Genomic DNA, 72,089 nt, shown 5'->3' with positions numbered 1-72,089 from the left:
TTTATTTGCCCGAGTTACAACGTGTCACCAAAAAAGAAGACGACGTGTACGACATCGAAAGCATTCTCGAACGCAGAACCCGTAAAGTGGGCAAACGACGTGTCAAAGAAGTCAAAGTACGTTGGAAAGGATATCCACCCAGTTTCGATTCTTGGATCGACGCTTCGCAAGTCATCGACTATAAAAAGAAGTGACCATCATGCCTTTTCACATAGACGCAGCTACGTCGACCACTCCTCCTTCACCCAGTTCTTCTGTGCAAGATTTACAAAAACAACCCTTGTGAGTGTGGTGTGGAGAACGTGTGCCTAAAACGCAAATCGTCTTTTTCTGCCAAATCTTCGTGGTGTATTGTGTCATCGGGGCAGCCATCGCCAATTTGAGTTTGCAACAAGGAGACAAACAATTGTGGACTATTTTATTGAGAAGTTGCATCGGTTACCTGCTTCCTAATCCCTCCCTGAAATTCACCTCCAACGGGAACCACGGGAACCTTGTGTCTAGTGCCCGTGCCAGTCACCACTCCAACCACAACCAGAACCCCATTTTGGGCGGAGACACGCCTCTGACGTCCAGTAACCCCTCGGACAGCCACAGAACTCTGGAATTATGAGTCACCAAAACCAATTTTACTTAACCTTACCCAGTGACAGTTCCATGGAGGTGTTTCCCAAGAACACGTTGTGCTGTTACACGGCCAAATTATCTCAAGCCATCCCCTTAGATCACGAAGCCCATTGGGAAGTGGCTTTAGTAGAAATGATTCACCCGACCCAAGTCCTCAATGTCCTTCCCAGTCAAAATTTTTTTGATGTGGAAGTTCATGACGAACAATTGCAACAGTGGATGGATAGCAATGTCAAATATGACAAGAAAACCCGTACACAAAAGTACACCACCTATCACTTGTTCATTTCCCCAGGCTATTATTTTAGTGGTCAACATTTGGTCAGCACCATAGCCTCCAGGTTTAATGCCGTGTTTCTGAAAGCTTTGGAACATGTTAACAAAAGTGTCACCATGGAGTACCACAAAACAGCTCGTCGCTTCTTGATGAAATTTGAACGGAGTAATATCCTGTCCATTTTATTTTGTCCTGAATTGTATGACATGTTGGGCGGAGACATGAACCTGAGAATGAGCATGATGAAGAAAAGCGAATTACCCATCGTTTACGACAACGAGTCTTTTAGCAAGTTATTTCGTGCCCCGGTAGAACTGAACCAAGGACTGAATTTGATGTTTGTGTACTCCGATGTGGTGGAGTATAACGTGGTGGGACACACCTCCGTACCGTTACTGCGTGTCATTCCTTTCAAAGTGGATTCTGCCACGAACACTGACGAGGAAGGTGGAAACACTTACCACGTCCACCGCGAATTTGTACATCCTCACTATTTGCCTGTCAGTAAGTCGTATTTGGACACGGTCAACATTACTATAAAAGGAGATTTGGGACAAAATATTCCATTCACCAAAGGAAAAGTCACGGTGAAACTCCATTTTCGAAAACGGTTTTCTCACGATTCGTAAGTCATGTATCCAGTGTACCGAGGGGTTGCTCGACAGCGAGGACACGGTTTAGGAGATATGTTAAAATCGGCCTTTCGTTCGGTGGCCCCGGTGTTGAAACCGATGGTGACACGCGGATTGCACCCCTTGAAAGATGCGGCACTGACGCAAGGCAAAGAATTTCTCCAAAATGTCATCATCGACAAACAAAACCCTAAAGAAGCCTTCATGAGGGCAGGCAAAAATGTCTTGCTGCAAACGGGCAAAGACATTTTGGGTCACGAGAAACACCTATAAATGCCCTGCACGCTACCGAGTCAGGCATTCAGCAAGGACAAGGCAGAAAGAGAAGACGAAGAAAACACCCTTTCACCAGACTTCAAGCGAGAAAGGCCAAGAAAAGAAGAACCGTTCGAGACTTAGACGTTTTCGATTATTGAGAAAAGAGACAAAAAAATGATGCACCGAGAATCTTGCGCTTGTTCCAAGACGGAACTGGATCTGTTTGCCATGCCCCCCACGATGATGACGATGCAAGAATCCCAGTGGGTGGAATTTCACCCCGTCTCCTCATTGACCGATTCCGCTCCCATCGAGTTTGAAATCAAAGGACAGCCCGAAGATTACATCGATCTGAATAGCAGTTACTTGTACCTGAAAGTCAAAATTCTAGATAAGACTGGAGGTGCTATAGACGATGAAGCAGTAGCTCCCGTCAACAATTTCATGCATTCCTTGTTCAGTGGAGTGGACTTGTACTTGAATAACAAACTGGTCAGTAGCAGCATGGATACTTACCCTTATCGTGCCTACCTGGAAAATCTCTTGACGTACGGAATAGATGCCAAGAACACTCATCTCAATGCCTGTGTGGTATGGGAAGCTGACGAACCTACCAAGTTTGAAATATTGGAAACTGATGAAAAGAAAGACAACAATGATGGATTTGTAGAACGAAGAAAGAGAATCACGGGAGCCGACACAAGTTTAGAACTGATGGATCGTTTGCATTTGGACATGTGGTTGCAAGAAAAGTATTTGCTGAACGGGGTGGATGTCCGCCTGAGACTGAATCGTAGCAGTGCCGCTTTCCATTTGATGGCTGATAGTGACGGTTACAAAACCAAAATCCTAGAAGCCAGACTCTACGTACGCCATGTGGAAGTGTTACCTAAAGTGGGAAACGACATCAGTCAGACGTTGAGCAGAACGACTGCCAAGTATCCCATACGACGCGTGGAAGTGAAAACCTTCACCATTCCCAAGGGACAGCGATCCATGATCGAAGATCATCTGTTCCAAGGACAGTTACCCAAACGTTTGATCGTTGGTATCGTCGAGAATACAGCCTTCAACGGAGCTGCCGAAAAAAATCCTTTCTACTTTCAACACTTTGGCGTGTCCAAAATCGAAGTCAGTCGCGATGGCAAGACCTTGTGTACCCGACCTTTCGAACCTGACTTTACCAAGAAGAATTACTTGAGATCGTACTTGTCCCTGTACGAAGCCACCGGACAGTTAGGAACCAATACCAGACACAGTCTGATACCGAAGCCAGAGGAAATAGAGAATGTGAGAATGTTAAAAATCACTGAAGACCTGATAGAAGAGCTCTTCAGAGAAGAAATGAACAGGGAAAAAGAAGAATGGACAGAGAAGTACAGACTTCAGAGACAGCAGCAACAACAACAACAAGAGCAGCAGCAGCAACCTGAAGCTGACAGAGGCTTTGTCGATTGTCGTATCGACACCAAAGAGTTCTTCTTCTCTTTCCGAAGAAGCAGACCTATCGCCAGAAAGTCTATCCTCAGAGGACATCGCATTCTTAGAAACTAAAAAGAATGCCATAGCAAACAAAAAAAAACAGCCCTTTTCAGGGCTACCCAATACTCTAGAAAAGAAATAACAATCGATTTGCCAATGTGTGTAGGTAGAGTAGTGTGAAAATAAACACTAACTCTTTTTTAAAAAAATGTGAGGGTATGTGTTTGTGTGTTTGTGTTTGTAAGTGGTTAAGTAAGTTGGTATGGATAGTAGATTAAAATGATGTCTTTTTGGTGTTTGAGGTGTATATTTGGAGTTAGATTGGATTGCTTTGCGTATGTGGATAGTCTATTGAAGTAATTTATAAAAAATTTTAAAATAGTGATGGGTAGCATAAAAAAGTGAGTGAGTGTTTCTTTTAGGTCGGCGCGTTGTTTTATGGTCATGATCTAGGTAAGATCAATTTTATGTTTTTAGGGGATGTTTTCGTTCACGTCCGCGCTTTCACTATAAATTGAAACTCGTTCGGCAGTCCAGCTACCCTTGTTGATTGATCAAGACCAAAAATGTACACCAGACTGGAGAAACTGTTGGAACTTCATGTGCATCTGGAATATGCCAGGCGCATTTTAAATGAACTGGCCGCGGAAGCCATTGTGGAGGAGGGAAGGATAAGAGAGGAGGAGGAAAGAAGAAACAAAGAAGAGGAGGAGAGAAGATATAAAGAAGAGGAAAGAAGATACAAAGAGGAGGAGAGAAGATACAAAGAAGAGGAGGAGGAGGAAAAGGAGAGAAGAAGAAGAAATTTCAGAATCCCAGAGAGCGAAAATTGGGATTCTGAAGCGACATATCCTGCCTCTGCTCTCTCCCCCCAAAAGGTAAAATGTAATTGGGGGATAAGATGTGTATGCGGCGCCAGGCCTGGAAGGTGCCACCATTAACCAGGTGTCCATGAAGTTCCAAACAAAAAAACAGCCCTTTTCAGGGCTACCCAATACTCTAGAAAAGAAATAACCATCAATTTGCCAATGTGTAGGTAGAGTAGTGTGAATATAAACACTAACTCTTTTTTAAGATAGTGTGAGGGTATGTGTTTGTGTGTTGGTGCTTGTAAGAGCTAAGGTATGTTTGTGTGAATAGTAGATTATGGGTTTCTTTATTGTTTCTTAGCGTAGGTGAAGAGTATAGTTAGGGTTCTGTAAGCGCTGACGTACGATTGTGTGGATAGTAGATTATGGATTTTGTTTATTGTTTCTTAGCGTATGTGAAGAGTATAGTTAGGGTTCTGTAAGCGCTCACGTACGATTGTGTGGATATTAGATTATGGATTTTGTTTATTGTTTATTTAAATTCCTTTAACGCTAAACTGTCCCACGATTTTTCTCCATGCTAATTTCCCTTGACGCTAATCTGACCCACGATTTTTCTCCATGTTAAATTTCCCTTGACGCTAATCTGACCCAGGGGTCTCTGTAATGCTAATCCCCATTGACGGTAAAGTGCCCCCATTTACTACTTAAGTCACCTGTTCATTAAACTGTGCAATTCTATGCATGCAAATCTTTCGAGAACACACCTGCGTACAGTATAGACACTTAACGGTATTTAGTAATAGTCATATATAGAGCGAAATTCTAAATGGCAACACGACATGTGGTTGTGAAATTCTACGTTGATTTACAAGTCGCCAAACATAGGATTTGATCCGGAAATAGTATGTTCATATCGCCCAAAGAACCCTTCAGCCGACAGTAACTCAACAGCCGCGCGAAATTCCGGTTAAGTGTATAAATTGTACACCGATGCGTGCAGACAAGATTGATTGCAGATTTGTGCCGGTTTTAATGAAAAGGGTCTGCCTTATGAAAATAATAAATATACGTAAGCTATTTGAATGGTCGCGGTGCTTATATCTGCGAAACATACTCATTTGTATTGCTGAATACCTTTAATTTCATATTTACAAGAAATTCCTTTTAAGACTTGTATAATAATAGACTTATTCACCTCTGGTAGAAATAAATTTTAAAAAAATCCAAATAAACAAGATTTGATATAGTACTTGAGAAACTCCGATATTGTCACCCAACCTATTAGCATTTCCCTTATTCAGTCAGAACAAAAGCAAACCTTTTTATTTTATACTGCATTATGAGTTTGAAAGTAGCAGATTTCTTAGGTAGTGGCAGATGTTTAACGTGGCTCTTACCTGAAGCTGGTACACGGAGGCTGTGCGAACAGATACCTTAAACATTTCTTACCCACCTTGCATGGGTTCTTATTGTCATTAATGTATATATGTCATTTGTTGTTTTGGCCAGTGGCCTACATTATTTGAATCAAGCATGTAGTGAATGCGCTGGACGGGCATTATGAATGTTACCAAGTGTTTGGCGTACATCACGTACGATGGTGTCCATCTAATTATTCGCGTCGTTGCTCGTTTGTCTAGAGGTTTTAATTCATGGTAAAATATAACGCACAGTATAAGCATAGACTCGCTTTGGAAGAGAATCAATATTTACATTGTGAAATAAGCCGTTTCCTGCCCCCTGTGATCAGATCTGTCTAGCGAATCACGCAGCCAAGAGGTCGGTCTCTCTCTCTCTCTCTCTCACACACACACACACACACACACACACACACACACACACACACGCACACACACATACATGCACAAGCGTTTTTCATGATCTGTTCGATTAATTACCCATATGATCTCTGTATTTGCTCATTTAAAAAATATTAATAACTCCTACTACTACTACTAATACTACTACGCTAACAAAAGCTGTAATAGCTTCGATGCAACGGTCATGAATATGTTTGTTTAACCACTTCTAATTATACGACTTTCAAGTCACAACCGTTGAGACGTCAAATATTCAGTCATCTGTCTTGTCTTTATTTTAATTTCGCGGTTTGCTCCAAGATAAATTGACGGAAAATAAATGAATCTTTCAGGGAATACTGTTTGTGGGAATAGCATGTTTTCTGGGAAATTTGCTTTTTAATATTCCGATTGCTGTGCTCCAAAAATGTACATATGTGTATTTACAAGACGCAGGAAAAGGAAACACCGTATTAGAGGTAAAGTCAGCTAAACACATAACATTCACCTGGATATTTTTTTTAAATATTTTTTTACTGACATTTTCACGTAAAAATGATCATTAGACAAACGGCATCATTGTTAGCCTCTTATTTTACACTTCGCAGACATTTGCAAGCAAGATAACTTCAACCGTAAGCAAAGAAGATCTCTCTCTCTCTCATTGCACAAACACACACCCACACCCACACACTACACACACACACACACACACACACACACACACATATATATATATATATATATATATATATATATATATATATATATATATATATATATATATATATATATATATATAAGTAAAAGGCATACTAGAATAGCTATCGCTTAAAATCAGAGACCAATCTCTCTTTCTTTAGATAATTACTATAAATAAAGTGTATTTATCTATCACCGGAGTGATCATTTTTCAAACTGAGATCAATCCATCCTCGTTATGATAATCACTATAAATAAAGGGTAACTATTCATCTCTTTTCTCAAACCTCGGCTCCTGATAATATTTGATATTTTCCTCTTCCTAGAAAGCAAGATGGGTGATCTAACAGTGTATGTGGTCGTCGTTATTTGTGTCGCAGTGACCTATAACTAGTTTTATTAATCCCCATTTCATTTTCTGTCATTTATGCAATAAACCTAAAAGTATTTAGAAAGTGTAAATAAAGAGCATTTATTAAACACTAAACAACTAATACATAGCTAAACTATTCTCTGTGTGTATGAGCTTAATATCAGGATCATTATTAATGGAAAAAGTAAATATTTCTATTTGGGTCTAAGTTTTGGAATTTCGAGAGTGCAATCCAGGTTATGGCTTTGATTTTGTAAACATCAGGATAGTTCTAGAAGGTTATTTTCCATTAGGTTAATGATTTGTTTAGAAAATGTTATTTGTGACCTGAGGTCAAGTAGAGAACTATATAATCTTGGAATTTTGAGGATTTGGTCATTTGTGTTTTAACATCCAGAGCTTTCAAAGTGTATTATGTTGTGTCCCGATGGGATGAATTCAAGTGATTATTTTCTCTGGAAATACAAAAGTGCTCTGATAAAATTATTGGATAAAGACATTCACTAGAATTTACATTTAATTCAAACCTGCAATTATATTACTGTGATTCAAAAAAGACTGCTGACACATCAACACCCTACAAGCTATAACAGACATCTCATCGCCTTCAGTTTTTTTTATTATTTATATCTCCGGGACTTGTACTATGTTTTATTCAGGACTTTAAACTACAAGGACTTGTGTCTGTAATTCTTTGATTATTTTGGGATTTAATTCGCAATATCGTAAGTTCTTTTTTTCCATTTTCACTTTGTTTTCTAGGGAAATAAATTGTCTGCTAAATTTTACAAAGCTTGTTGTCTTTCAATCTTTTCTGTTACCTATTTTAAGAGCATATGCTCGTAACAGTTGATACTGATTGACGATATGTGGTATTACGTCACCTGTTCATCAAACTGTGCAATTCTGCGCATGCAAATCTTTCCAGAACACAGATGCGTACAGTATAGACACTTAACGGTATTTAGTAATAGCCATATCTAGAGCGAAATTCTAAATGGTAACACGAAATATGGTTGTGAAATTCAACGTTGATTTACACGTCGCCAAACATAGGATTTGATCCGGAAATAGTATGTTCATATCGCCCAAAGAACCCATCAGCCGACAGTAACTCAACAACCGCGAGAAATTCCGGTAAGTGTATAAAATGTACACCGATGCGTGCAGACAAGATTGATTGCAGATTTTTGCCGGTTTTAATGAAAAGGGTCTGCTTTTATGAAAATAATAAATTTACGTAAACTATTTGAATGGTCGGGGTGCTTATATCTGCGAAACATACTCATTTGTATTGCTGAATACCTTTAATTTCATATTTACAAGAAATTGCTTTTAAAACTTGTATAACAATATACTTATTCACCTCTGGTAGAACTAAATTTAAAAAATTCCAAATAAACAAGAGTTGATCTAGTAGTTGAGAAATTCCGATATTGTCACCCAACCTATTAGCATTTCCCTTATTCAGTCAGAACAAAAATAAAACTTTTTATTTTATACTGCATTATGAGTTTGAAAGTAGCAGATTTCTTAGGTAGTGGCAGCTGTTTAACATGGCTCTTACCTGAAGATGGTACACGGAGGCTGTAAGACAGATACCTTAAACATTTCTTACCCACCATGCATGGGTTCTTATTGTCAGTAATGTATATATGTCATTTGTTGTTTTGGCTAGTGGCCTACATTATTTGAATCAAGCATGTAGTGAATGCGCTGGTCTATCATTATGAATGTTACCAAGTGTTTTGCGTACATCATGTACGATGGTGTCCATCTAATTATTCGCGTCGTTGCTCGTTTGTCTCGAGGTTTTTAATTCATGGTAAAATATAACGCACAGTATAAGCATAGACTCGCTTTGGAAGAGAATCAATATTTACATCGTGAAATAAGCCGTTTCCTGCCCCCTGTGATCAGATCTGTCTAGCGATTCACGCAGCCAAGAGGTCAGTCTCTCTCTCTCTCTCTCTCTCTCTCTCTCTCACACACACACACACACACACATACACATACATGCACAAGCGTTTTTCCGGATCTGTTCGATTAATTACCCATATGATCTCTGTATTTGCTCATTTAAAAATATTAATAACTCCTACTACTACTACTAATACTACTACGCTAACAAAAGCTGTAATAGCTTCGATGCAACGGTCATGAATATGTTTGTTTAACCACTTCTAATTATACGACTTTCAAGTCACAACCGTTGAGACGTCAAATATTCAGTCATCTGTCTTGTCTTTATTTTAATTTCGCGGTTTGCTCCAAGATAAATTGACAGAAAATAAATGAATCTTTCAGGGAATACTGTTTGTGGGAATAGCATGTTTTCTGGGAAATTTGCTTTTTAATATTCCGATTGCTGTGCTCCAAAAATGTACATATGTGTATTTACAAGACGCAGGAAAAGGAAACACCGTATTAGAGGTAAAGTCAGCTAAATACATAACATTCACCTGGATATTTTTTTTATATTTTTTTACTGACATTTTCACGTAAAAATGATCATTAGACAAACGGCATCATTGTTAGTCTCTTATTTTACACTTCGCAGGCATTTGCAAGCAAGATAACTTCAACCGTAAGCAAAGATCTCTCTCTCTCTCATTGCACAAACACACACACTATACATATACATACACACATTCACACACACACACACACACACACACACACACACACACACACACACACACACATATATATATATATATATATATATATATATATATATATATATATATATATATATATATAAAAGGCATACTAGAATAGCTATCGCTTAAAATCAGAGACCAATCTCTCTTTGTTTAGATAAATGCTATAAATAAAGTGTATTTATCTATCACCGGAGAGATCATTTTTCAAACTGAGATCAATCTATCCTCGTTATGATAATCACTATAAATAAAGGGTAACTATTCATCTCTTTTCTCAAACCTCGGCTCCTGATAATATTTGATATTTTCCTCTTCCTAGAAAGCAAGATGGGTGATCTAACAGTGTATGTGGTCGTCGTTATTTGTGTCGCAGTGACCTATAATTAGTTTTATTAATCCCCATTTCATTTTCTGTCATTTATGCAATAAACCTAAAAGTATTTAGAAAGTGTAAATAAAGAGCATTTATTAAACACTAAACAACTAATACATAGCTAAACTATTCTCTGTGTGTATGAGCTTAATATCAGGATCATTATTAATGGAAAAAGTAAATATTTCTATTTGGGTCTAAGTTTTGGAATTTCGAGAGTGCAATCCAGGTTATGGCTTTGATTTTGTAAACATCAGGATAGTTCTAGAAGGTTATTTTCCAGTAGGTAAATGATTTGTTTAGAAAATGGTATTTGTGACCTGAGGTCAAGTAGAGAACTATATAATCTTGTAATTTTGAGGATTTGGTCATTTGTGTTTTAACATCCAGAGCTTTCAAAGTGTATTATGTTGTGTCTAGATGGGATAAATTCAAGTGATTATTTTCTCTGGAAATACAAATGTGCTCTGATAAAATTCTTGGATAAAGACATTCACTAGAATTTACATTTAATTCAAACTTGGAATTATATTACTGTGATTCAAAAAAGACTGCTGACACATCAACACCCTACAAGCTATAACAGACATCTCATCGCCTTCAGTTTTTTTTTATTATTTATATCTCCGGGACTTGTACTACGTTTTATTCAGGACTTTAAACTACAAGGACTTGTGTCTGTAATTCTTTGATTATTTTGGGATTTAATTCGCAATATCGTAAGTTCTTTTTTCCATTTTCACTTTGTTTTCTAGGGAAATAAATTGTCTGCTAAATTTTACAAAGCTTGTTGTCTTTCAATCTTTTCTGTTACCTATTTTAAGAGCATATGCTCGTAACAGTTGATACTGATTGACGATATGTGATATTACGTCACCTGTTCATTAAACTGTGCAATTCTGCGCATGCAAATCTTTCCAGAACACAGCTGCGGACAGTATAGACACTTAACGATATTTAGTTGTTGTTGTTGTTGTAGGGTTTAACGCCATTTTTCAGCACAAGATAGGCTATACATGGCGGCCAGTATTAATGGTGGAGGAAGAACCCAGGAAATCCCCGGAAAGAACCACCGACCCTTGAAAAGCTACTGGCAAGCTTTCTCACATACCCACATTGGCCGAATCCGAGACTCGACCCTACGCAGACAGAGGTGTGATGGCAGTGATCCGTAACGGAGAGCGCTTTAGACCACTCGGCCACTCTCTCTCTCTCTCTCTCACACACACACACACACACACACACACATACATACATACATACATACATACATACATACATACAGGCACAAGCGTTTTTCCGGATCTGTTCGATTAATTACCCATATGATCTCTGTTTTTGCTCATTTAAAAATATTAATAACTCCTACTACTACTACTACTACGCTAACAATAGTAGTAATAGCTTTGATGCAACGTTCATGAATATGTATGTTTAACCGCTTCTAATTATATGACTTTCAAGTCAAAGCCGTTGAGACGTCAAATATTCACTCATCTTTCATTTCTTTATGGACATATGTGTGTTTACAAGACGCAGGAAAAGGAAACACCGTATTAGAGGTAAAGTCAGCTAAATGCATAACATTCACCTGGATATTTCTTTTAATATTTTTGTTGACATTTTCACGTAACAATGATCATTCAGTAGTGTTAGTCTCTTATTTTACAATTCGCAGGCATTTGCAAGCAAGAGAACTTCAACCGTAAGCAAAGATCTCTCTCTCTCTCTCTCCCTCTCTCTCTCTCTCATTGCACAAATACACACACATATGCTTACACTATATATATATATATATATATATATATATATATATATATATATATATATATATATATATATATATATATATATATATATAGGTAAAGGGCATACTAGAATAGACTTAATATGTTATGTAGATAGATATGTAGGTAGGTACGTAGATAGATAGATAATTGCTTTCTTTGCATAAAGCTCTTAATGGTATTGGGGCTGACCAAGTTGTGAGTTTTTATAATCATAATCGTCACATTAAAGAATATAAAATGATACACTTAAACCAACATCACACTTAAACCAACATCACCATCACCGCAACAACATCAACGACCACTGCCACCACCAACTCACAGATCATGACTGTACACGAAGAAGAAAAAAAGAGCAAGAGAGTGGGATATGCTACAAATCTTATAATCAGAGTTATTTCAAACAAACTTAAGCACTGATGTTACCTGCATAAGTCTTACGTCTCGACCTATGATTGGTCAGTTTGAGTCAGACATAAATTACAGCCAATCAAAGCAGTCAATTTTGGACTTAATTTTATGTCAAGACTAAAGTTCGATCGGTGAAATGCAGTCCAGCCAAATACGTTACGATGTCTGATCTCAGATATCATCCAAAAAAGCATACTAGAATAGACTCAATATGTTAAATATTTCACTGTCAATTTACAAATTTTTCCTGTCCAATTTTGTATTCATTAACTATAAGAAAATCTGAATTTTTTACATTAAAATCGACAGTACTTCCGCGACCTGGTTCAATACATTATAATTATGATACTCAAAATCATTAGTCATTCTCTTAAATTATAATAAGATTATAATCAGAAAATTCTGATCGTAAAATTTTCTTAACTTCGGTTTAGCTATTTGCATATTAAATTTTTGATATAGATATTCTTAGAACTATGTCAGATTTTACAACTTTGGAAATTATCTCGAGATTTATGTTTGGAAGAAATTAAAATCAACAACAAACAAACATAAACCAAGGAAACAAATGGAGAATGCCTTGTTTTTCAAGTATGAATATACGAATATGTTTCAAAAATGACTGTTAGCTCCCTTTCTTGGTACAGGTATCACGTGATATGCAGCATAATCTCGTGCGTCCTTTCTTGTTGGGTCTCATATTATGCCAGTTTGCCGTGAAAACTCAAGTTTTCGGACAATGTATGAAGAGCGCAGGGCAATGTGTTAGCACCACTGGGGTCCGGAGCTGTTCGGCTAGGAAGGGGGTCTGTATCAACGTCCATGACGTGTGTAAATGCGACCGGAGAACCCTCACCATTGCTTCAATTGACCTGAAGGACAGAAAACGCGACATAACATTGCGCTGAGGTGTACAAATCCTCCCTGATTCCGCTGTTGACCAGACTCTGTCAAATATGGGCGTGTACCAAAACCTGTGCACATTTCATCTTCATGCAGTAAAACTTGGTTTAGATATAAAATGTATCTGAGGTGTTTGCGTGTTTATCACATTTTGAAGTTTGAAAATCGGATCACTGGATATACCTTTCCTTCATTTCTTTATACATATTTAATTCAGACAAATCGCGATATGTAGATGGTCTACCAGGTGCTAACTTTCATCTTGTAGATTTAGAGATAATAAGATGGTTCTGGTTAATCGCTGATCAAAAATTTTAAAATTAAATCTTTAATCTCCGATTAAAATATATCTCATTTCTGCAATGCGTGTACATAAGCAAACAAGTAAACTGATTCTGTTTTATTAGATCTAATAATGCGATTTTGCACAATTAAATTTCACAATTTTTATATTATGCAGTTTAATGTGTTGGGGTAAAATTACTATTAAGCTCTATTGATTAATTTAACTTTTCAATCGTGTAATAAAGAAGACATATATACATTTGTTACATTATAAATAATCTTACTTCTGTGTTCATGTTATTAAACTTAAGAACAACACATGCATAATGTTCATGCTTTGTCTGCTAAAGTTCAAGAAAGAAATTGTTGTTTTGAATCAGTGAATGTCATAAATTTCTTACGAAAAAATCACTCGATTAAATATCCTGGGCTTGCTGACTTTTTTGTTGTTGTTATTTTTGTCATTATTATTTACAGTCATTATTGATGGTGCTACTACTCTGTACTCCCTAAAGCAACATACAATGTATGTATGTATGTATCTATGTATGTATGTATGTATGCATGTGTGTCTGTGTGTGTGCGTGTGTGTGTGTGGATGTGAATGAGTAAATCATTTGTTTTACTGATTAGAAAATAAACTTCGGTATTTTTCAAGGACTTTATTAATTCTCTCTCTCCCTCCATATATCCCATGCTTTTATTTCTTTTCTTGTATATATGTTACAAGGAAATGTTAATTTATTACAAAATAACAAACTGGAATCATCCCGAACTGATTATAATAATTACCATAATTTACCCCGGGCAAGTATCAAAATGATCTCATCAATTGTTTTTATCTGCGAATTAGAATGATCCGGTATACACATGAGACAACAGCTGGAACTAAAAAACAATCAATTTTCTTCCCAACACAAACAGTAGATTCTTTTTCCAGCTGAGCATATATATCTCGTTGACAAGAATATCAGTTCTAAATCATTACTTCACTTAAAATAGTTTTTGTTCTTGCTTAGTAAGACATGGACATGGTCCGTGTGAATAGGTCAAAGAAAAATTGCGAAGGAAGTTTTTCCTATATCGCGGAACAAAATAGGACCATTCGGGGTTTCTACTTAGGTATATAATTATTGTTTCAGATGCTAAAGAAACGTTTATGTATGATAAATAGAATACACTAGATTCAATGAATAATTTCCATACAATGAACAGTCCCTTCATTAGCTGCGAAGAATGGAGAATGGCAACTTCTTTTTTTTCTTTCGATGTTTGCTGTTAGACCTGTAATTTATTTTAGGTAATTAACCACCATAGCTGAACCCTCACATTCAGTCTACTCGTCTAATTTATATAAGCATTCGCCTGTACAGGACACACTTAACCTGTTCAGAGTAACCTTTCACATTATACAATTTATATTCATTAATATGGTAGGGTTACCGTTCAATAAACATACTTATTCTTACTTCCACAGCGGCAGAGACCAAAAAGGGTATTGACTGAAGGTTAATGCATAGAGTATTCAAACATTAATGTCGTCACGAGCTAAATGCAAATAGTTAAAATGTTAGTAACCTTATTTGGTTGAAAGATTGTAGAATTAATAGATATGCATAAAATTCTCAAATTTCAAACTCCATCATAAATATCTCCCAAAAAGACATTAAAAATGTCAACAAATTCACTGAAGCGTGAAATATAGGTCCCAGAGACCTCGTTCTGCAAGAAGTGTGTAGTACATATCAAGATGCACTACCACAATAAGGGTCTTGAGTCTATATAGGAGAGTATGTGTATAACATGTGATAAAGTGCAGTGGTCGTGAGCCAAACGCAAAAGCTTAATTGCAGCCAATAAATGACGAAGTATGGGTAAAGATAAATCTCTACGGTTGTGAGGGCGCGGTGGTATTATAGACGTATATCATCGTCAGTTTCGTGATTCTAGCATGAATAACGCATAAGAATTGAACACGAAATGCAAATCATAGCCCAAATCAATGAACAGTGTCTATGAAATGAACATCAGTTACATAATACAACCCAAGTCCGTGAAGCATACATTATGGACTCTAGTCACCTACGGCTGTAATAATGGATGGATGCTCACTAAAATCCGTCTTCTCATCAATTTTCTTGATCAAAATTGGAAGTCCGTTTATAACACACACAAAAAACACACCTATTCTGAACCAAATTCAAACACGTAACCTAGCAAGTAAATTGCGAAATGTAGGTCACAATGACCTTCTGTTTTCTAACGGTGTGGTACTAATAGAGATTTATACAATCATATTCTATAATGAATAGTTAAAACACACCATCTAATCAAAGTCTGAGTCACAGTGACCTTCCTTGCAGGTAAAGGTGTAGTAATGATAAAGATGCACATTTTATGATTCGGGTACACAGTGTGCAAAAGACACAAGTGGCCATGAGCTAAATGCAAAAACCTGACCTAGGGAGTAACATGAAATGTTAGGTCACATTGACCTTCTTTTATCGTAAGGTTGTGATAGTCACGTCGATGTATACGAGGCATAATTTTGATAATTCTAGTATGAACACCGATTAAGAAATAAAGGTTATACATATAATTGAATCCGAAGGAGGGAAGTGAGCAATAAAGAACACGGTGACCTAGTTTTGAATTGGTGTGGAGGGTGTAAAACTCATCAAGTAGCATATCCTTACCACATTTCATATTTCTACGTATAGCACAGGCAGATTACGGAAATCCAATTTGTGAGCTGCATGCAAACATTTAACCTATTTATGTATGCAAAGTAATGTAATGTAATGCATGCATGTACGCACGCACGTACGTACGTATGTATGTATGTATGTATGTATGTATGTATGTATGCATGCATGCATGTACACGCTGGTTTTAGCGATTAAAGGCACGTCAGCATAATATCCTGTGCCAAAAAAATGTTAAATGTAGGTCACAATGAACAGACATACATTACGAACATCAACCCAAGTCAATGAAGAATTACACAAATTCGACCAGAGTCAGCAAAACGCGAGATATGCGTCACATTTACCTACTTTTGTGATAATGATGTAGTACAGAAGAATTTAAAATTGAATGTTCTTTTCGTGACTACATAGGTATTAGAGGTGAGTACAGAAAAATCTAGTGTCCCGCGGTATACCGAGGTATTTCAGAACGTACCACGATACGTATCACATTATACCGCAGTTATATTAGGGACCAAAAATTACATGTTCTGGGGCAGGGACGTGTGTGTGTGTGTGTGTGTGTGTGTGTGTGTGTGTGTGTGTGTGTGTGTAAGAGATTTTGGATTTTTAACGTAGCTTTAACAATTTTTCAGTCATATCGTTACGATGTCTGCAGTATGGCAGTTTATAGTGATATCTAGCACTGGGGTATCATGTAGCATGATGTCCCACCCAATCACATTATCCGGACACCAGGCCGACCAGTCCTTCGCAATGATGAGCGCCAAGCGAGGAAGCTGTTAGTACCATTTTATTAAGTCTTTGGTATGACTCGGCCGGGGACCGAACCCACGACCTCCTGCATCCGAGACGGACGCTGTAACCACTAGGCCACCGGAGCGGTAGTGGACAGGGAAATGACACTTTTTGGTTTAATTTATGTCTGTCAATAGTTGGAAAAATATTGTGATTTATAGAAAAATGACACCGTATTATATTCATGATATTATTTTGGATAAATAATAATAATAATAATAATAATAAGAGATAAAAGAAAAAAGACTATTTCAGCTCCAAAGAAAATCACTGTCTCACCACCGCCACTCTGACAATTAAATAGCCAACACCGTATTGTAGATGAATTTGCTATGTGCTATGTTAACGGGTTATACGTTGCAATATAAAAGCTGTAACTAAAGTGGGATGATTCAGCTTACAGTGTAGCTGATACTCTGTCCAAAACATGGTGCTGACATTTGAGAGCCTATTGACAAAAATCTCAAGTGTTGATAATGAAGCCAACACTAACACTATTAATATAATAGGAAGAAAGCAGGAAATATAAAACGCACTTACGCAACAAACGAGAAAATATTTATTAGACTCCGAAAATTGCGTAATGTTCAGACAGTAAACAAGAATGCTCCTGAAAAGCGGAGGATAATTTGCAGCATTTCAAAGGAATGTGTATGCTTAACAAATTTATATACTCCAGTAAATATCATAAACATGGCGGGGTTCGGTTGTTGGGGGGGGGGGGGGGCTTTTTTTTGTTGGTGATTTGTTCGTTAAATTTGTAATCCGATCTTTTTTCCCCGAAATGTAAATTTGGTTTCAATATGTTTTACAACATTCGATTTGGCCACAGCGTTGACATACTTGACACGTGTCAAATGTGTGATTAAAGAAGAACGATGTTAATATGATTTAAGTCTCAAGTCTTGAATAATTCCTTTTGTGTTTAAAATATCCCTCACCACATATTCCTGGATTGTATGCATTATTGTTGTCTTGCAAAATTTATATGCAGATCCGGATTAAACCTGGCATAAATATGTTTGCTTGCTTGTTTTTGTGTTGTTTTGCTTGGGATGGTGGGAAGTAACACTTTTTATTTGTGTTTTTTCATACGATAAAATGTCAGGACCACTAATATATTTTGTAAACTACTCTGTTATAGATCGATCATCTCTTGGCTTCTTGATACAACCTCAGGAAAATTCATTAAACATGCAGATTTATATGTATGTTTAAGTATTCCTTTAAATTATGTACCAAAAGTACTCCATCAGTAGTAGACATTTATACTTGAATATTGAAAGTCCAGTTGCTAATACAAACATTGTTCAGTTGTGGGGGCGGGGGAGTAGACCAAACAATAAAACAGAATGCACGTGATTCACTGAACGGTCCACCCACATGTTACATAAGAAATAACAAAATCGCCATACAGAAGGATAAATATTAATCACGTGGATTATCAGTGGCAATCAGACATTTTTGATATGCATGCATATTTAAAGTGCAATCACTGGATCCAAATACATTTTAACTGTGATGTCTTATCAGAATAGCTCTGGCTTGAGATGATGAATAAAATGATCTGTCATACAAGATGCCTAATGAAATTCACGAGAGAAAAAGAGTTTCGAAAAACGACAAGGATGTGTTAGAAGGCCAAACCATTAAAGATTTTAAAACTTACGTAAACAAAAATGTATCAATTGTTTAGAGGTATAACAAAACCGTAAAGACTAGAATGTGCAAGATAATAATAACTATGTGGCAAAGATTAACTCAATGGCAGACACAGATGAACCTGCTGACTGAACGTCTTTTTCCAAGATAGCAACTGACCAACTTGAGAAGATATTTCAAAGTTAAAGTACTGGTGGTATCACATCATAGGTAGTTTGCCTATTACAAACAACATCTATTACACAGTGTGATTAGACAATATCAGCCAATGTTAAAAAGTTAATACAAGTATAACTTTTAGATGAGTAAGTTTGCGGCACAGAAAAGACATCGTTATCAAATTTGAACAATGCATAACAGATTAAGAAGCTCACAACTTTGCGGGTAAGAGAATCCTTATACTAAATAGTGGCATGGTTATGAATAAGTCTAATATGGTTGGATACAAATAATTTACGAAAAGTTATAGATTTGTATAAAGTTTTTGTTTAAAATCTTGCCACCAATAAACAAGTTCAAAGGAACGTTTCTTTTTTTATTTAAAAAATTGAAGGGGGTGACTGATTATCGGTTTGTTTGTTTTTTTGCAGATGAAAAATCTGTGACTGAAACAAAAAATAATTGTACAGGACAAATATGATGGGGAAATTAATATAAGTGAGATCTAATTATGTAATACAACTTAAGCATGTGTATTTTTAATTAAAATTTATGCGCCTATTATTGCTTAAACAAAATTCCTTCGCTACGCCATTTTTTCAGCTGTTGCACTGTGTTACATCTTGCCTCCAAAAGTGCTTGAGCTTTCCAGCAATTGTTGCTGTTTTGATTATAACAAATTGTAATTGACCTTCGATCAGAAGGGCCAACATTTCCCAAGAAGTATGCTTATTTCTGGTTGCCATGGCAAGCACAAAGAAAGTCTAATTACAATTTTTCCCAATAAAACACAATTTTACAGATGTGTAATTTTCTACTTCACTGGTATTTTTATAGGATGTTTGCATCTTTATGATGAGATTAAAGTATATTTACTTATCACTTAACAGCTGACGGTGGCAAGTAATTGTTCTTGTTGTTGCCAAGGAAACCTAACATATTAAATACATGTAACATTACATGTAACTGCAGAAACTAGAACATACAGCTTCAACTCTTCATTAGCTTACAAATTCAAATCTCCATAACTTAAATTTTTTTTCACTCTTTGTGTATATTTTTCTCTGCATGGGATCTTAATTACATATACGCACATACCAAGTATAATAAAAACAGCTATGACAAATTACAGGTACTTGGAAGGTAATATGCAACACCAACAAGATTAACGATCACCCAGTTATTACGCCTATGCGTAACTTACTGTCAAAATCGTCCGAATCCTGTTATTAGTTACACGTATCATATCTCATTCGATACTACTCATGAGCAGTCTACAATGTTGTATTTGCTTTTAAATGACACTATATAAACATAAATGTGACGAAGTCCTATTAAGTGATACTACAGGATCTAATGTGGGTACACGCTTGACTAATCAGACGTCAGATCACCTGTTGCATTCTACATTCGTCATTGTCACTCAAAATTAAACTCGTCCAAAATCTTGATGGCATGGGCCTCTATATCAAATTTAATCCTTTTGACAAATACACTGCCTGCAGTGCAAACAAGTTCAGCCAGTGCGATGCCAAATATGCCAAATAGCCTCTGCAATATGAGTAAATATCATTTGCATTGGAGCTCGTTCAGGATCTTCTTGATAGATTTTATGATGTAAAATATAAGCATGTACCAAGTTTGATCAAAATCTGTTGGGAAGTACAATCTTTTGAAACTTAACAGCGTGTGTGTACGTACAGAGTGTCCGAGTGATCTAAAGCGCTCTACGTCACGGATCACTGCCATCTCACCTCTGTCTGCGTGGGTTCGAGTCTCGCGCTCGGCCAATGTGGATATGTGAGAAAGCTTGCCGGTAGCTTCTCGTGGGTCGGTGGTTCTTTCCGGGGTTTTCCTTGTTTCTTCCTCCACCATTAATACCGGCCGCCATGTATAGCCTATCTTGTGCTGAAAAATGGCGTTAAACCCCATAACAACAACATAGATAGATATGTGTGTCTGTGTGCTTGATTGGTATTTTCAATGTAGCTTTAATATCTTTCCAGTCATATCACTACCGGGTGGCTGTGTATAGTAATGTCAAGCACTTGGACATCATGCCGCAGATATGTGGCATTATGTCCCACCCAACATTATCTTGACGCCAGGAAGACCAGTCATAACATTATCTCTTATTGTTGAGCTCCAAGCGATGCAGCTGCAAGTACCTTTTTTATAAGTCTGTATTATGACTCGGCTGGTGTTCGAACCAGCGATCTCCCGTATCCAAGCGGAAGCTCTCACCACTTAGGCCACCGGAGCGGTCCAAACAGAGTTAGTCAATCAGATGCAAGACCACGTCATTATTATGAAAATATACTGCTCGTCTTGAAAATCAACCGAGTTCGTGACCATAGAAACCTATATAACAAGCTAAATCATAATTGCAATTAGTAGTATGCGAGTGCCATGAGCCTCCTTGGCCTTTCTCCAGGTGAGCTCAAATTTGTCTATATTTTCAATGAATTGCATCCCCACTAGCCTTCCCCCTCCATACTACCAGCGACCCACAATTTTATTATGATTATTCCCTGTAGAGAGAAGTATACAGCAAATGTTATATATATATATATATATATATATATATATATATATATATATATATATATATATATATATATATATATATATATATATATACCACAGATGTCTCCGACTGAACAGAGGCAGAATGGTTTTAAATGCGTTGCTGCAATATGGATGCCCCTACAAAATGCCTGAAAAATGATCACAAGTAAACATAAAACCTAACCAAGGCACAGAACTCCCTCACTTTAAGGTCGTTCATTATAACACTAATTTTGTTACACTGTATGGTCTTGAATCTAAAATAATGACTGGGGTAAAATTATACACATCATTTAATTTATTAGAAGATTCATCAGTATTAATTGTAATATATTGTCATATAGGTCAAGTGCAAGTGGAAATGTACTGCATACAAGTTTGAGACCAGCAAGATTATTCATTCCTATCTTAATATCTGACTTTTAGTTGTGTTCAGCGTTAATTTGAGAGGAACTGTTTATTTAAATTATTCATTGCAATTACAAAGTGCTCATTGGCTGTTTGGATTAAAACACTGTTACAAGATTATTGTGAATTCATTCAAAGACATTCTGGACTGCATTTTAAGGAACACTCTAGACCTTTGGACTTGTGATAGAATTTTAAGAATTATTTGGGATTCGCAATACTGTAAGTTCCTTTAAAATGTTCACTTTGTATTCTAGAGAAATAAATTGTTGGTTTTTCTGAATCTCTTAACAGTAATATGTTATATATCATTTACTTCATTAGAAGGTTGTCTCAGTATATGACAGTAAAATCTTTGGTGACCAGGGAGACCATTAGGATCAGAATCAGGAAAATGCAAGTACATATGAAGGTTCAAGGGTAACATAATTACTACCACTGTCGTGGTTGGACAAAGAAAGCAGTGAAACGAGACCAAATCATTTAGCAATGGTTTTATTTGATTGCAACAGTGTCAAGTTAAAGAGATATTGCACAAAATGAAATAAATAATAATGGTATATATTACTAACAACAAGATCACGATTTCAAATCCAAGAACTTATTTAAAGTATATATCAGCAGATAAAAATTTCTCTATTTAACAGCAACCATCTAACACAGCACACATACAATATATCCCTATGTAACCATGTATAGTACACATCTGATTTCTAAAAGCAACCGTCTCTGTTCTCCATTACATACTGAACCATCCAATAGGTAATTTTCCATTAGGTAATAATTTTATTGAAAATGCTAAATGTGACCTGAGGTCAAGTAGAGGAATATATATAACCTTGTCTCTGGCAAAATTATTCATTCGTGCTTTAACATCTAAACAGATTTCATTCTGAGTTATAGAGAAATAAATTATTTGTTGATGTTTAAAAAACTTGTTACTTTTCAATCTTTTCTGTTTCTTATTTTAAGAGCATAGACTCGTAATATTAGAGAGTGAGTGTGTGTCCCGGCCTGTAATCAAAAAGTATGTTCAACATTACTTTTCTGATAGAACCCGTCTGGGGCACGCGCATGTTAAACCTAGACACAGTTTTAACATAGGATTCCCCGTAGAACCCTATACATTTGGGCCTAACTTAATCACCAAGTTAACGTTACATTTTCCGTAAAGCATCAGAGTGTCTCTGGCATGTATACCTATCGAGAATTTAGAAGACATGATTTCCCTTAGAGCCCCCGAATGACTCCCGCGTGTTAACCTAATGGAGTCACGTTAAGCACACACACACCCAAATGCACACGAGGCTCGTATAACTAACTACTCGTATACAATATCGTACTCTAGTGCTAGAGATTAGCATGCAAAACATGTTGGGCTGTTTCACAAAATCATTTATTTTAGATATAATTCGTAACATTATAAAGTACATAGCGAAATTCGGCCGATGGGGGGGAGATGGGTTGCAGTTTAAAAAGTTAAAATCCAAAAATTAAGCGTTACTTTGAGAAGAAGACAATGCTCTCTCTCTCTCTCTCTCTCTCTCTCTCTCTGTAATTTTTAAAGTTCTAACGTTCTTTATGTTGAATTAAGCATCCTCAGTCAAAGCATTTCTCTTGCACCGTACACATGAACTGCAATTTCTGATATCCTGCCCACGCAGTAGATGAAAACGTATATTAGATTCCAATTTATTTTCCCCATGAAACTCTGCGAATTGTGTAAAAATGAATTGTTGTTTCGGATCAACTAGGTGTGAACCAAACAAATACAAAAAGAACTGAATTTTTTCCAGATTGCTGGATGTCATAAAGATAAAATTAATTTAAAAAATTTATTTTTAAAAAAAAAACATAAGGTGGCAAAATAATCTAACCAATGCCTGTAAGAGTCAAGATTAAACTGGTTTGAAAACAACAACACACTTGACAACACATTAGAGGAACACACTTCAAGTAATGACGAGTTTAGGTCAATGGGATCAAGGCATCTCAAGCAGACCCATGTAATGTTAATGATATTTAACTGGAAACACTTATCGTGCCTTGTATATAGCGTAAACATTATACACTTTTATGGAATATGTACAGCCATATTATTGTTGGTGAGTGACTATAGTACACAATATTCATATTAAAATAAGTTATTGTGCACTGTATTACTCAAATAAATACGTTGCGCTCTTTTCGTTTGTTTGTTTTGTTGTTGGGGGGGTTGGGGGGCTCTTTGTTGTTGTTTCTTCTAAATAAATAAATAGCTTACATAGGGTGCTGTGATATGATACGCTAAGGATCTGCAAGCACAACAATAACATCAACAGCAAGAATAATTATAACAAGACCAGTAACAACAACAACATTGTTCACCACTAATGATAATAACGATACCCATCAAGCAACTATCTACCATTATATATCATCGGAGCGATCACTTAAAAAACTGACATCAATCCATCCACGTTTTAATAATCGCTATACAAAAGAGTAATTATCAATCAGTCACGTGCTCACTTTTTCCGCCCTGTTTATAAAATTGTATGAAGACTACAATAATAATATGTCGTATATCCTGGTATACCTTACAGTTCCATTCTTTATTTTACACTCTTCCCGCGTTCAAAGTGCATACAACCCATTGGTGATTTCAACGTAAATAAATGAATAAATGACATGTAGAAATAAACAAAGTGACGTCATTTAATGTTTGTTCATTGCATGTTGGTTTTAAACACATTTAAAACTATATCATGCCGAGGTCATGGGAGTAAGTGCCTTTCCATAGGTAATACCGAGGCAGTCGACCCTGGCTGGCTTAGACGGATATCCAACCCACGGCCCTTGGATTACGAATTAGACGATGTACCAATCAAACTAAGGCTTACCGCAGATCCCGATAACTCTGATATATTCTTCTCCCTAAGAAGCCAAGGCGTACGATATAGTATTGTATGCATTAGTCATGATATGTACCGCAGAGAGCTGTATCTATATATTATTAGAAAATCTCTATATAATGAACTTATTTTGTAAGTTAAGAAGTAGTGTTTGATTCTCAGAGTACACACAGGAAGGAGGTATGATCATAAATCACATTATAAAAGAAAGTGTACATGTAGCAGTTCAAATGTGGAGACAGGTTTTCATTTAGATCCGTCTCTATGGCGTGAAAACTTCGTCGTCTGTTATATTTTTGTAAGATATTTTATAATTTACATCCATCTGAAGAGCAAACTGTATCTGCTTTGCAAAGCAAAAATAACCTGTCAAATCCAATTTGACAATTTCTATTTTTACTTAACAAATACAATAAAGAGCTTAAAGAATTGTACAGATAGCAGAAGGACGAAGTCGCTTTAATAAGTTTAAAATAAAGAAGCCGGTTTTTATGCATCAATGAGACATTTCAAGAAGGCAAAATATATTTTGCACAAATCAATACAGACTTTTTCTTGGAATCGCTTTAAATATTAAACTGATCATATAATTGTAATATGCAGGAAAAAAATTATAGTGACACTTTGTACAATTTTAAAATTGTATACAGTTTGTTCTGACTTAAAACAGTATTTAGAATTGGAGGGCAAGTGACTGCCCGAGTAAACGTTGCTCAAAAGAATTGTCACACAAATACAGAAATGACTGAGGTCCGCAAGCGGGCTTTATGAGAGATACGCCTTTTAAACATCTGGTCATCTGAATAGTTACCCTTGGTGAATCTCGTGTTCATATCATCTCACTAGTTCGAGTGATCCCAAAGTTTGACAGAATCCTCGAGATCCGAACCCAAGGAAGTCTCTCTCTCTCTCTCTCTCATTGCTTTATTAATGCAGTTTTTAAATCTGTATTTCCGTATTACACATTGAGAGCCGAACGACATGCCTGTCTTCTTTGACGTCCGCGCGTGTATATGTTTAGAAGCAAAGAATCGAATCAAGAAACCTTACTAGCAGTAAATAAATCATTAATTAGATCTAAACTAGATTACGGATGCCAAATTTACAACTCGGCACCCCAAAATAACCTCAAGAAACTAGATAGCATACAAAGAAAGGCCCTAATTATTTCCACTGGAGCACTACCATCCACATCACTAGTGGAGCTTCAAATCTTAACTGGAGACCTGCCCATCCATCTCACATCATCGTCATCATCCTCACCACCATCATCATTCAGGCAGTGGACAGCGACAGAGCAGGACCGGCAAACCAGCAGCGGTGAATGAGCGGGAAAAAGCAAGAAACACGTGCGTTAGGAGTGCAGAACAAAGAATGCACCCACAGCACAAGAATTAGTAGAGCAAAAATACTCTAATGCTTAATAGCTGCCCTTCACTAAAACAACTTTGCTGATTTGAGATACCTACATGACCGGCAAAGGAAAGAGAAGGTAGCAGCTCTTAACTGGCGGCCAGCTGACAGAGAGTGCGGGGAGAAAGTGCTATACCAAGCACTCCACATGAACCCTGTAAACCAACAGAGGGTAGCTGTGAGAAGCGCACCGCTGAAACCTTGTCTGCGTTATGGGGAACTATACAACTAGCTGAGCGATGAAAGAACGAACTCGCAGAATCTTACTGGGAATTTTTTTTTCCGGCCGTCGACCGAGGTACCAGAAAGAAACTATGCGAGAATCTTCGGACCGCACCAGCTACCTACACCGGCTAACTTGCAGCTCCAGAACGATAGCAATCTATGAAGAACAAGAAAGAAGAAACAAAAGATTGCTACCATTGCCTTAATGTACACGGCTTTCATTTGGCAAAAAGCCGTATTTGATAATATCTTTATTTAAATCCTAATTTGACCTTACTGGGTACCGCCGTCAAAATTTTTATACTGATAATTTACATTTATGCGTGATTCTAACTTTTATAAATCACTTTGACTTAACCGATTGGTTCATTTTATAGAAAATTGAAAGTACACTATGTACACTAAAATTTAATAACTTGTTCGTTCAAAATTTATTCAAAATTGACAAACTCTAAAAATTTGATTAATTGCAGAGGTGGCTTACACATTATTGGTATTTTTATTGTCCTTTAGTACAACTGGACTTGATTTGAAATAAGTACGGGCTAACGTTTCAGGAAGTACACAACATCCATGGCTGGCTTGTCGAGCACCTTTCCTCCTTTAACACGCTCGGATTTCGTACACGTGGCAAGATGTGGAACGATTTCCACTTGCCACACGACCAGGTGTCCTAATGTGACGTCATCGCTGCTGACCAATCGCAGCGGACGTTACATACTGCTTGGGTTGACACCTGGGGCGAACTCAATGCAAATAGAATTTATACTAACATGAGTGCGTGCTTTCACTGTTCCCACTCACGTAAGAGCCTTACATTTAGGTTGTTAAGAACAAAATGTTTCTACAACCTAACGGCTATAATCAAGAAGTACTCTGTGAGTACATAAATGCCTGGGGGATGTGGCACCATTCCTTCCCCCAGGAGTAAGCAAAAAGGTGCCTTTGGCACCATAAACAAGAGGTACATGTCTATTGCAGACGAACACCTCTATAATTCAATTAAACAAACAAACAAAGGAGAACTGCCGCTCCACCTTAGAAGACAAGAACTCACCCTCAGATATGCAGCCAGGCTAGCAACACACCCCGACACACACCCCACCCGGCTAGCTATAAATAAATGCAAAATACCTTTTAGAACTAAATTAACACAAAACATACCAGCAGGGAAATTAGTCTATCAATTAGTTGAACAACTTCCTATAGACAACCTCCAAGCAGAAATTGCAAATTACTATGACAAAGAACCATGGATAAATATCAACCCCTCAGTTAACACCCTCATTACGAAATGTGGCAATAAAAACGAACAGGAACTCAAACTAAACACAATCTGTACAGAAGAAATCAACTCAAAATATGGCAACTACATTAAGATTTACTCTGATGGATCCAAAATAACAGAACCACCCAGAACAGCAGCAGCTTACGTAATCCTTTTACTTAACATTAAAGTAGGACGAAGACTACCTAGCCTCTGCTCCATATACACAGCTGAATTCTGGGCCATACTTGAAGCACTCAGATGGATCAAAGACAACAAAATACCCCAAGCGGTAATAATAAGTGACTCGCTAAGCGTCATAAACTCAATACTTAATAACAACACCAAATCAAGAGAAAACTATCTTAGGCAAACCAATTTATTGTTTTAAAAATCTGAACAATAATAACTTACAAGTAAAATTTATGTGGATACCATCCCATATTAACATACCAGGTAACGATATGGCAGATATAACAGCTAAACAAAAACTAAACGAAATTACTCACATCAACCTAGATTATAGCATATGTGAATTCTATAGCATATCTAAAACCCTCAATGATAATAAATGGCACGAATTATGGAACACAATCACTCAAGGCAGGAAACTAAAAACCATCATTAAAGAAGTCTGTAGAAATAGGAAACCACCCAAAACAAAAGGCAATGAACAAAAATTCATAAATAGAATACTCACGGGCAAAACCACGCTGGCTAACAGCTTCGGACAGTACATAGGACCACAATCACATAACCCTAACTGCTACAACTGCAGGGTCCCAGAAGACCTAGAGCATATTTTTAACAACTGCCACACACTTGAAAAAGAAAGGGCTAAGTTTAATGTTAAACAGGATAATATTGGATCTCCTGCAACATATCCAGAATTCTTGATGAACACAAACCCCAATATTAATCTAACATTCGAAAATATTATAAGTTTTATACACGAATCCAATCTAATCAAAAAATCTAAGAAAGTAAATCAAAGACCAGTCAAAAATATTACAAATCACTGTTTGGGAATTATGACGGCCGGCTCGGTCTCGTGGGTTCACAGACTGACACGGACGTCCATAGCCAGAATAATGAAAACCAATTAAGGACGAATATTACAAAATCACTGTTTGGGAATTATGACGGCCTACTAGGTCTCGTTGGTTCACAGACTGACACAGCCGTTCATAGCCCGAATAATAAAAAACAATTAAGGCCACAACAAAATTAAATAGGAAAATAGGAATTAATAAAAACAGGACTACATAATAACATACAAACAACCATAAAACAAATTTTCACTCCAAGCCAATAAGATAAGGAATCAAAATAAATAAGGAATTCAAGACGAAAAAAAAAATAATAATTTTTTTTTTAAAATTTACAAAGTTTATCCATACTGCCTTCCTGCTCTACTCTTAACAGTTTCCTTGTCTCTTAAACAACATCTGGAATGAAAATTAACACCTTTACGAACTCACTCACACAAACCCATGGTGACAGCCATCAACAAATACCTAGAGTTACCGACAGGACCCAAAACCAGATTGTATAAGGTGGTCTTGAACCCAGCCCATCAGGATCGTCCACACTAAAGCAGATTAGGAACAAAACGACCCCAAATTATCAATATAAAAGGTGGTCTAAACTCCAAAGACTGTCAGATCCCGCAGCACAAGGCTGCAAAATAAAAAAGCTCTCTGCATAAGGAAGTATCTTTAACCTACTCTAAAACAGCAGAGTTATCCTCCAAACTATGCAGGACGACACTTTAGAACTATACCCTGGAGCTTAGAAACGCCAAAACTGTACCACGAACCGCCTCCCGATCCATACGCCTTTTCCTCCGCTATCACGACTGGACATCAAACATCACGCGTGCAGTGCACGCCCCCATAGCCAAATACACGAGTGCGCGTTGGGTCCAATCCCACTCGTCTCAATCAGCAAAGCAATGCAACCTTAGCAATGGGTGCGTGCTGGGTCCAATCCCACTCACCTCGGCCATACATCCAGATCGCTAGGAACTAAGTAGTACCTCGATCTGACGGCCTAATTAATAAGTGTTCCATGAACACATTAAAGCCTGGGGGATGTGGCTCTCCTTCCTTCCCCCAGGAGTAATTAAATAGCACGCTGTGCGTGTATTAAACAGTGATACATGCTCCATTGGAACGAAAATCAATTTAATCCAACTAAGTAAGTAAAAACTTTATTAACTCTCTTTGGGGACGTCCATTAATTATGTCAACATTTTTAGGCAATTTGTTTACCCCACCCCCCAACCCCGATTGTCAACAACTGTCAAACTTTCAGTGACCCCCCTAATAAAATTGTACCCCCCCCCCCCCAAACTAACAATATTTTATACGGCTGGCTTTTATGCTAAAAAGAGAATTATGGACATTAAAAGGTCTACAAATAAATTCATGAAAAACTCGAGAGTTTATATTCTAGTTTCTATCATCTTCCCATGGGGAAGCCAAATGTTCCTCAATTGTTATAATGGTCATAGTGGCTGATTCATTAATTTCTTGTGGAACCGATACACCCGACAAGTCAACATCATCTTCATCTAACCATTCTGCGCTTAACATCTCTCCATGAGCAATAATTGCCATCAGCTCTCTCTGTCTTTTAGCAGCCACTCGTATTGGTCGAATTCTTTGCGGCTGAGGAGCTTGTTGTAATTGCCTAGGCCCAATATCGCGTTGTCGGTGCTGTTGAACATGCTTTTTCAACATGATTTGTGAAGCAACATAGAGGTGACATATTTTGCAGATCCGTTCAAGCAATAATAACATTGTTGACGTCAATTTATCTTGAACCTCCCTCCCCCATGTCAACAATTGTCAAACTTCTTCAAACCCCCTCCCCATTTTGTTGACATAATTAATGGACGACCCCTTTAATTCACACAGTAAAGCTAAAATTATCTAGAAGGCGAAGATGAAGACGCATGTAATAAATACAAAACTGCATTGATGTTTTGTTCTGATTCGGCGAAAACACACGTTCGATATGGCCTATAAACAAAGCTCTTGATGTGTACTTTCGACACATCGAACTTGTTCATTCAGCCAACTCAGAACAAAACAGGCTTGCAGATTTGTGTATTTATACCAGCGTTACAGACTATAAAATGATCACTCATGTTGGTTTATGCGAGCATTTCATTCAAAGAGCTCTTTCGAGAACTTTGTCCCATCGAAGTTTACCTTGTATTTGATGCGGATCGTTAAGCAATCATTCTTACCAAACTTGCGTACTTTCTTATTGTCATTCATGAATATGTGTAGTTTGTGATTTGAACCATTAGCCTACATTATTGTAAAGCTTTCAGATTTAATATACTGGTCTTCCTGTGTTACTGCTGCAAAAGAGTTAGAGCGTCCATCTTGCATGACAGTGTATTAACTAAAATACGACTTTATAAATAGACTCGCTTTTGAAAGGAAACAACATTTACGTTTTGAAAAAGAGTTGTTTCCAGATCTATCTAGCGAATCTCGTAGCCAAGAGGTAACTCTCTCTCTCTCTCTCTCTCTCATTAATTGTTTTAACTTAAATTCTTAGTTGCACATAAAGCTAGTTATTGTCTTAAACAATTAACGTATCATCGATTCAAATATATATTTTTATTTCTATCTTGCCAGTTAAAACCGGTAGTAATTTGTTTTGCTTGCATAGACGTCTCAACGGCTATTAGAGGTCCTTGAATTCTGATCTGTTTCCATTCTGTCCACTGTTATCATTTTGATGGAAAATAATTATTATAGTGAGCTTAAAGAAATGTCCGTTGAAACACTAAAATCAACAGCATCACCACCACCACAACCATGCCACTACCATCAACAACAACATCTACTACTACCAACAACTCAAACGCTGCCTTCACCTCCAATACTCTTGGACGGAAATAATGGAAGGCAAGACGGTGGAATATAAAATAACTCTCTCTCATCCTGTTATTTATTGTTATTCCATTGAAATAAAGCTCCAATTTTACCAATACAAGTCTTAAGTTAAGGCTGTCCCTACGATTGGTCAATTTGAGTCAGATTTTAATTTCAGCCAATCACAGCACTGGACAAAGGACTTCATTTTAAGTCAAGACTTAAGTTCTGTTGATGAAATACAGGCTATTATAACATTTATTTTGATAATAGAATTCCTTCTTTTTAATTGAAAGCTAATTAATACGTTTTATGATTGCAAGGAATTACATTTAGAATAGACTCAATATGGCAACTTTTCCTTTGCCAAATTTGTACATCTTATTTCATCGAAGAAAAAGAACATAGGGCATAACAGCCTGGACTAAGAACTACCAGGGAAATTTAAAATTATGGCCACCACCACCCACTTTCCACCAAAAATGGAAAATTTAAGATATGAACAAATTCAAATTTCAATTTTCTTTGGCGTTCCCAGTATAAAAGGTGTTGAATAGTTTGAATGAGGACAGATCTTCTTTAACCGCTAGGGTCAGGTTCAAATCACGACTCACCATCACCACCACAACCACCATAAAAGGTCAAATTTGTGACTATGTTTTGTAACATATGAATAACATCTAAATTTAAATTTTCTTACAAAAGGTGTTGAGTCTTGTGATGGAGGGCGGACTCTCTTGGATCTTCATCAGTTGTATCTTTTAAACACGCCACCGTTGTTTTTTTTGTAATGTTTTATGACTGCATGTACGAGTTAAACGGTATGGTGATTTATTTACCTATTGTTGTCTAATATTCTCAGGGGGATAAACACAGGTACCCGTAAAAGATCTATCGTGTTTCACAGTACAAACATTACAAATAATTATTCTTAACGAATGCACTATCTCTACGTGCTCTCCGCGTTTTCTCCTCTCTAATCTACGGGTGGCGTCCGTTCCCACCCGAAAAGCCTACTCAGAAGCCTTTGTTCCAATCTAGTCCGAGGTTCATATAGCTAACTTCCTTCCCTTTTAACGAGCGCACAACTTCGGCACTCGGAGCGCAGTCAAGTGTCTCCCATTTCCTATGGTCATCTTTCGCCAATGTCCAGTCGCGCACTGCTTTTTTCAAAATGGATTAAACAGAATAATGTCTGGCTGCGTAAGAAACCCGCCCAAAATTCGACTATCTTAGTTCTCTAGCTCTAGTCCAACATACCTATCCGTCCTCACCCATGTGTACACACCAGCAAGATACATACGCTCCTCTTCTGACAATCGTATACTCATTATTCCCACTATGAAAACAAAGTCATATGGACAGCGTTCTTTTGGTACTATGGTACTAACAGCTGCCTCGCTGGGCTGTCAGAATTAAGAGGTTAGTGTTAGGACTGGTCGGCCTGGTGTCAGGATAATGTGACTGGGTGGGACATAATGCTACGTGTCTTCGGAATGATGCATCACTGTAAACTGCCACAGTGCAGACATCATAGCGATATGACAGAAAAATTGTTAAAGCTACGTTAAAAATCATAATCACACATACACACACACACGTTACCAATACAAGTCTTAAGCTAATTCTCTACCTACGATTGGTCAATTTGAGCCAATCAAAGCACTGGATTTTGGACTTAAGTTTGTTGTTCTTGTTCTTGTTGTTCTAGGGTTTAACGCCATTTTTCAGCACAAGATAGGCTATACATGGCGGCCAGCATAACTGGTGGAGGAAGAACCAGGGAAAACCCATGGAAGAACCACCGACCCACAAAATGCTACTGGCAGGCTTTCCCACGTACCCACGCTAGCCGAGCCTTAGACTCGAACTCACGCAGATAGAGGTGAGATGGCAGTGATCCGGAACGGTGAGCGCTTTAGGCACTAAAGTTTCAGTCAAGATTTAAGTTCTGTCGGTGAAATGCAGGCTATTATAACTTTTATTTCGGATAATATAATTCCTTCTTTTTAATTGAAAGCTAATTAATACATTTTCTGATTGCAAAGAAATTACATTTTAGAACAGATCATATATGGCAACCTTTCCTTTGCCAAATTTGTACATCTTATTTCATCGAAGAAAAAGAACATTGGACATAACAGTCAAGACTAAGCATTAACCGGGAAAATTCAAATTACGACCCACCCACCCCGCCCAATATCCACCAAAAATGTAATATTTAACTTATGAATAACTTCAAATTTCAATTTCCTTTGGCGTTCCCAGTACAAAAGGTGTTGAATAGTTTGAATGAGGACTTATCTTCTCTTGCCGCTAGGGTAAGGTTCAAATCACGACTCACCATCACCACCACAACCACTATAAAATGTCAAATTTTGTGACTATGTTTTGTAATATATGAATAACATCTAATTTCAATTTTCTTCCGCTTCCTTCCTTACAAAAGGTGTTGAGCATTTTGATGGAGGACGGACATTTTTTGATCTTCATCAGCTGTATCTTTGAAATGTGCCACCTTGACTTCTTCTCTATGTTCTTTGACTGCATGTACGATTTAACCGGGATGGTGCATTATTTACCTATTGCTGTCTACTATTCTCAGTGAGATAAACTCATCTACCCGTACAGGATCTATCGTGTTTCACACTACAAGCATTACAAACAAATACTGTTAACGAATGCACATGAGCATTTTTGAGACAGGTAGACACGTAATACAAACTGCACGGACCCTGATCTACCGTCGCATACTTCGCTAGAACATCTGAGTCTATGCAGCTTGTTAGGAATCATTAGTAGAACAAACAACATAGACCCTGATCAGCCAGCCCAGTATGATACAGCAGATAAGGGATAACGTTCATTGTAGTTTAACTCGCTTTATAAGCGAGTGAAGTTGGTAGCTATGGTTTACTGTTTTGAATCTCATCCACAGCTGAGATAAAATAAGATAGTGTATGAAAAGAGCAAAATGATTGGGATTCTCAAATAAACAACCAAAGCGATCCATAGATTTCGGATTGTATTGGGGTATTTATGAGGGCATATGCCAGTTTATAATTGATAGGTCTCCCTCAAATTGATTCGAAACGCCTTAAACATGAAATTCAAAACTAAAATCAAAGTCTGCTAAAATTAATAGAGTCTTAATTTATAATAAGATTAGAATCTGAAAATTCGGGTTGAAAAGGTTTCTCAACTTTGGTTTATTGATTCCTGTGCTAACTCTTTGATGTAGATAACTGTTCTTAGAATTATGTCTGACGTTTTTAGATTTTGAACTTTATATCGTGGTTACTGTCTTGAAACAAATAAAAAAAGAAATCAAAGTAAAAACAGTAAAGAAATGAACTAAACCGTGTTTTTCTGCATGTAAATAAATTATGATAAATTTAAAACAACGGTTGCCTTCCTTTCTTGGTACAGGTATTACGTGACATGCAGCGGAATCTCGTTCATCTGTTTGTGTTGGGCTTCATAATATGTCAGTTTGCCGTGGAAAGCCAAGCTTTCAGACAATGTATGAAGAGATGGGGACATTGTTTTAGCACCTCCGGGATCGAAGGCTGTTCAGCTATGAATGGTGAATGTGTCAGCATCCATGGCATGTGTAGATGCATCCCAGAAAAGCGCAACGTTATGAACGAGATCGAGGAAAAGGTCGAAGTAGCATGATTCTCAGAAGGCAAAGATCGGCATCATCATCGTCCCTGATTCCTCTGGTGATCTGACAATGATGACGCTATTTGTCCCCTTACGCGTTAGAGATTGTAATTTTCAGCATACAAACTTTAGTAGCAGCATCCTAGATGTATAATTAAATACAGCAACAGATGTGGATGATAGAGCAACTGATGCGGAAGATACATTACTTTTCAATTCCTTTTCCACAGAGTGTTGACATGGTTAACAAAGATTCCACAACCTCTCTGACCACGCCGTCTAGACAGGGAGTGCTAGAATATTAATATACCCATCTTGAACATATAATAAATACGTCCAACTGTTTCTGTTCAATGAAATTATTAATCTATAGATTAAGAACTTCGTAGAACGTTATTAAAGGACCTTAGAATAGATGTCACTTTTCACGACACAGGTTTAAAAGTAATATCTAGGTTTCAATATTACACAACACCGAATTACATGACTGCCCTGAAAACCGACTGAAAAGTCACATCGGCTAGTAAGTCCAACATCGCTTTTCAAAGTTAGCATGCCTGCAATTGTAATACCATGTTGCCACATATAAATAAACGTATGCTTTAACCTACTTCTTTTGTTTTCTTTCTTCCTTGTAAAAATTTAAAGACCGTGACAAAAAGTAATGCACGTGCCTTTGAATTAATTTAGTGGTTGATTACAAATAAATTCAAACACTCATTGTAAGTAAAATATAATTTCGGAATTAATATATATATATATATATATATATATACCAAACACAGATATCCATGGAACCTACAAGCGAATGCCTCGTGACATTAACCGATTTTTTAATAAAATACATATAATTAATATCATTATGCAGGTTTGAGAATTTTTCATTGATACTCTTCGGAGATTCGATCCCTGAACTTGTCGCCTGAACAGCATGTAGCAATCACTATACCCTCTTGACTATCCACACCTCTGCAAAAAAGGATGCTATAAAGTAGCTTGTGAATAAATTGGTGCGTAACAGGTAAACCTGCATGTAAATACTGTGATTAATTTTCATCTACGATCACAGTTACTCTGAAATCCTAAGATAGATATCATAGCGTATAGAAAAATACAGATATGCACCAGTCGTATTCCTGGATCCTACAAGAGAATGCTTGATAACATTAACATTTTTAATATGAAGATATAATAGTATCATTGTCACGTGCCCCCTACGGAACTGTTATGAAATTAATAAGGTGAAAGGTATAACAAGTTCATAAACTATATCACAGTATTCAACAAATGTAGAACAAATTGTCTATGCAATTGCTTCCAATCACTGCACGACCTATCAAAATTGCCAATTATTTCATCCCGTGAAACTAAACGTGAGAGTGTTTCCTTCCCATGTCCCTTCTATGTTACTCATCTGTCGCTTCCGCCTTGCATTCCTTTCCAGGTTCTCCTTGTCGGTACTTCCGGTACCCTAGTTTCCGTCTCCGGCCCTCCTTCCTTGCCCAACAGCCTATCTCTACGTGCTCTCCATGTCTTCTCCTCTCTAATCTATGGGTGGCGTCCGTTCCCACCCGGAAAGCTTCCTCAGAAGCTTTTGTTCCAATCTAGTCCGAACTTCATACAACTAACTTCCCGCCATTTTAACGAGAGCACAACTTCGGCACTCACAGCGCAGTCTAACGTCTACAATTCCCTACGGTCTCCTTTCGCCAATGTCCAGTCGCGTACTGCTTTTTTCACAATGGATTAAACAGAATAATGTCTGCTGCGTGAGAAACCTGCCCAAAATTCGACTATCTTAGTTCTGATTGGATACTGATGATCTCTTTAAAATCGGTATGGGGTGGTATCGCTCAGGTGTTACAATGTCGGGTTTCCGGCCTCCAAGCCGAAGCCGATTTTGAGACATCACTGCTAATTACAAACAAAAGAGTTGATTGCCTCGTGGCAAGTTTCCTCAAAGGAATTAAAGTTAACACAATGGCTAATTCACGGACAGATTTTTCTTTGTTTCAGAATTTGTCTAGTGTCGTAATATTATATAATACGCATTGACGATACCCAAAGTACTTTGAATTACGAATTCTTTCAGAAGACATTTATAAACATGAGCAGGAATTGGTAACAAATTTTCTCACACAACGTGACAATCATACATGTTAGAGATTTGTACGTGGCCATTCGTTAATATTCGGTATGGAAAGATCAAGTTCTCTTATCCTTTCTTTTGGTAATAATCTGCGTTTGTTTTACATTCAGTACTTTCTTCGTTATATTATGTATATTATGAGATTTCTTTATTGTTTGCTGTTGGTTTCTAATCAAAATCTGCGATTTTAATAGTTTTAGCAACGGTTTTGTTGTTATGTGCATTAGTTTAGAAAATACGTGTGTTAGCTTAGATATTATGGGCAGCAATGGCTTCATCATTATATATATTGCTTACTATGTCATGTGGTGCATGTTGCCTCATATAATGTGTTTTACTCCTCTGTCCTGAATATGCAGCAGTAACATCTGTATTATATGTAATGCTTATTTCATTATATGTTGTACTTGTTATAATGATGACGACCAACTCATACATATCATGGACTCGAGTGCCACCGAAATCTGATATTGTGAAATCGGGATTGCAAGTCTTACACTCAAGACTTTTTTCTTTCTAATTGTCATAATACACCGTATGTATCCGCTTAATAGTCGAGTCAAACATCAAACAACATAGACCCAGATCTGCCTTGCATAAAACTTGAACAACATATTCTTTTCTGATTGTTAGAAAAACGAACATATTTAGATAAATATTTAGTCAATTATAATAGCTGCAAAAGACGAAAATTGTTATCCTGAGGTAATAAAAGTGTTGCAGGGTGAGAGAGACGGACAGACAGACAGATGACCTGGTAGTAATCGTTTTTAAATAACCATGGCTAGATTTGCTTTAAAGTAATTGCAATGAGTCTGAACAGGCTGTGTTCCTTTATATATTTTTCTATATGGCATAATTGCATCGAAACACAAATATAGGACTTGTCTCAATACGAAGCGAAGCCCAGGAATCCGATGCCATTTTCATCGTCGATTCACTGCGACCAAGTCAGATGTTTTGTCATTCTTATTTGTATATATTATATTAAAAATGTTAAAATTATCTAGGTCTTGACATATTAAAGTGTTATTTGGAAGAGAATGCAATGGATAACTCTCTCTCTCTCTCTCTCTCTCTCTCTCTCTTCTCACATATTTTTGAAATATATAATATATTGAACGTTAAACAAACATTAGGTTCTAATTTGTTTTACCCGTGGTTCTTTGATATTTGTCTACAAGTAGTACCAGCGGACATGGCCAAATGAGATTTTTACGACTCTTACAGCTGTGAACCAATGAAATTTAAAAATACCTGGCATTCGTCAAGGAAACCTTTTTTGTAAAAGAAGTTGCAGAATGTCATTTGTTTTAGACTTTGAACTTAAACATTAATTTTATCTTCTGTTGTTTCTGGAATCAAGGACAATATTATACTAAACAAGAATACACTCATATAAGCCTTGCAAGCATGATAGTAGTCAAGAGGCTAACAAATGAATATTGGCGTAATTAGGTGATAGGACTGGCTAGAAATCAACAACACACTTCACGGCACTATTATCAGAACACACTTCAAGTAACGACGAGTGTAGGTCAATGGGAACAATACCTATCAGGTTGGCATATGTGGCGTGAAACGTCATTTCATCGTAAACACTTACCATGTGTTGTATATGGCGTAAACAGTTCGCAATCTCTTGGAATATGTGCAACCGAAATCTCGGTAGTGAGTTTCTATAGTATTAAACAGTTATATTAAAATAAGTCATATTTCACTTTATCACCCAGATTTCTAACTTGCGATTTATCTTCTCTTAGTCCATTTTTCCTTTTGGGGGAGGGGGTGTTCTTTGTGGGGTGCTGTTTATTGCTTTTTTCTTTGATTTTTAACCAAGAATGAAACGTGGCTAGCAAAAACATCGTCATCAAGAACAACTACAGTAACAGCAACAGGAAGCAGTAACGTTTTGAGCCTGAGTGTATCAACAATGATAATAATGATTCTTATCAACGGAGTAAATGTGTAAGTATCCATCATCGGAGCGATCACTTAAACAAAGGAGATCAATCCCTCCCATTTGGATAATCGAGATGAATAAAGTTTAATTATCCATCTACGGAGCTATCGCTTAAAATCAGAGACCAATCTCTCTTTGTTTAGATAAATGCTATAAATAAAGTGTATTTATCTATCACCGGAGAGATCATTTTTCAAACTGAGATCAATCCATCCTCGTTATGATAATCACTATAAATAAAGCTTAACTATTCATCTCTTTTCTCAACCCTCTGCTCCTGATAATATTTGATATTTTCCTCTTCCTAGAAAGCAAGATGGGTGATCTAACAATGTATGTGGTCGTCGTTATTTGTGTCGCAGTGACCTATATCTAGTTTTATTAATCCCCATTTCATTTTCTTCATTTATGCAATAAACCTAAAAATATTTAAAAAGTGTAAATAAAGAGGCATTTATTAAACACTAAACAACTAATACATAGCTAAACTATTCTCTGTGTGTATGAGCTTAATATCAGGATCATTATTAATGGAAAAAGTAAATATTTCTATTTGGGTCTAAGTTTTGGAATTTCGAGAGTGCAATCCAGGTTATGGCTTTGATTTTGTAAACATCAGGATAGTTCTAGAAGGTTATTTTCCATTAGGTAATGATTTGTATAGAAAATAGTATTTGTGACCTGAGGTCAAGTAGAGAACTATATAATCTTGAAATTTTATGGACTTGGTCATTTGTGTTTTAATATCCAGAGCTTTCAAAGTGTATTATGTTGTGTCCAGATGGGATGAATTCAAGTGATTATTTTCTCTGGAAATACAAAAGTGCTCTGATAAAATTCTTGGATAAAGACATTCACTAGAATCTACATTTAATTCAAACCTGGAATTGTATTACTGCGATTCAAAAAGAGACTGCTGACACATCAACACCCTACAAGCTATAACAGACATCTCATCGCCTTCAGTTTTTTTATTATTTCTCCGGGACTTGTACTAAATTTTATTCAGGACTTTAAATTACAAGGACTTGTGTCTGTAATTCTTTGATTATTTTGGGATTTAATTCGCAATATCATAAGTTCTTTCTTTTCTATATTTTCACTTTGTTTTCTAGGGAAATAAATAGTTTGCTAAATTTTACAAAGCTTGTTGTCTTTCAATCTTTTCTGTTACCTATTTTAAGAGCATATGCTCGTAACAGTTGATACTGATTGACGATATGTGGTATTACGTCACCTGTTCATCAAACTGTGCAATTCTGCGCATGCAAATCTTTCCAGAACACAGCTGCGTACAGTATAGACACTTAACGATATTTAGTAATAGCCATATCTAGAGCGAAATTCTAAATGGTAACACGAAATATGGTTGTGAAATTCAACGTTGATTTACAAGTCGCCAAACATAGGATTTGATCCGGAAATAGTATGTTCATATCGCCCAAAGAACCCATCAGCCGACAGTAACTCAACAACCGCGAGAAATTCCGGTAAGTGTATAAAATGTACACCGATGCGTGCAGACAAGATTGATTGCAGATTTGTGCCGGTTTTTATGAAAAGGGTCTGCTTTTATGAAAATAATAAATTTACGTAAACTATTTGAATGGTCGGGGTGCTTATATCTGCGAAACATACTCATTTGTATTGCTGAATACCTTTAATTTCATATTTACAAGAAATTGCTTTTAAAACTTGTATAACAATATACTTATTCACCTCTGATAGAACTAAATTTAAAAAATTCCAAATAAACAAGAGTTGATCTAGTAGTTGAGAAATTCCGATATTGTCACCCAACCTATTAGCATTTCCCTTATTCAGTCAGAACAAAAATAAAACTTTTTATTTTATACTGCATTATGAGTTTGAAAGTAGCAGATTTCTTAGGTAGCGGCAGCTGTTTAACATGGCTCTTACCTGAAGATGGTACAAGGAGGCTGTGAGAACAGATACCTTAAACATTTCTTACCCACCATGCATGGGTTCTTATTGTCAGTAATGTATATATGTCATTTGTTGTTTTGGCTAGTGGCCTACATTATTTGAATCAAGCATGTAGTGAATGCGCTGGTCTATCATTATGAATGTTACCAAGCGTTTTGCGTACATCATGTACGATGGTGTCCATCTAATTATTCGCGTCGTTGCTCGTTTGTCTCGAGGTTTTAAATTCATGGTAAAATATAACGCACAGTATAAGCATAGACTCGCTTTGGAAGAGAATCAATATTTACATCGTGAAATAAGCCGTTTCCTGCCCCCTGTGATCAGATCTGTCTAGCGATTCACGCAGCCAAGAGGTCAGTCTCTCTCTCTCTCTCTCTCTCTCTCTCTCTCTCACACACACACACACACACATACACATACATGCACAAGCGTTTTTCTGGATCTGTTCGATTAATTACCCATATGATCTCTGTATTTGCTCATTTAAAAATATTAATAACTCCTACTACTACTACTAATACTACTACGCTAACAAAAGCTGTAATAGCTTCGATGCAACGGTCATGAATATGTTTGTTTAACCACTTCTAATTATACGACTTTCAAGTCACAACCGTTGAGACGTCAAATATTCAGTCATCTGTCTTGTCTTTATTTTAATTTCGCGGTTTGCTCCAAGATAAATTGACAGAAAATAAATGAATCTTTCAGGGAATACTGTTTGTGGGAATAGCATGTTTTCTGGGAAATTTGCTTTTTAATATTCCGATTGCTGTGCTCCAAAAATGTACATATGTGTATTTACAAGACGCAGGAAAAGGAAACACCGTATTAGAGGTAAAGTCAGCTAAATACATAACATTCACCTGGATATTTTTTTTTATATTTTTTTACTGACATTTTGACGTAAAAATGATCATTAGACAAACGGCATCATTGTTAGTCTCTTATTTTACACTTCGCAGGCATTTGCAAGCAAGATAACTTCAACCGTAAGCTAAGATCTCTCTCTCTCTCATTGCACAAACACACACACTATACATATACATACACACATTCACACACACACACACACACACACACACACACACACACATATATATATATATATATATATATATATATATATATATATATATATATATATATATATATATATATATATATATATATATATATATATAAGTAAAAGGCATACTAGAATAGCTATCGCTTAAAATCAGAGACCAATCTCTCTTTGTTTAGATAAATGCTATAAATAAAGTGTATTTATCTATCACCGGAGAGATCATTTTTCAAACTGAGATCAATCTATCCTCGTTATGATAATCACTATAAATAAAGGGTAACTATTCATCTCTTTTCTCAAACCTCGGCTCCTGATAATATTTGATATTTTCCTCTTCCTAGAAAGCAAGATGGGTGATCTAACAGTGTATGTGGTCGTCGTTATTTGTGTCGCAGTGACCTATAATTAGTTTTATTAATCCCCATTTCATTTTCTGTCATTTATGCAATAAACCTAAAAGTATTTAGAAAGTGTAAATAAAGAGCATTTATTAAACACTAAACAACTAATACATAGCTAAACTATTCTCTGTGTGTATGAGCTTAATATCAGGATCATTATTAATGGAAAAAGTAAATATTTCTATTTGGGTCTAAGTTTTGGAATTTCGAGAGTGCAATCCAGGTTATGGCTTTGATTTTGTAAACATCAGGATAGTTCTAGAAGGTTATTTTCCAATAGGTAAATGATTTGTTTAGAAAATGGTATTTGTGACCTGAGGTCAAGTAGAGAACTATATAATCTTGTAATTTTGAGGATTTGGTCATTTGTGTTTTAACATCCAGAGCTTTCAAAGTGTATTATGTTGTGTCCAGATGGGATGAATTCAAGTGATTATTTTCTCTGGAAATACAAAAGTGCTCTGATAATATTCTTGGATAAAGACATTCACTAGAATTTACATTTAATTCAAACTTGGAATTATATTACTGTGATTCAAAAAAGACTGCTGACACATCAACACCCTACAAGCTATAACAGACATCTCATCGCCTTCAGTTTTTTTTATTATCGTTATCTCATGGACTTGTACTACGTTTTATTCAGGACTTTAAACTACAAGGACTTGTGTCTGTAATTCTTTGATTATTTTGGGATTTAATTCGCAATATCGTAAGTTCTTTTATCCATTTTACTTTGTTTTCTAGGGAAATAAATTGTCTGCTAAATTTTACAAAGCTTGTTGTCTTTCAATCTTTTCTGTTACCTATTTTAAGAGCATATAATCGTAACAGTTGATACTGATTGACGATATGTGATATTACGTCACCTGTTCATTAAACTGTGCAATTCTGCGCATGCAAATCTTTCCAGAACACAGCTGCGGACAGTATAGACACTTAACGGTATTTAGTTGTTGTTGTTGTTGTAGGGTTTAACGCCATTTTTCAGCACAAGATAGGCTATACATGGCGGCCAGTATTAATGGTGGAGGAAGAACCCAGGAAATCCCCGGAAAGAACCACCGACCCTTGAAAAGCTACTGGCAAGCTTTCTCACATACCCACATTGGCCGAATCCGAGACTCGACCCTACGCAGACAGAGGTGTGATGGCAGTGATCCGTAACGGAGAGCGCTTTAGACCACTCGGCCACTCTCTCTATCTCTATCTCTCACACACACACACACACACACACATACATACAGGCACAAGCGTTTTTCCGGATCTGTTCGATTAATTACCCATATGATCTCTGTTTTTGCTCATTTAAAAATATTAATAACTCCTACTACTACTACTACTACGCTAACAATAGTAGTAATAGCTTTGATGCAACGTTCATGAATATGTATGTTTAACCGCTTCTAATTATATGACTTTCAAGTCAAAGCCGTTGAGACGTCAAATATTCAGTCATCTTTCATTTCTTTATGGACATATGTGTGTTTACAAGACGCAGGAAAAGGAAACACCGTATTAGAGGTAAAGTCAGCTAAATGCATAACATTCACCTGGATATTTCTTTTAATATTTTTGTTGACATTTTCACGTAACAATGATCATTCAGTAGTGTTAGTCTCTTATTTTACAATTCGCAGGCATTTGCAAGCAAGAGAACTTCAACCGTAAGCAAAGATCTCTCCCTCTCTCTCTCTCTCTCATTGCACAAAGACACACACATATGCTTACACTATATATATATATATATATATATATATATATATATATATATATATATATATATGTAAAGGGCATACTAGAATAGACTTAATATGTTATGTAGATAGATATGTAGGTAGGTACGTAGATAGATAATTGCTTTCTTTGCATAAAGCTCTTAATGGTATTGGGGCTGACCAAGTTGTGAGTTTTTATAATCATAATCGTCACATTAAAGAATATAAAATTATACACTTAAACCAACATCACACTTAAACCAACATCACCATCACCGCAACAACATCAACGACCACTGCCACCACCAACTCACATATTATGACTGTATACGAAGAAGAAAAAAAAAAGAGAGTGGGATATGCTACAAATCTTATTATACAGAGTTATTTCAAACAAACTTAAGCACTGATGTTACCCGCATAAGTCTTACGTCTCGACTTATGATTGGTCAGTTTGAGTCAGACATAAATTGCAGCCAATCAAGGCAGTGGACTATGGACTTAATTTTATGTCAAGACTAAAGTTCGATCGGTGAAATGCAGTCCAGCCAAATACGTTACGTTGTCTGATCTCATATATCATCCAAAAAAGCATACTAGAATAGACTCAGTATGTTACATATTTTCATCGTCAATTTACAACTTTTCCCTGTCCAATTTTGTATTCATTAGCTCCAAGAAAATCTGAATTTTTTACAATAAAATCGACAGTACTTCTGCGACCTGGTTCAATACATTATAATCATGATACTCAAAATCATCAGTCATTCTCTTAAATTATAATAAGATTATAATCAGAAAATTCTGATCGTAAAATTTTCTTAACTTCGGTTTATCTATTTGTATATTACATTTTTGATATAGATATTCTTAGAACTATGTCAGATTTTACAACTTTGGAAATTATCTCGAGATTTATGTTTGGAAGAAATTAAAATCAACAACAAACAAACATAAACCAAAGAAAAGAAATGGAGAATGCCTTGTTATTCTAGTGTGAATATATGAATATGTTTCAAAAATGACTGTTAGCTCCCTTTCTTGGTACAGGTATCACGTGATATGCAGCATAATCTCGTGCGTCCTTTCTTGTTGGGTCTCATATTATGCCAGTTTGCCGTGAAAACTCAAGTTTTCGGACAATGTATGAAGAGCGCAGGGCAATGTGTTAGTACCACTGGGGTCCGGAGCTGTTCGGCTAGGAAGGGGGTCTGTATCAACGTCCATGACGTGTGTAGATGCGACCGGAGAACCCTCACCATTGCTTCAATTGACCTGAAGGACAGAAAACGCGACGTAACATTGCGCTGAGGTGTACAAATCCTTCCTGATTCCGCTGTTGACCAGACTCTGTCAAATATGGGCGTGTACCAAAAACGTGTGCACATTTGATCTGCATGCAGTAAAACTTGTGTTAGATATAAAATGTATCTGAGGTGTTTGCGTGTTTATCACATTTTGAAGTTTGAAAATCGGATCACTGAATATATCTTTCCTTCATTTCTTTATGCATATTTAATTCAGACAAATCGCGATATGTAGATGGTCTACCAGGTGTTAACTTTCATCTTGTAGATTTAGAGATAATAAGATGGTTCTGGTTAATCGCTGATCAAAAATTTTAAAATTAAATCTTTAATCTCCGATTAAAATATATCTCATTTCTGCAATGCGTGTACATAAGCAAACAAGTAAACTGATTCTGTTTTATTGATCTAATAATGCGATTTTGCACAATTAAATTTCACAATTTTTATATTATGCAGTTTAATGTGTTGGGGTAAAATTACTATTAAGCTCTATTGATTAATTGAACTTTTCAATCGTGTAATAAAGAAAAATTACTTACATTTGTTACATTGTAAATAATCTTACATCTGTGTTCATGTTATTAAACATTAGAACAACACTTGCATAATGTTCATGTTTTGTCTGCTAAAGTTCAAGAAAGAAATTGTTGTTTTGAATCAGTGAATGTTATAAATTTCTTACGAAAAAAGCACTCGATTAAATATCCTGGGCTTGCAGACTTTTTTGTTGTTGTTATTTTTGTCATTATTATTTACAGTCATTATTGATGGTGCTACTGCTCCGTACTCCCTAAAGCAACACATGATGTATGTATGTATGTATGTATGTATGTATGTATGCATGTATGCATGCGTGTGTGTGTGTGTGTGTGTGTGTGTGTGTGTGTGGATGGATGTGAATGAGTAAATCATTTGTTTTGCTGATTAGAAAATAAACTTCGGTATTTTTCAAGGACTTTATTAATTCTCTCTCTCCCTCCATATATCCCATGCTTTTATTTCTTTTCTTGTATATATGTTACAAGAAAATGTTAATTTATTACAAAATAACAAACTGGAATCATCCCGAACTGATTATAATAATTACCATACTTTACACTGGGCAAGTATCAAAATGATCTCATCAATTGTTTTTATCTGCGAATTAGAATCATCCGGTATACACATGAGACAACAGCTGGAACTAAAAAACAATCAATTTTCTTCCCAACACAAATAGTAGATTCTTTTTCCAGCTGAGCATATATATCTCGTTGACAAGAATATCAGTTCTAAATCATTACTTCACTTTAAATAGTTTTTGTTCTTGCTTAGTAAGACATGAACATGGTCCGTGTGAATAGGTCAAAGAAAAATTGCGAAGGAAGTTTTTCCTATATCGCGGAACAAAATAGGACCATTCGGGGTTTCTACTTAGGTATATAATTATTGCTTCGGATGCTAAAGAAACGTTTATGTATGATAAATAGAATACACTAGATTCAATGAATAATTTCCATACAATGAACAGTCCCTTCATTAGCTGCGAAGAATGGAGAACGGCAACTTCTTTTTTTCTTTCGATGTTTGCTGTTAGACCTGTAATTTATTTTAGGTAATTGACCACCATAGCTGAACCCTCACATTCAGTCTACTCGTCTAATTTATATAAGCATTCGCCTGTACAGTACACACTTAACCTGTCCAGAGTAACCTTTCACATTATACAATGTATATTCATTAATATGGTAGAGTTACCGTTCAATAAACATACTTATTCTTACTTCCACAGCGGCAGAGATCAAAAAGGGTATTGACTGAAGGTTAATGCATAGAGTATTCAAACATTAATGTATTCACGAGCTAAATGCAAATAGTTAAAATGTTAGTAACCTTATTTGGTTGAAAGATTGTAGAATTAATAGATATGCATAAAATTCTCAAATTTCAAACTCCATCATAAACATCTCCCAAAAAGACATTAAAAATGTCAACAAATTCACTGAAGCGTGAAATATAGGTCCCAGAGACCTCGTTCTGCAAGAAGTGTGTAGTACATATCAAGATGCACTACCGCAACAAGGGTCTTGATTCTATATAGGAGAGTATGTGTATAACATGTGATAAAGTGCAGTGGTCGTGAGCCAAACGCAAAAGCTTAATTGCAGCCAATAAATGACGAAGTATGGGTAAAGATAAATCTCTACGGTTGTGAGGGCGCGGTGGTATTATAGACGTATATCATCGTCAGTTTCGTGATTCTAGCATGAATAATGCATAAGAAATGAAAATTATAGCCCAAATCAATGAACAGTGTCTATGAAATAAACATCAGTTACATAATACAACTCAAGTCCATGAAGCATACATTATGGACTCTAGGCTCTTTTACGGGATGGATGCTCACTAAAATCCGTCTTCTCATCAATTTTCTTGATCAAAATAGGACAGTTTGTTTATAACACAGACACACATACACACACACACACACACACACACACACACACACACAAAACATACCTATTCTGAACCAAATTCAAACACGTAACCTAGCAAGTAAATTGTGAAATGTAGGTCACAATGACCTTCTGTTTTCTAACGGTGTGGTACTAATAGAGATTTATACAATCATATTCTATAATGAATAGTTAAAACACACCATCTAATCAAAGTCTGAGTCACAGTGACCTTCCTTGCAGGTAAGGGTGTAGTAATGATAAAGATGCACATTTTATGATTCGGGTACACAGTGTGCAAAAGACACAAGTGGCCATGAGCTAAATGCAAAAACCTGACCTAGGGAGTAACATGAAATGTTAGGTCACAGTGACCTTCTTTTATCGTAAGGTTGTGATAGTCACGTCGATGTATACGAGGCATACATTTGATAATTCTAGTATGAACACCGATTCAGAAATAAAGGTTATACATATAATTGAATCCGAAGGAGGGAAGTGAGCAATAATGAACACGGTGACCTAGTTTTGAATTGGTGTGGAGGGTGTAAAACTCATCAAGTAGCATATCCTTACCACATTTCATATTTCTACGTATAGCACAGGCAGATTACGGAAATCCAATTTGTGAGCTGCATGCAAACATTTAACCTATTTATGTATGCAAAGTAATGTAATGCATGCATGTACGCACGCACGTACGTACGTGTGTATGTATGTATGTATGTATGTATGCATGCATGCATGCATGCATGTATGCATGCATGCATGTACACGCTGGTTTTAGCGATTAAAGGCACGTCAGCATAATATCCTGTGCCAAAAAAATGTTAAATGTAGGTCACAATGAACAGACATACATTACGAACATCAACCCAAGTCAATGAAGAATTACACAAATTCAACCAGAGTCAGCAAAACGCGAGATATGCGTCACATTTACCTACTTTTGTGATAATGATGTAGTACAGAAGAATTTAAAATTGAATGTTCTTTACGTGCCTACATAGGTATTAGAGGTGAGTACAGAAAAATCTAGTGTCCCGCGGTATACGGAGGTATTTCAGAACGTACCACGATACGTACCACATTATACCGCAGTTATATTAGGGACCAAAAATTACATGTTCTGGGGCAGGGACGTGTGTGTGTGTGCGCATGTGTGTGTGTGTGTGTGTGTGTGTGTGTGTGTGTGTGTGTGTGTAAGTAAGAGATTTTGGATTTTTAACGTAGCTTTAACAATTTTTCAGTCATATCGTAACGATGTCTGCAGTATGGCAGTTTATAGTGATATCTAGCACTGGGGTATCATGTAGCATGATGTCCCACCCAATCACATTATCCTGACACCAGGCCGACCAGTCCTTCGCAATGATGAGCGCCAAGCGAGGAAGCTGTTAGTACCATTTTATTAAGTCTTTGGTATGACTCGGCCGGGGACCGAACCCACGACCTCCCGCATCCGAGACGGACGCTGTAACCACTAGGCCACCGGAGCGGTAGTGGGCAGGGAAATGACACTTTTTGGTTTAATTTATGTCTGTCAATAGTTGGAAAAATATTGTGATTTATAGAAAAATGACACCGTATTATATTCATGATATTATTTTGGATAAATAATAATAATAATAATAATAATAATAATAATAATAATAAGAGATAAAAGAAAAAAGACTATTTCAGCTCCAAAGAAAATCACGGTCTCACCACCGCCACTCCGACAATTAAATAGCCAACACCGTATTGTAGATGAATTTGCTATGTGCTATGTTAACGGGTTATACGTTGCAATATAAAAGCTGTAACTAAAGTGGGATGATTCAGCTTACAGTGTAGTTGATACTCTGTCCAAAACATGGTGCTGACATTTGAGAGCCTATTGACAAAAATCTCAAGTGTTGATAATGAAGCCAACACTAACACTATTAATATAATAGGAAGAAAGCAGGAAATATAAAACGCACTTACGCAACAAACGAGAAAATATTTATTAGACTCCGAAAATTGCGTAATGTTCAGACAGTAAACAAGAATGCTCCTGAAAAGCGGAGGATAATTCGTTAATACAAGTATAACTTTTAGATGAGTAAGTTTGAGGCACAGAAAAGACATCATTATCAAATTTGATCAATGCATAACAGATTAAGAAGCTCACAACTTTGCGGGTAAGAGAATCCTTATACTACCTAGTGACATGGTTATGAAAAAGTCTAATATGGTTGGATACAAATAATTTACGAAAAGTTATCGATTTGTATAAAGTTTTTGTTTAAAATCTTTCCACCAATAAACAAGTTCAAAGGAACGTTTCTTTTTTTATTTAAAAAATTGAAGGGGGTGACTGATTATCGGTTTGTTTGTTTCTTTGCAGATGAAAAATCTGTGACTGAAACAAAAAATAATTGTACAGGACAAATATGATGGGGAAATTAATATAAGTGAGATCTAATTATGTAATACAATTTAAGCACGTGTATTTTTAATTAAAATTTATGCGCCTATTATTGCTTAAACAAAATTCCTTCGCTACGCCATTTTTTCAACTGTTGCACCGTGTTACATCTTGCCTCCGAAAGTGCTTGAGCTTTTCAGCAATTGTTGCTGTTTTGATTATAACAAATTGTAATTGACCTTCGATCAGAAGGGCCAACATTTCCCAAGAAGTATGCTTATTTCTGGTTGCCATGGCAAGCACAAAGAAAGTCTAATTACAATTTTTCCCAATAAAACACAATTTTTCAGATGTGTAATTTCTACTTCACTGGTATTTTTATAGGATGTTTGCATCTTTATGATGAGATTAAAGTATATTTACTTATCACTTAACAGCTGACGGTGGCAAGTAATTGTTCTTGTTGTTGCCAAGGAAACCTAACATATTAAATACATGTAACATTTCATGTAACTGCAGAAACTAGAACATACAGCTTCAACTCTTCATTAGCTTACAAATTCAAATCTCCATAACTTTAAATTGTTTCACTCTATGTGTATTTTTTTCTGCATGGGATCTTAATTACATACACGCACATACCAAGTATAATAAAAACATCTATGACAAATTACAGGTGCTTAGAAGGTAATATGCAACATCAACAAGATTAACGATCACCCAGTTATTACGCCTATGCGTAACTTACTGTCAAAATCGTCCGAATCCTGTTATTAGTTACACGTATCATATCTCATTCGATGCTACTCATGAGCAGTCTACAATGTTGTCTTTGCTTTTAAATGACACCATATAAATATAAATGTGACGAAGTCCTATTAAGTGATACTACAGGATCTAATGTGGGTACACGCTTGACTAATCAGACGTCAGATCACCTGTTACATTCTACATTCGTCATTGTCGCTCAAAATTAAACTCGTCCAAAATCTTGATGGCATGGGCCTCTATATCAAATTTAATCCTTTTGACAAATACACTGCCTGCAGTGCAAACAAGTTCAGCCAGGGCGATGCCAAATATGCCAAATAGCCTCTGCAATATGAGTAAATATCATTTGCATTGGAGCTCGTTCAGGATCTTCTTGATAGATTTTATGATGTAAAATATAAGCATGTACCAAGTTTGATCAAAATCTGTTGGGAAGTACAATCTTTTGAAACTTAACAGCGTGTGTGTACGTACAGAGTGTCCGAGTGATCTAAAGCGCTCTACGTCACGGATCACTGCCATCTCACCTCTGTCTGCGTGGGTTCGAGTCTCGCGCTCGGCCAATGTGGATATGTGAGAAAGCTTGCCGGTAGCTTCTCGTGGGTCGGTGGTTCTTTCCGGGGTTTTCCTTGTTTCTTCCTCCACCATTAATACCGGCCGCCATGTATAGCCTATCTTGTGCTGAAAAATGGCGTTAAACCCCATAACAACAACATAGATAGATATGTGTGTCTGTGTGCTTGATTGGTATTTTCAATGTAGCTTTAATATCTTTCCAGTCTTATCACTACCGGGTGGCTGTGTATAGTAATGTCAAGCACTTGGACATCATGCCGCAGATATGTGGCATTATGTCCCACCCAACATTATCTTGACGCCAGGAAGACCAGTCATAACATTATCTCTTATTGTTGAGCTCCAAGCGATGCAGCTGCAAGTACCTTTTTTATAAGTCTGTATTATGACTCGGCTGGTGTTCGAACCAGCGATCTCCCGTATCCAAGCGGACGCTCTGACCACTTAGGCCACCGGAGCGGTCCAAACAGCGTTAGTCAATCAGATGCAAGACCACGTCATTATTATGAAAATATACTGCTCGTCTTGAAAATCAACCGAGGTCGTGACCATAGAAACCTATATAACAAGCTAAATCATAATTGCAATTAGTAGTATGCGAGTGCCTTTCTCCAGGTGAGCTCAAATTTGTCTATATTTTCAATGAATTGCATCCACACTAGCCTTCCCCCTCCATACTACCAGCGACCCACAATTTTATTATGATTATTCCCTGTAGAGAGAAGTATACAGCAAATGTTATATATATATATATATATATATATATATATATATATATATATATATATATATATATATATATATATACCACAGATGTCTCCGACTGAACAGAGGCAGAATGGTTTTAAATGCGTTGCTGCAATATGGATGCCCCTACAAAATGCCTGAAAAATGATCACAAGTAAACATAAAACCTAACCAAGGCACAGAACTCCCTCACTTTAAGGTCGTTCATTATAACACTAATTTTGTTACACTGTATGGTCTTGAATCCAAAATAATTACTGGGGTAAAATTATACACATCATTTAATTTATTAGAAGATTCATCAGTAGTAATTGTAGTATATTGTCATATAGGTCAAGTGCAAGTGGAAATGTACTGCATACAAGTTTGAGACCAGCAAGATTATTCATTCCTATTTTAATATCTGACTTTTAGTTGTGTTCAGCTTTAATTTGAGAGGAACTGTTTATTTAAATTATTCATTGCAATTACAAAGTGCTCATTGGCTGTTTGGATTAAAACACTGTTACAAGATTATTGTGAATTCATTCAAAGACATTCTGGACTGCATTTTAAGGAACACTCTAGACCTTTGGACTTGTGATAGAATTTTAAGAATTATTTGGGATTCTCAATACTGTAAGTTCCTTTAAAATGTTCACTTTGTATTCTAGAGAAATAAATTGTTGGTTTTTCTGGATCTCTTAACAGTAATATGTTATATATCATTTACTTCATTAGAAGGTTGTCTCAGTATATGACAGTAAAATCTTTGGTGACCAGGGAGACCATTAGGATCAGAATCAGGAAAATGCAAGTACATATGAAGGTTCAAGGGTAACATAATTACTACCACTGTCGTGGTTGGACAAAGAAAGCAGTGAAACGAGACCAAATCATTTAGTAATGGTTTTATTTGATTGTAACAGTGTCAAGTTAAAGAGATATTGCACAAAATGAAATAAATAATAATGGTATATATTACTAACAACAAGATCACGATTTCAAATCCAAGAACTTATTTAAAGTATATATCAGCAGATAAAAATTTCTCTATTTAACAGCAACCATCTAACACAGCACACATACAATATATCCCTATGTAACCATGTATAGTACACATCTGATTTCTAAAAGCAATCGTCTCTGTTCTCCATTACATACTGAACCATCCAATAGGTAATTTTCCATTAGGTAATAATTTTATTGAAAATGCTAAATGTGACCTGAGGTCAAGTAGAGGAATATATATAACCTTGTCTCTGGCAAAATTATTCATTCGTGCTTTAACATCTAAACAGATTTCATTCTGAGTTATAGAGAAATAAATTATTTGTTGATGTTTAAAAAACTTGTTACTTTTCAATCTTTTCTGTTTCTTATTTTAAGAGCATAGACTCGTAATATTAGAGAGTGAGTGTGTGTCCCGGCCTGTAATCAAAAAGTATGTTCAACATTACTTTTCTGATAGAACCCGTCTGGGGCACGCGCATGTTAAACCTAGACACAGTTTTAACATAGGATTCCCCGTAGAACCCTATACATTTGGTCCTAACTTAATCACCAAGTTAACGTTACATTTTCCGTAAAGCATCAGAGTGTCTCTGGCATGTATACCTATCGAGAATTTAGAAGACATGATTTCCCTTAGAGCCCCCGAATGACTCCCGCGTGTTAACCTAATGGAGTCACGTTAAGCACACACACACCCAAATGCACACGAGGCTCGTATAACTAACTACTCGTATACAATATCGTACTCTAGTGCTAGAGATTAGCATGCAAAACATGTTGGGCTGTTTCACAAAATCATTTATTTTAGATATAATTCGTAACATTATAAAGTACATAGCGAAATTGGGCCGATGGGGGAGAGATGGGTTGCAGTTTAAAAAGTTAAAATCCAAAAATTAAGCGTTACTTTGAGAAGAAGACAATGCTCTCTCTCTCTCTCTCTCTCTCTCTCTCTCTCTGTAATTTTTAAAGTTCTAACGTTCTTTATGTTGAATTAAGCATCCTCAGTCAAAGCATTTCTCTTGCACCGTACACATGAACTGCAATTTCTGATATCCTGCCCACGCAGTAGATGAAAACGTATATTAGATTCCAATTTATTTTCCCCATGAAACTCTGCGAATTGTGTAAAAATGAATTGTTGTTTCGGATCAACTAGGTGTGAACCAAACAAATACAAAAAGAACTGAATTTTTTCCAGATTGCTGGATGTCATAAAGATAAAATTAATTTAAAAAATTTATTTTTAAAAAAAAAACATAAGGTGGCAAAATAATCTAACCAATGCCTGTAAGAGTCAAGATTAAACTGGTTTGAAAACAACAACACACTTGACAACACATTAGAGGAACACACTTCAAGTAATGACGAGTTTAGGTCAATGGGATCAAGGCATCTCAAGCAGACCCATGTAATGTTAATGATATTTAACTGGAAACACTTATCGTGCCTTGTATATAGCGTAAACATTATACACTTTTATGGAATATGTACAGCCATATTATTGTTGGTGAGTGACTATAGTACACAATATTCATATTAAAATAAGTTATTGTGCACTGTATTACTCAAATAAATACGTTGCGCTCTTTTCGTTTGTTTGTTTTGTTGTTGGGGGGGGTTGGGGGCTCTTTGTTGTTGTTTCTTCTAAATAAATAAATAGCTTACATAGGGTGCTGTGATATGATACGCTAAGGATCTGCAAGCACAACAATAACATCAACAGCAAGAATAATTATAACAAGACCAGTAACAACAACAACATTGTTCACCACTAATGATAATAACGATACCCATCAAGCAACTATCTACCATTATATATCATCGGAGCGATCACTTAAAAAACTGACATCAATCCATCCACGTTTTAATAATCGCTATACAAAAGAGTAATTATCAATCAGTCACGTGCTCACTTTTTCCGCCCTGTTTATAAAATTGTATGAAGACTACAATAATAATATGTCGTATATCCTGGTATACCTTACAGTTCCATTCTTTATTTTACACTCTTCCCGCGTTCAAAGTGCATACAACCCATTGGTGATTTCAACGTAAATAAATGAATAAATGACATGTAGAAATAAACAAAGTGACGTCATTTAATGTTTGTTCATTGCATGTTGGTTTTAAACACATTTAAAACTATATCATGCCGAGGTCATGGGAGTAAGTGCCTTTCCATAGGTAATACCGAGGCAGTCGACCCTGGCTGGCTTAGACGGATATCCAACCCACGGCCCTTGGATTACGAATTAGACGATGTACCAATCAAACTAAGGCTTACCGCAGATCCCGATAACTCTGATATATTCTTCTCCCTAAGAAGCCAAGGCGTACGATATAGTATTGTATGCATTAGTCATGATATGTACCGCAGAGAGCTGTATCTATATATTATTAGAAAATCTCTATATAATGAACTTATTTTGTAAGTTAAGAAGCAGTGTTTGATTCTCAGAGTACACACAGGAAGGAGGTATGATCATAAATCACATTATAAAAGAAAGTGTACATGTAGCAGTTCAAATGTGGAGACAGGTTTTCATTTAGATCCGTCTCTATGGCGTGAAAACTTCGTCGTCTGTTATATTTTTGTAAGATATTTTATAATTTACATCCATCTGAAGAGCAAACTGTATCTGCTTTGCAAAGCAAAAATAACCTGTCAAATCCAATTTGACAATTTCTATTTTTACTTAACAAATACAATAAAGAGCTTAAAGAATTGTACAGATAGCAGAAGGACGAAGTCGCTTTAATAAGTTTAAAATAAAGAAGCCGGTTTTTATGCATCAATGAGACATTTCAAGAAGGCAAAATATATTTTGCACAAATCAATACAGACTTTTTCTTGGAATCGCTTTAAATATTAAACTGATCATATAATTGTAATATGCAGGAAAAAAATTATAGTGACACTTTGTACAATTTTAAAATTGTATACAGTTTGTTCTGACTTAAAACAGTATTTAGAATTGGAGGGCAAGTGACTGCCCGAGTAAACGTTGCTCAAAAGAATTGTCACACAAATACAGAAATGACTGAGGTCCGCAAGCGGGCTTTATAAGAGATACGCCTTTTAAACATCTGGTCATCTGAATAGTTACCCTTGGTGAATCTCGTGTTCATATCATCTCACTAGTTCGAGTGATCCCAAAGTTTGACAGAATCCTCGAGATCCGAACCCAAGGAAGTCTCTCTCTCTCTCTCTCTCTCTCTCTCTCTCTCTCTCTCTCTCTCATTGCTTTATTACCGCAGTTGTTAAATCTGTATTTCCGTATTACACATTGAGAGCCGAACGACATGCCTGTCTTCTTTGACGTCCGCGCGTGTATATGTTTAGAAGCAAAGAATCGAATTAAGAAACCTTACTAGCAGTAAATAAATCATTAATTAGATCTAAACTAGATTACGGATGCCAAATTTACAACTCGGCACCCCAAAATAACCTCAAGAAACTAGATAGCATACAAAGAAAGGCCCTAATTATTTCCACTGGAGCACTACCATCCACATCACTAGTGGAGCTTCAAATCTTAACTGGAGACCTGCCCATCCATCTCACATCATCGTCATCATCCTCACCACCATCATCATTCAGGCAGTGGACAGCGACAGAGCAGGACCGGCAAACCAGCAGCGGTGAATGAGCGGGAAAAAGCAAGAAACACGTGCGTTAGGAGTGCAGAACAAAGAATGCACCCACAGCACAAGAATTAGTAGAGCAAAAATACTCTAATGCTTAATAGCTGCCCTTCACTAAAACAACTTTGCTGATTTGAGATACCTACATGACCGGCAAAGGAAAGAGAAGGTAGCAGCTCTTAACTGGCGGCCAGCTGACAGAGAGTGCGGGGAGAAAGTGCTATACCAAGCACTCCACATGAACCCTGTAAACCAACAGAGGGTAGCTGTGAGAAGCGCACCGCTGAAACCTTGTCTGCGTTATGGGGAACTATACAACTAGCTGAGCGATGAAAGAACGAACTCGCAGAATCTTACTGGGAATTTTTTTTTCCGGCCGTCGACCGAGGTACCAGAAAGAAACTATGCGAGAATCTTCGGACCGCACCAGCTACCTACACCGGCTAACTTGCAGCTCCAGAACGATAGCAATCTATGAAGAACAAGAAAGAAGAAACAAAAGATTGCTACCATTGCCTTAATGTACACGGCTTTCATTTGGCAGAAAGCCGTATTTGATAATATCTTTATTTAAATCCTAATTTGACCTTACTGGGTACCGCCGTCAAAATTTTTATACTGATAATTTACATTTATGCGTGATTCTAACTTTTATAAATCACTTTGACTTAACCGATTGGTTCATTTTATAGAAAATTGAAAGTACACTATGTACACTAAAATTTAATAACTTGTTCGTTCAAAATTTATTCAAAATTGACAAACTCTAAAAATTTGATTAATTGCAGAGGTGGCTTACACATTATTGGTATTTTTATTGTCCTTTAGTACAACTGGACTTGATTTGAAATAAGTACAGGCTAACGTTTCAGGAAGTACACAACATCCATGGCTGGCTTGTCGAGCACCTTTCCTCCTTTAACACGCTCGGATTTCGTACACGTGGCAAGATGTGGAACGATTTCCACTTGCCACACGACCAGGTGTCCTAATGTGACGTCATCGCTGCTGACCAATCGCAGCGGACGTTACATACTGCTTGGGTTGACACCTGGGGCGAACTCAATGCAAATAGAATTTATACTAACATGAGTGCGTGCTTTCACTGTTCCCACTCACGTAAGAGCCTTACATTTAGGTTGTTAAGAACAAAATGTTTCTACAACCTAACGGCTATAATCAAGAAGTACTCTGTGAGTACATAAATGCCTGGGGGATGTGGCACCATTCCTTCCCCCAGGAGTAAGCAAAAAGGTGCCTTTGGCACCATAAACAAGAGGTACATGTCTATTGCAGACGAACACCTCTATAATTCAATTAAACAAACAAACAAAGGAGAACTGCCGCTCCACCTTAGAAGACAAGAACTCACCCTCAGATATGCAGCCAGGCTAGCAACACACCCCGACACACACCCCACCCGGCTAGCTATAAATAAATGCAAAATACCTTTCAGAACTAAATTAACACAAAACATACCAGCAGGGAAATTAGTCCATCAATTAGTTGAACAACTTCCTATAGACAACCTCCAAGCAGAAATTGCAAATTACTATGACAAAGAACCATGGATAAATATCAACCCCTCAGTTAACACCCTCATTACGAAATGTGGCAATAAAAACGAACAGGAACTCAAACTAAACACAATCTGTACAGAAGAAATCAACTCAAAATATGGCAACTACATTAAGATTTACACTGATGGATCCAAAATAACAGAACCACCCAGAACAGCAGCAGCTTACGTAATCCTTTTACTTAACATTAAAGTAGGACGAAGACTACCTAGCCTCTGCTCCATATACACAGCTGAATTCTGGGCCATACTTGAAGCACTCAGATGGATCAAAGACAACAAAATACCCCAAGCGGTAATAATAAGTGACTCGCTAAGCGTCATAAACTCAATACTTAATAACAACACCAAATCAAGAGAAAACTATCTTAGGCAAACCAATTTATTGTTTTAAAAATCTGAACAATAATAACTTACAAGTAAAATTTATGTGGATACCATCCCATATTAACATACCAGGTAACGATATGGCAGATATAACAGCTAAACAAAAACTAAACGAAATTACTCACATCAACCTAGATTATAGCATATGTGAATTCTATAGCATATCTAAAACCCTCAATGATAATAAATGGCACGAATTATGGAACACAATCACTCAAGGCAGGAAACTAAAAACCATCATTAAAGAAGTCTATAGAAATAGGAAACCACCCAAAACAAAAGGCAATGAACAAAAATTCATAAATAGAATACTCACGGGCAAAACCACGCTGGCTAACAGCTTCGGACAGTACATAGGACCACAATCACATAACCCTAACTGCTACAACTGCAGGGTCCCAGAAGACCTAGAGCATATTTTTAACAACTGCCACACACTTGAAAAAGAAAGGGCTAAGTTTAATGTTAAACAGGATAATATTGGATCTCCTGCAACATATCCAGAATTCTTGATGAACACAAACCCCAATATTAATCTAACATTCGAAAATATTATAAGTTTTATACACGAATCCAATCTAATCAAAAAATCTAAGAAAGTAAATCAAAGACCAGTCAAAAATATTACAAATCACTGTTTGGGAATTATGACGGCCGGCTCGGTCTCGTGGGTTCACAGACTGACACGGACGTCCATAGCCAGATTAATGAAAACCAATTAAGGACGAATATTACAAAATCACTGTTTGGGAATTATGACGGCCTACTAGGTCTCGTTGGTTCACAGACTGACACAGCCGTTCATAGCCCGAATAATAAAAAACAATTAAGGCCACAACAAAATTAAATAGAAAAATAGGAATTAATAAAAACAGGACTACATAATAACATACAAACATCCATAAAACAAATTTTCACTCCAAGCCAATAAGATAAGGAATCAAAATCAATAAGGAATTCAAGACGAAAAAAAAAATAATAATTTTTTTTTTTAAATTTACAAAGTTTATCCATACTGCCTTCCTTCTCTACTCTTAACAGTTTCCTTGTCTCTTAAACAACATCTGGAATGAAAATTAACACCTTTACGAACTCACTCACACAAACCCATGGTGACAGCCATCAACAAATACCTAGAGTTACCGACAGGACCCAAAACCAGATTGTATAAGGTGGTCTTGAACCCAGCCCATCAGGATCGTCCACACTAAAGCAGATTAGGAACAAAACGACCCCAAATTATCAATATAAAAGGTGGTCTAAACTCCAAAGACTGTCAGATCCCGCAGCACAAGGCTGCAAAATAAAAAAGCTCTCTGCATAAGGAAGTATCTTTAACCTACTCTAAAACAGCAGAGTTATCCTCCAAACTATGCAGGACGACACTTTAGAACTATACCCTGGAGCTTAGAAATGCCAAAACTGTGCCACGAACCGCCTCCCGATCCATACGCCTTTTCCTCCGCTATCACGACTGGACATCAAACATCACGCGTGCAGTGCACGCCCCCATAGCCAAATACACGAGTGCGCGTTGGGTCCAATCCCACTCGTCTCAATCAGCAAAGCAATGCAACCTTAGCAATGGGTGCGTGCTGGGTCCAATCCCACTCACCTCGGCCATACATCCAGATCGCTAGGAACTAAGTAGTACCTCGATCTGACGGCCTAATTAATAAGTGTTCCATGAACACATTAAAGCCTGGGGGATGTGGCTCTCCTTCCTTCCCCCAGGAGTAATTAAATAGCACGCTGTGCGTGCATTAAACAGTGATACATGCTCCATTGGAACGAAAATCAATTTAATCCAACTAAGTAAGTAAAAACTTTATTAACTCTCTTTGGGGACGTCCATTAATTATGTCAACATTTTTAGGCAATTTGTTTACCCCACCCCCCACCCCGATTGTCAACAACTGTCAAACTTTCAGTGACCCCCCTAATAAAATTTTACCCCCCCCCCAAACTAACAATATTTTATACGGCTGGCTTTTATGCTAAAAATAGAATTATGGACATTAAAAGGTCTACAAATAAATTCATGAAAAACTCGAGAGTTTATATTCTAGTTTCTATCATCTTCCCATGGGGAAGCCAAATGTTCCTCAATTGTTATAATGGTCATAGTGGCTGATTCATTAATTTCTTGTGGAACCGATACACCCGACAAGTCAACACCATCTTCATCTAACCATTCTGCGCTTAACATCTCTCCATGAGCAATAATTGCCATCAGCTCTCTCTGTCTTTTAGCAGCCACTCGTATTGGTCGAATTCTTTGCGGCTGAGGAGCTTGTTGTAATTGCCTAGGCCCAATATCGCGTTGTCGGTGCTGTTGAACATGCTTCTTCAACATGACTTGTGAAGCAACATAGAGGTGACATATTTTGCAGATCCGTTCAAGCAATAATAACATTGTTGACGTCAATTTATCTTGAACCTTCCTCCCCCATGTCAACAATTGTCAAACTTCTTCAAACCCCCTCCCCTATTTTGTTGACATAATTAATGGACGACCCCTTTAATTCACACAGTAAAGCTAAAATTATCTAGAAGGCGAAGATGAAGACGCATGTAATAAATACAAAACTGCATTGATGTTTTGTTCTGATTCGGCGAAAACACACGTTCGATATGGCCTATAAACAAAGCTCTTGATGTGTACTTTCGACACATCGAACTTGTTCATTCAGCCAACTCAGAACAAAACAGACTTGCAGATTTGTGTATTTATACCAGATTTACAGACCTATAAAATGATCACTCATGTTGGTTTATGCGAGCATTTCATTCAAAGAGCTCTTTCGAGAACTTTGTCCCATCGAAGTTTACCTTGTATTTGATGCGGATCGTTAAGCAATCATTCTTACCAAACTTGCGTACTTTCTTATTGTCATTCATGAGTATGTGTAGTTTGTGATTTGAACCATTAGCCTACATTATTGTAAAAGCTTTCAGATTTAATATACTGGTCTTCCTGTGTTACTGCTGCAAAAGAGTTAGAGCGTCCATCTTGCATGACAGTGTATTAACTAAAATACGACTTTATAAATAGACTCGCTTTTGAAAGGAAACAACATTTACGTTTTGAAAAAGAGTTGTTTCCAGATCTATCTAGCGAATCTCGTAGCCAAGAGGTAACTCTCTCTCTCTCTCTCTCTCTCTCTCTCTCTCTCTCTCATTAATTGTTTTAACTTAAATTCTTAGTTGCACATAAAGCTAGTTATTGTCTTAAACAATTAACGTATCATCGATTCAAATATATATTTTTATTTCTATCTTGCCAGTTAAAACCGGTAGTAATTTGTTTTGCTTGCATAGACGTCTCAACGGCTATTAGAGGTCCTTGAATTCAGATCTGTTTCCATTCTGTCCACTGTTATCATTTTGATGGAAAATAATTATTATAGTGAGCTTAAAGAAATGTCCGTTGAAACACTAAAATCAACAGCATCACCACCACCACAACCATGCCACTACCATCAACAACAACATCTACTACTACCAACAACTCAAACGCTGCCTTCACCTCCAATACTCTTGGACGGAAATAATGGAAGGCAAGACGGTGGAATATAAAATAACTCTCTCTCATCCTGTTATTTATTGTTATTCCATTGAAATAAAGCTCCAGTTTTACCAATACAAGTCTTAAGTTAAGGCTCTCCCTACGATTGGTCAATTTGAGTCAGATTTTAATTTCAGCCTATCACAGCACTGGACAAAGGACTTCATTTTAAGTCAAGACTTAAGTTCTGTCGATGAAATACAGGCTATTATAACATTTATTTTGATAATAGAATTCCTTCTTTTTAATTGAAAGCTAATTAATACGTTTTATGATTGCAAGGAATTACATTTAGAATAGACTCAATATGGCAACTTTTCCTTTGCCAAATTTGTACATCTTATTTCATCGAAGAAAAAGAACATAGGGCATAACAGCCTGGACTAAGAACTACCAGGGAAATTTAAAATTATGGCCACCACCACCCACTTTCCACCAAAAATGGAAAATTTAAGATATGAACAAATTCAAATTTCAATTTTCTTTGGCGTTCCCAGTATAAAAGGTGTTGAATAGTTTGAATGAGGACAGATCTTCTTTAACCGCTAGGGTCAGGTTCAAATCACGACTCACCATCACCACCACAACCACCATAAAAGGTCAAATTTGTGACTATGTTTTGTAACATATGAATAACATCTAAATTTAAATTTTCTTACAAAAGGTGTTGAATCTTGTGATGGAGGGCGGACTCTCTTGGATCTTCATCAGTTGTATCTTTTAAACACGCCACCGTTGTTTTTTTTTTTTTTTTTTTGTAATGTTTTATGACTGCATGTACGAGTTAACCGGTATGGTGATTTATTTACCTATTGTTGTCTAATATTCTCAGGGGGATAAACACAGGTACCCGTAAAAGATCTATCGTGTTTCACAGTACAAACATTACAAATAATTATTCTTAACGAATGCACTATCTCTACGTGCTCTCCGCGTTTTCTCCTCTCTAATCTACGGGTGGCGTCCGTTCCCACCCGGAAAGCCTACTCAGAAGCCTTTGTTCCAATCTAGTCCGAGGTTCATATAGCTAACTTCCTTCCCTTTTAACGAGCGCACAACTTCGGCACTCGGAGCGCAGTCAAGTGTCTCCCATTTCCTATGGTCATCTTTCGCCAATGTCCAGTCGCGCACTGCTTTTTTCAAAATGGATTAAACAGAATAATGTCTGGCTGCGTGAGAAACCCGCCCAAAATTCGACTATCTTAGTTCTCTAGCTCTAGTCCAACATACCTATCCGTCCTCACCCATATGTACACACCAGCAAGATACATACGCTCCTCTTCTGACTATCGTATACTCATTATTCCCACTATGAAAACAAAGTCATATGGACAGCGTTCTTTTGGTACTATGGTACTAACAGCTGCCTCGCTGGGCTGTCAGAATTAAGAGTTAGTGTTAGGACTGGTCGGCCTGGTGTCAGGATAATGTGACTGGGTGGGACATAATGCTACGTGTCTTCGGAATGATGCATCACTGTAAACTGCCACAGTGCAGACATCATAGCGATATGTTAGAAAAATTGTTAAAGCTACGTTAAAAATCATAATCACACATACACACACACACACACACACACACACATGTTACCAATACAAGTCTTAAGCTAATTCTCTACCTACGATTGGTCAATTTGAGCCTATCACAGCACTGGATTTTGGACTTAAGTTTGTTGTTCTTGTTGTTGTTGTTCTAGGGTTTAACGCCATTTTTCAGCACAAGATAGGCTATACATGGCGGCCAGCATAACTGGTGCAGGAAGAACCAGGGAAAACCCATGGAAGAACCACCGACCCACAAAATGCTACTGGCAGGCTTTCCCACGTACCCACGCTAGCCGAGCCTTAGACTCGAACTCACGCAGATAGAGGTGAGATGGCAGTGATTCGGAACGGTGAGCGCTTTAGGCACTAAAGTTTCAGTCAAGATTTAAGTTCTGTCGGTGAAATGCAGGCTATTATAACTTTTATTTCGGATAATATAATTCCTTCTTTTTAATTGAAAGCTAATTAATACGTTTTCTGATTGCAAAGAAATTACATTTTAGAACAGATCATATATGGCAACCTTTCCTTTGCCAAATTTGTACATCTTATTTCATCGAAGAAAAAGAACATTGGACATAACAGTCAAGACTAAGCATTAACCGGGAAAATTCAAATTACGACCCACCCACCCCGCCCAATATCCACCAAAACTGTAATATTTAACTTATGAATAACTTCAAATTTCAATTTCCTTTGGCGTTCCCAGTACAAAAGGTGTTGAATAGTTTGAATGAGGACTTATCTTCTCTTGCCGCTAGGGTAAGGTTCAAATCACGACTCACCATCACCACCACAACCACTATAAAATGTCAAATTTTGTGACTATGTTTTGTAATATATGAATAACATCTAATTTCAATTTTCTTCCGCTTCCTTCCTTACAAAAGGTGTTGAGCATTTTGATGGAGGACGGACATTCTTTGATCTTCATCAGCTGTATCTTTGAAATGTGCCACCTTGACTTCTTCTCTATGTTCTTTGACTGCATGTACGATTTAACCGGGATGGTGCATTATTTACCTATTGCTGTCTACTATTCTCAGTGAGATAAACTCATCTACCCGTACAGGATCTATCGTGTTTCACACTACAAGCATTACAAACAAATACTGTTAACGAATGCACATGAGCATTTTTGAGACAGGTAGACACGTAATACAAACTGCACGGACCCTGATCTGCCGTCGCATACTTCGCTAGAACATCTGAGTCTATGCAGCTTGTTAGGAATCATTAGTAGAACAAACAACATAGACCCTGATCAGCCAGCCCAGTATGATACAGCAGATAAGGGATAACGTTCATTCTAGTTTAACTCGCTTTATAAGCGAGTGAAGTTGGTAGCTATGGTTTACTGTTTTGAATCTCATCCACAGCTGAGATAAAATAAGATAGTGTATGAAAAGAGCAAAATGATTGGGATTCTCAAATAAACAACCAAAGCGATCCATAGATTTCGGATTGTATTGGGGTATTTATGAGGGCATATGCCAGTTTATAATTGATAGGTCTCCCTCAAATTGATTCGAAACGCCTTAAACATGAAATTCAAAACTAAAATCAAAGTCTGCTAAAATTAATAGAGTCTTAATTTATAATAAGATTAGAATCTGAAAATTCGGGTTGAAAAGGTTTCTCAACTTTGGTTTATTGATTCCTGTGCTAACTCTTTGATGTAGATAACTGTTCTTAGAATTATGTCTGACGTTTTTAGATTTTGAACTTTATATCGTGGTTACTGTCTTGAAACAAATAAAAAAAGAAATCAAAGTAAAAACAGTAAAGAAATGAACTAAATCGTGTTTTTCTGCATGTAAATAAATTATGATAAATTTAAAACAATGGTTGCCTTCCTTTCTTGGTACAGGTATTACGTGACATGCAGCGGAATCTCGTTCATCTGTTTGTGTTGGGCTTCATAATATGTCAGTTTGCCGTGGAAAGCCAAGCTTTCAGACAATGTATGAAGAGATGGGGACATTGTTTTAGCACCTCCGGGATCGAAGGCTGTTCAGCTATGAATGGTGAATGTGTCAGCATCCATGGCATGTGTAGATGCATCCCAGAAAAGCGCAACGTTATGAACGAGATCGAGGAAAAGGTCGAAGTAGCATGATTCTCAGAAGGCAAAGATCGGCATCATCATCGTCCCTGATTCCTCTGGTGATCTGACAATGATGACGCTATTTGTCCCCTTACGCGTTAGAGATTGTAATTTTCAGCATACAAACTTTAGTAGCAGCATCCTAGATGTATAATTAAATACAGCAACAGATGTGGATGATAGAGCAACTGATGCGGAAGATACATTACTTTTCAATTCCTTTTCCACAGAGTGTTGACATGGTTAACAAAGATTCCACAACCTCTCTAACCACGCTGTCTAGACAGGGAGTGCTAGAATATTAATATACCCATCTTGAACATATAATAAATACGTCCAACTGTTTCTGTTCAATGAAATTATTAATCTATAGATTAAGAACTTCGTAGAACGTTATTAAAGGACCTTAGAATAGATGTCACTTTTCACGACACAGGTTTAAAAGTAATATCTAGGTTTCAATATTACACAACACCGAATTACATGACTGCCCTGAAAACCGACTGAAAAGTCACATCGGCTAGTAAGTCCAACATCGCTTTTCAAAGTTAGCATGCCTGCAATTGTAATACCATGTTGCCACATATAAATAAACGTATGCTTTAACCTACTTCTTTTGTTTTCTTTCTTCCTTGTAAAAATTTAAAGACCGTGACAAAAAGTAATGCACGTGCCTTTGAATTAATTTAGTGGTTGATTACAAATAAATTCAAACACTCATTGTAAGTAAAATATAATATCGGAAATAATATATATATATATATATATATATATATATATATATATATATATATATATATATATATATATATATATATATATATATATATATATATATATATATATATATATATATATAAATAAGTAGTAAATGGGGGCACCCTAGCGACAATGGGAATTAGCATTACAAGACCCTTTGGGCAACTCTAGCGACAATGGAAAATTAACATGGAGAAAAATCGTGGGTCACTCTAGCGACAAGGGGAATTTAACATGGAACTATAGTGTGGGTCTGTCTAGCGACAAGGGGAAATTAACATGGGAATAGAGTTTGTGTTTGTCTAGGGACAAGGGGAATTGAAGATGGGATTTTTTTTTAAAATTTAAATTTAAATTTAAATTTAAAAAAAAGGGGTAGGCAATGGAAAGGCTATCTCTTTTCGAGAAATATGGCTGGCCCTGAAAAGGGCCTTTGGGTTTATGTTAATATTAATATTAACATAGATGGCATCTGTCACATCTTCTTCTTCTTCTTAAATTCCTTCTAACTGCCGGTCCATATACAAGTACCCTCTTGAGACATCCTTGTCTTTCTATGTAAACTCTCCTCATCCATTGACTAGTATCTGTCCTATCAACAACAGTCCACTTGGACCTGACATACATGAGCATGTCCGTCCTAAACATCATGGAAGACACAAGGGTGGATGACTCAGCTGTGGTCCACATCTTGAAGCGACGAGAATAGGTGAATCAATGCAGTGAACTGCGCTTATTTATAGGTACAGGAAGGATTGAAACGGATTGAATTCATTCACCAATCCGAACACGCGTTACAAAATTCAGTCAGCTCGCATCCAATCCGAAGAGAGCAGTCTGTGACGTCACGTGGTCTATATAGATTCGTTAGCGCTTGTGTGCAGTCAATCTATGCGACAGTGATTCAACATGACGGAAACTCAGAAAACGATCCATTGGGGTGCACCAGCAGGGGAGACTGCCCAAGGGAACCCAGACTTACTTTCAGAAGAGGTACATTGGGATTTTGTGGATTTTCTTACCTCACAAGAATTTGTTCCGGAACCTTCGTTACCTTCTTCATTACCGCAAGTGGAGAATTTTAGACAGAGACAGAAAGAAGAATTGGAGAAATTTATGCAACGACAAAAGGAAGCGGAACAAGCTTTTCTCCTACAGCAACAGCAACAAGAAGAGGTAAGAAAAAAACAACAGCAACAACAGCAAGAAGAAGTAGCAGCAAAGAAACAAGAGGGTGAAAATCAAACGGCTATGGTACTGTTGGACATTTTAGCGGAGTTAAGAAGTCTGAAACAAATGTATCAGACTTCTTTATCACGACCGAAGAGACTACGACCTTCCCGAGCTAAACACGCCAACCCTGTGACTAAGCCTATCGTACCACCCTTAGTGATTTCAACCCAATCATCAGAAGTAGGCCTTGGCCGTGGCAAAGGCTTAAGGCAGTTAAAGTTGATTGGTTAAACTCACCCCTACACCAAAATAAAAAGGCCCTTTTCAGGGCCACCCACATTTCTCGAAAAGAAATACAATTTCAATTTGCCAATAACTCAAAAATAAACCCCACCCATTTTACCCTTATAGTACGTGTCTGTGTATGAGTGCGTGAGTGTAGCTTCTTATTTTAAAATCAAAACTCAAAGACACTTACCTTATATCATTCATGTATTCTTTTATCCATTTTGTACAATCCAATTCACAGCGCAACACTTTAATTAAAAGTTCATTGACTTCTTCTTTCTCCTTGTTTAGTCTCTCTGTTTTTTGAATTTCTTCACCGTTTTTTCCTCATTTTCTTCCCTTCTTCTTTTCTTCTCCTGTTTCTTTGCTTCTTTTAAATAGAATTGTCTTCTTTCTTCCTCTGAAGAATCCCTCTCTTCTTTCGAAGAATCCATCTCTTCTTCCGAAGAATCCCTCTCTTCTTCTGAAGAATCCTTCTTTTCTTCTGACTCCTCTTGTTTCTTTTTTGGGCAATCTGGAGACCAATGTCCTTTTTCTTTACAATAATAACAGGTATCTTGACTTTTGTCTTTTTTAGCCCCTGTTTTTTTTCTTTTTTGACGGTCTGGACACTCTGAAGACCAATGCCCTTTCTTCTGACAGATATAGCAAGTATCCTGACTCTTATCTCGAAAGGAAGGAGAGTAGTCTGTCGGCTGGTCTGAAGAGAATTTTCTAATGACCCCTCGCAAAGCTCTGACGAAACGTTCGATTTGGCTAGTCTCTTCCATCGTTCTCCTCGGTTTGAGAGTGAAATGAATAGTGAAAGGACAAGACACACCCTTCTTATATACGCTGGTTTGCCATGACTATAAATTAGTCTATGGTGTTTGAACTTGAGTCATTTGACGTTTTGCACTCAAGATGAAACGATCCTATTCATTCGAGAAGAAAGAAGAAGAAGAAAGTAAGAGGCAGAAACGTGATCTATCGCCTCGTACCAGGGCTGAAATCTTGGCACAAATTCATGCCAGTGATTTTGAAGAGGACATGAGTGAACCAGAATCCGAACCCTCTAAACCAAGTTCACCACCCTTAGTCAACCCTGAAAAGTACTATTCCATTCGAGAGACGGAAAAGCGCTCCTCTAGAAAATTTAGAACCACGGCTTACACCTACACGGTGAAGTTTAAAGATTTCAAGGCCGACGTACCCTTGGAGAAAGCAGAAGGGTTTATCACCGAGATGTGGGATTCTTTGCTCACCGCACTCAAGCGACAATGTCAAGCCAAAGAAGACGATCGCTTGACACTATCCATAGATCACGACGGTTTGAAATCCCCTGTTTGGATCGAGTTTAGCAGACCCGCAGAACTGACCCCTTCCAAAATCATGGACAAGATTCAACACGTACAACAATCTAATGACCAGTTTGACATCACCGATGGTAAAGCCACACTGAAAATGGCCCACGTCTCTCTTCCTCAAGGGACAGGACGCAAAAAGATGTTATTGGTGGACAACCTTCGCAACACCAAAACAAGTCTCGTCCGAATTCACAACCCTCAAGACCAGATGTGTTTAGCCCGTGCCATCGTGGTGGGACGAACCAATGCCAACAAGAACGACACGGAAGAATGGAAAAGAACCTGGAAAACTATTCAACGATCCGATCGAGCCAAACAACGAAATGAAGCAGAACTCCTGTTACAACAAGCCGGACTGTCCAAAGACACACCCTGTGGCATTCCTGAGATGCAAAAATTGCAAGATGCCCTAGCTCCACGCTACACCTTGAAAGTGCACCCTAAAGAAATGCGTGGAACTCTGTTGTTTCGAGGCCAAGATTTTAAGGACGGAAAATACATTCATGTCTATTATCACGATGAACATTTCGATACCATTACCAGTATCACTGGATTCCTGGGATACAGTTATTATTGTGAGAAATGTGATTATGGTTATAACAATCGAGAGCAACACAAGTCTTGTGGATGGAAATGCCCAGGATGTTTGGCCTCTCCACCCTGTCTGAGCGAAGAACCAGTGCCTTGTTCAACTTGTCTGCGCACGTTTGTCAGCCCTACCTGTTACCAGCAACATTTGAAAACACAAGGTTCACAGAAGAAATGTGCTTGTCAACTCCTGAGATTGTGCCCTACGTGTGGACAAGGCATACGTACCAATAGTACCAAGGCACACGTATGTCGAGGAAAGAAAAAATGTCACATTTGTCACCACATCGTGGACTTGGAACACGAATGTTACGTGCAAAAATACCAACCCCCACCAGAGGAAGAGGACGGTCACAAGAAGAAAGGCAATTTCATCTTTTTCGATTTTGAATGCATGCAAGAGACCGGCATTCACATTCCTAATTTCTGCGTGGCTCATCGAGCGTGCGAGAAGTGCATTCAAGAACCTATCTTCAGTCATTGCCCTCACTGCAGCAAGATTCCTGGAGGACGTGAAAAAATCTTTCGAGGACCAAACACGTTAGCCGATTTTGCCCAATGGGTCTTAGACCCCATCGACAAGACATGGAGCAAAGAGGACATCGAACGTTACGGAGATTGTCATCGTCATGCCACGATGATGGCTCACAATTTCTCCGGATACGATGGACAGTTTCTTCTCAGATACTATACGGAACAAGGCACCGAACGTCCTAAAGTCACTTTGAACGGAGCCAAAATCATTTTCATGCAAGTGGGACAAGTACAGTTTAAAGATTCGATGAGTTACTTGACCATGCCTTTGAGTCGAATGCCTAAAACGTTTGGAATGACAGAAATGGCTAAAGGGTACTTTCCACACTTTTTCAATACGGAAGCCAATCAACATGCCGTTCTACCCCATTTACCTGAGGCTCACTATTACGAACGCGACAACATGCGTACCGAACAACGAGAAGCTTTCTACGCTTGGTACCAGGCTCATGCCTCTGACCCCTTCGACTTTCAGGAAGAAATGTTAAAGTATTGTCGTTCCGACGTGGACATTTTACGACGTTGCTGTGGAAAATTTCGAGAACTGTTCATGGAACACGGAGGGGTCGATCCTTTGAAAGAAGCTTGCACCATTGCCAAAGCGTGTTCCTTAGTGTACCGCCAACGATTCATGCCTGAAAACACCGTGGCTGTCATCAGTCCTCAAACGACCCACTATGTCAAGCGTCAATACTCGGTCAAAGCCCTACGTTGGTTACATTACTTGTGCGACAAGGAAGACAAATGGATTCAGCATGCCCGCAACGGAGGAGGCGAAAAGACCATCGGAACGTATTCGGTCGATGGCTGGGACTTATAAAACCCCAAGATCGTGTACGAGTTTAACGGTTGCTTATTTCACGGATGTCCCATCTGTTACCCTGACCGTGACACTAAAAATCAGTTTTTGCAACGAACCATGGAAGACTTGTACCAGGACGCCTAAAGTTAGAACAGCAAGGATACCAAGTGGTGGAAATGTGGGAACACGAGTACGATCACCGTTTGAAAACCGATCCCGAGTTTAAACGCCTCGTGGA

The 72,089-nt window shown here is 37.1% G+C and overlaps 3 long non-coding RNA genes across 5 annotated transcripts; all 3 read left to right on the top strand.

The window, feature by feature from the left end:
* Window positions 1-5,492: 5,492 nt before the first annotated feature.
* On the top strand, window positions 5,493-13,828 carry LOC149784042 (uncharacterized). Of its 2 annotated transcripts, XR_016413735.1 has the most exons (5): window positions 5,493-5,867; window positions 6,496-6,522; window positions 7,891-8,099; window positions 11,680-11,706; window positions 12,850-13,828. It is a non-coding gene; the product is annotated as an uncharacterized LOC149784042 (long non-coding RNA). The 2 variants fall into 2 exon arrangements; XR_016413736.1 differs by lacking the exons at window positions 5,493-5,867; window positions 6,496-6,522; window positions 7,891-8,099 and adding exons at window positions 8,141-8,911; window positions 9,523-9,549.
* Window positions 13,829-30,870: 17,042 nt separating this feature from the next.
* LOC149784041 (uncharacterized) lies at window positions 30,871-46,331 on the top strand. Of its 2 annotated transcripts, XR_016413732.1 has the most exons (5): window positions 30,871-31,014; window positions 34,818-40,656; window positions 42,082-42,108; window positions 44,227-44,253; window positions 45,355-46,331. It is a non-coding gene; the product is annotated as an uncharacterized LOC149784041 (long non-coding RNA). The 2 variants fall into 2 exon arrangements; XR_016413731.1 differs by lacking the exon at window positions 42,082-42,108.
* A 15,807-nt stretch (window positions 46,332-62,138) lies between these two features.
* LOC149784040 (uncharacterized) lies at window positions 62,139-66,971 on the top strand. The gene is made up of 2 exons (XR_016413730.1): window positions 62,139-62,279; window positions 66,125-66,971. It is a non-coding gene; the product is annotated as an uncharacterized LOC149784040 (long non-coding RNA).
* The last annotated feature ends 5,118 nt before the right edge of the window (window positions 66,972-72,089 follow it).

The sequence above is a fragment of the Sinohyriopsis cumingii genome, chromosome 14 (assembly GCF_028554795.1).
Source record: "Sinohyriopsis cumingii isolate HCF-2022 chromosome 14, ASM2855479v2, whole genome shotgun sequence".
Taxonomy (NCBI): domain Eukaryota; kingdom Metazoa; phylum Mollusca; class Bivalvia; order Unionida; family Unionidae; genus Sinohyriopsis; species Sinohyriopsis cumingii.
Note: the sequence above shows the minus strand (reverse complement) of the source record. Positions and strands in the feature narration are given on the sequence as shown.